The 72,089-nt window shown below is 35.2% G+C and overlaps 3 protein-coding genes and 2 long non-coding RNA genes across 14 annotated transcripts; 2 read left to right on the forward strand and 3 right to left on the reverse strand.

Moving 5' to 3' along the window:
- Positions 1 to 20,287: 20,287 nt before the first annotated feature.
- Positions 20,288 to 23,426, forward strand: LOC120085289 (dihydroorotase, mitochondrial-like). Of its 2 annotated transcripts, XM_039041203.2 has the most exons (9): positions 20,307 to 20,530; positions 20,610 to 20,687; positions 20,960 to 21,105; positions 21,448 to 21,629; positions 21,755 to 21,891; positions 21,990 to 22,155; positions 22,285 to 22,401; positions 22,794 to 22,954; positions 23,052 to 23,426. In XM_039041203.2, exons 2-9 carry the CDS (start codon positions 20,658 to 20,660, stop codon positions 23,244 to 23,246), a joined length of 1,134 nt encoding a protein of 377 aa, XP_038897131.1. In that variant the 5' UTR covers positions 20,307 to 20,530; positions 20,610 to 20,657; the 3' UTR covers positions 23,247 to 23,426. The 2 variants fall into 2 exon arrangements, with proteins under 2 accessions (XP_038897132.1, XP_038897131.1); XM_039041204.2 differs by lacking the exon at positions 20,610 to 20,687 and having other exon boundaries at positions 20,288 to 20,530.
- An 8,912-nt stretch (positions 23,427 to 32,338) lies between these two features.
- On the reverse strand, positions 32,339 to 32,641 carry LOC120084745 (uncharacterized). Its single transcript, XM_039040568.1, has one exon. The coding sequence runs from the start codon at positions 32,639 to 32,641 to the stop codon at positions 32,339 to 32,341; it is 303 nt and encodes a 100-aa protein (XP_038896496.1).
- Positions 32,642 to 37,083: 4,442 nt separating this feature from the next.
- LOC120084483 (uncharacterized) lies at positions 37,084 to 53,551 on the forward strand. 9 transcript variants are annotated; one of them, XR_005483731.2, is made up of 6 exons: positions 37,102 to 37,385; positions 37,467 to 37,565; positions 37,681 to 37,745; positions 38,238 to 38,289; positions 39,316 to 39,406; positions 51,553 to 51,804. It is a non-coding gene; the product is annotated as an uncharacterized LOC120084483 (long non-coding RNA). The 9 variants fall into 9 exon arrangements; XR_016532496.1 differs by lacking the exons at positions 39,316 to 39,406; positions 51,553 to 51,804 and adding an exon at positions 53,535 to 53,551; XR_005483734.2 differs by lacking the exon at positions 39,316 to 39,406.
- Positions 53,552 to 55,085: 1,534 nt separating this feature from the next.
- On the reverse strand, positions 55,086 to 56,451 carry LOC120084746 (heterodimeric geranylgeranyl pyrophosphate synthase small subunit 2, chloroplastic-like). The gene has a single exon (XM_039040569.2). The coding sequence runs from the start codon at positions 56,231 to 56,233 to the stop codon at positions 55,328 to 55,330; it is 906 nt and encodes a 301-aa protein (XP_038896497.1). The 5' UTR covers positions 56,234 to 56,451; the 3' UTR covers positions 55,086 to 55,327.
- A 7,696-nt stretch (positions 56,452 to 64,147) lies between these two features.
- Positions 64,148 to 66,750, reverse strand: LOC150033866 (uncharacterized). Its single transcript, XR_016532334.1, has 2 exons — positions 66,519 to 66,750; positions 64,148 to 64,707 (listed from the first exon to the last, which is right to left on the reverse strand). It is a non-coding gene; the product is annotated as an uncharacterized LOC150033866 (long non-coding RNA).
- Positions 66,751 to 72,089: the final 5,339 nt, after the last annotated feature.

Here is a 72,089-nt window from a genome sequence, read left to right on the forward strand (position 1 = left end):
AGGTAGAGCATTCCGAACAACCAATCGATGCAAAAATTTAGGATAAAAATTGAGCAATATTGCCTTAGTAGAAGATATGCTTGAGGACAAACATATATCTAAATTTGGGGGTGTGATAACTTGTAGAAATACAAGTTATTTATACTGCTTTATTTAGATATTGTGGCCAAAAGAAAGGAAAGTTGCATCAATTGTAGAGAATTATAAATTGTCGTTAATACACCCACTGACACCATTGTGATGGTAGAAGAGAATATTTCAAGTTTTATTTTACTTTACTGCAATTTTAAATACCTGTATAAACCAATATTTTATTAATTGAAAAACCCCCGATCACATATATCACGAACGTAACGCATTAACTTAGCAATCCCTGTGTTCGACCTCGGATCACTTCGAGAAACTTGCGGTGAAATTATACTTGGTTTCAACGCAAGGAAACTTGTGACAATGTGGAGCATACTACAAGCATTCCATTAATAACGCATACATCTAGAAGTAGTATCGCATCATTTTATGTTAAACTTGCGTTACAATCATCCATGTGTTGTGTGACATAAGATAAAAGGACCACATTTCATGTTATCAAGCATATATTTCAAATTTTATGTCAACAAGTTTATGGATAAATTCTATGTTATCAAGTATGCCCTAGTTTATTGTATTTTGTACTGTTTTGTATTGTACATTAGTCTCTTGAGGCATTATGACAAGTGAAGATTGTTGGGATTGGTGTCTTAATTCTCTTGGTAGTCTCGTAGTTTATAAACACTTTGTAAACGTATTTTTACTAATAAAATAAGTGTTATTTAATAAGCATTTACTCAATCCAATAAACTAAGATCTGAGGTTATTTTATGTAACTTAATCATGTATATGGAGACATACAAGTGGATCATGTCTTAAGTAATAACCTAAATGGTCTGTAGTATAAGGATAAAGGAGGGATACCTTATCTTGGTGACACTACGGATACGACCCATTTTTTAGATGTTACAAGTGTTGTAAAGTGCTACAAAAGATTTGATCCTGACCATTCATATAGAGACATGCGAGCGAGGATATCCTATATAAAGAGTTTGTATAAGACCGAACCACGAAATGATTAGTCTCTTTATATAATGTCGTTCATAATTGAGACTTACATTTCACTAGGATGATCATAGGTGACATGACCTTAATCCTGAGTGAGTTGGGAACTCCTGCCCATGAGAGCGGTCCTTATATTTGTATGGGTGAGAGTGGCCAGATTGTCAACTCAACAAACCTACCATTTTGGGGATTCGTCTGATTGGCGAGTTGGGAATTTAGCTACACAAGATGGAATTCACTCTTTCCTCGAAGAAGGGGTAAGTAGATAAATTTCTCCCTGGCATCACACCCTCACTTGGCCCGATAGGGGTTTAGTCATAGTGGAAATATGATCTATTGTTCATTAGAGGAATCAGTGGTACTTAAGAAGTTATATATAACTACAAAGGCAAAACGGTAATTTGGCCCAGCTGTACTTACGAGCGATTTGTGAAGGGTCATCGTACTGTTGATTGGTTATATCCAATGGACATAGAAATATATCTATAATGCGAAGAGTGCAGTCGTCGGTCTTTAGTGGAGTGCCTGACGGTTAACGGATAGTGGATAATGTGATTAAATAGTTTAATCAGTTATTCACGTACTATTAGAGCTTCAAGCTATAGGTTCATAAGGTCCCTTTGGTAGCTCAATAGATTTAAGTTGAGAATCAGTTTTTAGGTTAATTTGAATTGTTCAAATTAATAAGAGGGAATTTGATTATATATGATATAATTAAATTAATTAAATTATATATGATATAATTAACATAATGTATTTGATACATTATTGTTTATTTAGAGGAACTAATATTTGAATATGATTCAACTATATTTTCTATGAATAGATTCATAGCTATTAAATTTAATATAAATATGATTTATATTAAATGCCATAAACTAGAGAAAAGAACTATGGTTTTATATTGTATATGATGCAATGTTAAAACTATAGGTTATAAATATAATATGATAAGTTAATTATCATATTTATTTATGATTCATTAATTATTTGATAATTAACACTTTTTTCTCCATAACCACCCTTAGTGGGTAGTTATTTGGTTTTATGGTAATGTTGGATAAATAAAATTAGTTTTAATTATTCCACACGAGAAGATAGGCATACACAATCGAGTATCTACACGATTGTTTGAGAGACTATACGGTAGCTTCATTATCTACACGGTCGAGAGACTTGTCTATACGATAGACTTGTTCATTTACACGATAGTGTTGTTCGTCTACTCGATCGTCTTCCTCCACTCCAAACTTTCACTCTAACAAAAATTAGTCAGAGCCCACCACTCCTGGATTCTCATATCGAGAATACCAAAGTCACCAAGTGGTAATGTTCGATTGGTTCGAGGATCTTGTTGCTGTTTGCTGCTTATTCGAGAGGAGTGTTCGTGACTTGTTCGAAGCATTCGTGAACAAGTTGGATCAAAGGATTACTTGAAGAACAGTTCTTCAAAGGTATATTCTTTTGATCCTTTGTTTTTAATTTCAAAGCATGCTGCAACTTAAGATTTATGCATAATTTGTTCTGTTTGACTGTAAATTTTCGAGTTCAATCACAATGGGATTTGGACGATTCGCTTCAGCTCAAAGGTTCTCTGTAAACTGAGTTCGATATTTACTACAATCATCAATGAATGTGACAAAATATCTCTTACTACCTCTTGTTAAAATACTTTTCATGTCACTTATATCCTTGTAGATTAAATCAAGTAACTCATTAATTCTTTCCACAGATGAAAATGACTTTCTAGTAAATTTTGATTCAACACAAACTTCACATTTGTGTCTATTATCAATGTTAAAATTTCATAGTAGTCCTAAGCTTACCATTTTATTTGACATGCTACAAACTAGAATGCCAAACACCACACAACTCAACAATGTGAGCAGAAAAGTTGATATTATTATCATTCTTTGGCATTTGTGCCAGTTCATTTAGTTTGAACATGTCATCACTTAGATAGCTTTTTCCCACATACATACCCCTCCTTTTGTCAGAATAAACTTATCTAACTCAAATACGAGCTTCAACCCATTTTTATTAAGTAGAGTTCCTAAAACTAGATTCTTTCAAATCTCAGGCACATGCCACACATCATTAAGGGTAAAGTATTCTTTTCAGAAGTCCATTTTAATAGGATATTCCTTTTGCCTTTTACAAAGGCAGTTGAAGCATATCCCATGTATAGTTTATCGCTGCCATCTAGCTTATCATATGTAATGAACAATGATTTGTCCTTACAAAGGTGCTTAGTACCACCAGTATCAATCCACCAATCGTTAATGTCTGCCAAATTGTCATTTTCCACGACGCTGGTCTGATTGTTGGAATTTTTTCCCTTCTTATGTTTGCACATTGTAGCAGTATGACCACTCTTACCACAAACCCAACAATTTTCTTCAATGTGCTTGCTAGTATCATTCCTTGACCCATGATTCACATTTCTCTTCTTGAAATTCTTTTTTTTTGGGCTTATGTTTGAAGCTTTAACAATTTGAGCTTTGGCTTCAACTACCGATGGAGTTTTATCTCCTTTTTTGTTATCCTCTTCTATAAAGAGTTTCACCGCAAGGTTCTCTGGATGACTCATTTTGTTTGTGCTTGAGATAACATTTGAAGTCCTTCTAGGAAAAAGGCAACTTCTTAATCATAACAACAACTTAGAATGGCTCACTGATGTCCAATCCTTCACTTTGCAAAACATTGATGATAATTTGCAATTCTTCCATCTGATTGACTACCAACTTGGTATCCATTATCTTGTAATCTAAGAAATTTCCCACGAGGAATTTCTTAGTACCAACATCTTTTAGCTTGTACTTCTTGTCTAATATGCCTCCACAGTTTTGATGTATTGTAGGCATTGCACTAAATATTATACAAAGTGTCTTCAAGACCACTAAGTATATAACTATTGCATAGGAAGTCCAAATGCATCCATGCTTGCTTCGCAACATCCATTTCAGGAGTTACAGCTTCTGGTGAGATAATTAAGCAATCTTCCTTCAAAATGTGAGCAAGATTCAATGTGATGAGATAGAAGATCATCTTTTGTTATCATCTCTTGAAGTTGTCTCCCTTGAACTTCTTTGGTTTTTAAGCATGCAATTTAGCAATAGGAAATCCCATCATGGCAAAACTGGAAACATTGGTGGAGGAGTTTGCAAGCATCAATTCAGATATATAATTTCTTTAGATTATTGGGGGAAATAGTATATAAAAACTAAATACAATAGCAAACTAATTACACTTCAACTAAAAACAATATACTCAATGTATAATATTCAAACTTAAACGTGAACTAGATGGTGTACAAGGCTTAGATATAGAAATAGTCAAAGACTTGACAGAACCTAACTTTTGGAGACTCAAAACATAACTGAGACACACCTCTGATATCCATTGTCCTAAAGACAATTATTCGCTCTATGCAGGGTGCAAGCAGACTACAATGATCGTCCTAGCAAAATACAATGACTAATTTCAGTAGAATTGCAACCTCAGACTACTCAGATCTGGCATAACTCTTGGATAACTTGCTCTTAACTCAACTCAAGAACAAAGGAAAGAAAGAAAAAAAAATGAGAGAATTCTTCAATTTGGAATGAGATGCTACAAATGAATAGCTAAGTTGCTATTTATAGGCTAGCAACTTAGTAACTCTCCAAAATATAATATAAAATCAAATAAATATAAAAACTGAAGCATTTGTCAATTTTAACTCAATTGAGTTATAACTTGACAAAAGTTAAACATAAGTCATTCAAATAGAAGAAACTACAAATTTAACTTTCATGCATGTTAAATATATATATGAAACATCATTTTAATTTGAAGTTTCAATCCTATTTGAAAATTTCTAAACAATGAAATCAATCTACACAATTAAATCCAATTTTATGTTTCAACTATTCTCTAGTAAAGAGTCGGTTTGTAGGATCCTCCTTTTTTAAAGAGAGAGCGAATTTGTGTTTGGAGAGATTTTCTACAGTAAACTTTTTTATGTGAAAAAAAACTTGAGAGATCTTAGAGGGAAAAAACATGGGAGTTATCTCTATGATCCCAAATCTTTCCTCACAGAAAGTCCCATTTATGAAATACGTGAAGTATGATAATAATAGTTTTAAGTAAAACTACTATTTTCAAGCGATAGATTTGGAGTACTTTTAATGCCTTTTTTAGGGGGAAAAAAAGAAAAAAAAAAAAAGAAAAAGGAATTAATTTTGAAAATAGATAAAATATCAAAGTTATTTTGTTTCCTTTTTAAATTGAGTTTTATTTTTAAAAGAAAAGATGGGAAAATAAAAAATAATTAGGACTAAAACTCAAATCCCTCCCTCTTCTTCTCCCTTTTTTTGCCGTGAGGAAGTACCAGCCAACAACCATCATCTGATTTCTTCAACCTTCAGCCGCACACCTCCATTCCCATCACTCTTCTTGTAGTCGAGCAGCTGTATGAGCTAAGCATGAAGAAGAAAAAGTTACAGCAGAAGATGAAGATTTGGGAGAGCAATTTCTCTTCCCTTTTCTGTATATTTGATTTCGTATATTAAATATTTTCCCCACACATAATACAGGGTAGTGATGTATAGATATATACACTTAGGTTTTAGAATAAGGACAAAAAATAACTAACGAATCTTCTGTACAGCTGGTAGAGAATATATATGGCAGAGGTTGTTAGGAGAGTATACACATCAGCATCAGTGAGAGTATACACACCAGCAACACCAGCGACACCAGCGAGAGTATACACACCACCAACACCAGGGAGAGCATACACACCAGCGACACCAGCGAGAGCATACACACCAGCGACACCAGCGAGAGCATACACACCAGCGACACCAGCGAGAGCATACACACCAGCGACACCAGCGAGAGCATACACACCAGCGATACCAGCGAGAGCATACACACTAGTGACACCAGCGATAGCATACACACTAGTGATACCAGCGAGAACATACACACCAGCGAGAGCATACACACCAGCGAGAGCATATACACCAGCGAGAGCATTTATATTAGCTTCTGCATGGCTCCTTGTCATTTGCTGACGAGGCAATTTGTTCTTCCTTGACATCCCCCCTCAAGCGAGAGGGTAAGTTCTTTAGTCCGAGCTTGCTTCGAAGGTAGACAAATGTATCAAGGGGTGAAGGCTTAGTTAGGCAATCCGCCAATTGTTCTGTAGAGGGTACATATCTAACATGAAGTTGATCTTGAAGGACAAGGTCACGGATGAAGTGCACATCTATTTCGATATGCTTAGTTCGTGCGTGAAAGACAGGGTTGGTAGCTAAGGCACCTGTACCTATGTTATCACACCAGAGAACAGGTATATCCTTTGGAGAGAAACCAATTTCGGTTAACAGAATTTTCACCCAAATGATCTCGGTTGTAGCATGAGCAATAGCTCGATACTCGGACTCAGTACTGGAACGAGCCACTGTCATTTGTTTCTTAGATGACCAAGAAACGAGAGTTGATCCAAGATAGAAGCAATAAGCAGTTGTAGATTTTCGATCATCAATACTTGAGGCTCAATCTGCATCAGAATAGGCTGTTAAATGGAGGTAAGTATCACAGTTGATGGTTACGCCAAAGTGGAAAGTCCCTGCAAGATATCTAAGCACACGTTTGACAGCTGATCAGTGAATATCAGTAGGAGCTTTGAGGAATTGGCTAAGCTTATTAACAATGAAGGCAATGTCCGATCTTGTATTAGTGAGCCATTGGAGAGCACCAACCCTGCTGCGATATAGAAATGGGTCATGGAGGGGTGTTCTAATGCTCAAGGATAGAGAGGTGCCAGGTACTGCAGGGGTTGGACAAGGTTTCATATGGTTGAGGTTTAGTTTAAAGAGAAGCTCAGTTATATATTAAGCTTGATGCAGATGTAGGCCGGAGGGTGTATAAGAGATTTGGACACCAAGGAATTTTCTGAGCTATCCTAGATCTTTGAGAGAGAACTATGTATGCAGTCGGGCAACAAGATGATCGATGTGAGTTGGATCACTGCCAGTGAGTATCAAATCATCTACATAGACTAGTAGCAGAGTGATGGAGGATGAGGTACGCATATAGTACAGAGAAGTGTCTAGGGAGCTTACTTTGAAGCCGAGTTGACAAAGAGACGCTTTGAGCTCATCATTCCACGCACGAGGAGTCTTTTTGAGACTGTAGAGAGCTCTGTTGAGCTTGCAAACGTAATGTGGGTGAGTTTTGATTTCAAAGCCCGGGGGTTGAGAATGTAGACAGTCTTCTTCAGCTTGCCGTTGAGAAAGGCATTATTGAAGTCAATTGGGTGAAGTGGCCAGTAATGAGACACTGCCAAAGTAAGTACAATTCTAACAGTAGACATCTTAACAACAGGACTGAATGTATCAAAACATTCAAAGCCAGGGTATTGATGAAACGCTTTGGCAATAAGACGTGCCTTATACCATTGAACAAGGCCTTGAGCATCACGTTTGATACGATAGACCCATTTGCAACCAACAATAGTTTGATCAGATGAAGGAGGTACCAGTGACCAGGTATTTGTACGTTGTAGTGCAGCAAGTTCTTCATTCATAGCTTCTTGCCACTGTGAAGCTGTAAGAGCCTGAGAGACTGAAGTTGGTTCACTCTGAGTAAGGTCTTCAATACGTTCAGCAACCCAAGCCTTGGGTTTGAAAATACCAGCCTTCCCTCTGGTGATCATTGGATGAGTGCCAATGAGGGGTTGAGTGGCAGGTTGTAGGGATTGCTGTGGAAGGGAGGGTAGAGGTGTTGTTAAAGGTGACACTATAGGGGATTGAGAAGTAATTGAGGGAGACAGTAATAGGCTAGGATGTGGGGAAGGTGAACTTGTGGCTGGTGTTGGAAAAGTCTGAGGAGATTGAGGTTGGATAGAGGGATTTTTTTTCAGGTGAGAGTTGTGAAGAGGATGGATGGACAGGAGGTGAAGAGAACCATGTGGAGATTGATGGAGCTATATTTGTGGGAGTAGAGATTTGAAGGTTAGCAAAGCTTGTTTGGAATGGGAATTCGTCTTCATTAAATATACATGGCGAGAGATGATGACCTTCCCATCCTCAGTAAGACATCTGTGAACTTTGTGTATTGGGGAAGGACCAAGATAGACACATTTGCTGCTGTGAAAGGAAAACTTATGGTGCTGGTATGGACGAAGGCGTGGATAACATGCACACCCAAAAACTCTTAGAGATAGTAGGTCCAATTTGCTTCCAAGTAACACTTCCATGGGACTGTGACCCTGAAGGATAGGAGAGGGAAGAGAATTAATAAGATAAACAGCAGTTTGAAAGGCATACCACCATAGGTGCAGTGGCATCTTAGCCTGTGCTAAGAGAGTAAGACCAGTTTCAACAACATGGCGATGTTTATGTTCAGCTCGACCATTGTTTGCTGAAGTGTAGGGGTAGGAGACCCTTATTTGAATTCCAAGCTGATCACATAAATGTGCCACTGTTTTGTACTCACCCCCACCATCCATTTGCAATATGTGAATGGATTTGTTAAATTGATTAAGAACAAAGGCTTGAAAGTGTTTAAAGGCAATTGTAGTGTCACTTTTTTGTTTTAACGGGTACAACCAAGTAAATCGACTACAGTCATCAACAAGCAACACATAGTATCTATATCCATCCGCAAAAAGCATTGGGGCTAGCCCCCATAGATCAGTATGCACTAGTCCAAAAGGTGTGATTTCATAGGAAAGAGAGTCAGAAAAGGGTAAGGCATGAGACTTTCCAAACTGACAAGCTTCACAAAATGACTTCTCATTATCAGTAATTTGTAAGTTAAATCCACTAATTACTTTTGGCAAAACTTTAGGGGATGGATGACCAAGTCGCATGTAGAGAAGCATTGTGGTTATTGTCCTGCTAGTTTGAAAAGCAGACTGACTTGAGAACTCTTTGGATGGAGCAGTCAAGCAAGCATCTGACAATCTTGAAGTAAGTGGTGCATTATTTATAGACTGGTTGACATCCTCCAATTGGTATAGCCCATCTTTAAGCCGGCCTTTCAGGATTGGTACTCCCGACTCCTTGTCCTTGACCACACAAAAGTCAGCATGAAATTCAACCACTATATTGTTGTCTTTAGCAAGTTTGGATACACTTACCAGGTTCTTAGCTATGGTAGGCACATAAAGAATATTTAATAATGATAGAACACCAGAATAAGTAGGTATATTTGTATGCCCATAGCGAGATATAGGAAGGGATTTACCATTTCCAACCACTATTTTGTCATTACCTATGTAGGCAGATGAGGATTGGAGGAAGCTTGGATTGCTAATGATGTGTGAGGACACCCCACTGTCTACATACCAGTGGGGTCAGCAACTGACTCAGGTAAAGCTACAGCTGAATGACTTCGATTTGGTGAGAGTTGAGTAGATTCAATACGGTTGTGAGTTTGTCTGGGGTTATTGAGCTCCTTCTTGTATCTGAAGTAGCAAACATCAGCTGTATGCCCAAGTTTTCCACATGTTTGCTAGGTTGGTCTAGTTGTGTATGCATTATTCCAATGACCACGCTCCCTGTTACGACCTTCTCCACCCCTAAAATTTAGTGGTTGTGTATATCCATAAGAGTTTCGAAGGGTGTGTGCTGAAGGTTTGGACTGATTATGCACAATGTTGGCTGAGGGTGCGCTGGGTGAGAGTGAGACATTAGCTATTCTGGTAATTCTTGTCTTGACAGTAAGTTGATACTCAAGCCTTTTCTCATATGACAATAGGTTAGATTGCAGGTCAAACCAACGTGTTGTTCCTTTGCTTTGGATTGCTACTACAACTGGGTTATACTCTTCATCAAGACCAGCAAGCACTTGTGAAGTCAGATCAGAGGAGGAGATGGGGAACCTGCAAGGGCAAGACCATCAGCAAAACGTTTCATGATAGCAAGGTATTCACTCATTTTCAATGCGCCTTTGCGAGTTTGCTGAAACATTCTTTTGAGGTAATCTATTTCAGCTTTGGATTGGACTCCAACCAACTCTTGTATTGCTTCCTAGAGTTCTTTGGAGGTTTGAAAACCCATCACTTGTGTTGTTATCTCCTAGTTCATTGAGTTATAAAGCCAGCCCAAAAGGATCTGATCTACTGCTATTCAGGCATCATAAGCTGGATTTGATTGCATTTCGACATCAGGGACTGAGGCAGTGGTTGAATCTGCACTAGAGCTTTCACTGGATCGACCACTAGTTAGAACTTGAATAAAACGATCTGGGCAAGGAGTTTCCTCAGTTAGATAACCTTCCAATCTATAGCTTCTTAGAATTGGCCACGCAAGATTCAGCCAAAGTAAGAAGTTCGACCTATCCATTTTGATGGATGTCACTTGGTTGAGAAGTGGATTTAGAAGAGGACCTGTGATGATTCCACTGCTGGTAGCTCCAGAAAAAATAGGTGAGAAAAAGTTTGTAGAGGGTTGATTTGCCATAGCTTACCTGGTACTCTGATACCAAGTCGAGCAGCTGTATAAGCTAAGCTTGAAGAAGAAAAAGTTGCAGCAGAAGATGAAGATCTGGGAGAGCAATTTCTCTTCGCTTTTCTATATATTTGATTTCGTATATTAAATCTTTTTCCCACACATAATACAGGGTAGTGATGTATAGATATATACACTTAGGTTTTAGAATAAGGACAAAAAATCACTAACGGATCTTCTGTATAGCTAGTAGAGAATAATTATATGGCAGAGATTGTTAGGAGAGCATACACATCAGCATCAGTGAGAATATACACACCAGCAACACCAGCGAGAGCATACATACCAGCGACACCAGTGAGAGTATACACACTAGCGATACCAGCGAGAGCATACACACCAGCAATACCAGCGAGAGCATACACACCAGCGACAACATACACACCAGCGATACCAGCGAGAGCATAAACACCAGCGACACCAGCGATAGCATACACACCAGCGAGAGCATATACACCAGCGAGAGCATTTATATCAGCTTCTACATGGCTCCTTGTCATCTGCTGATGAGGCAATTTGTTCTTTCTTGACACTTCCCTCAATCGAACATGACCCATTTCAACGACGAGCTACATCACGAGATACCTACACAGTGTGATCTTTTTCTCGACAAACGTAGGTACCTCCGACAGCGGGGAGCTAAGGACGCCTGCAACTCTGGTAGGTCTGTGGCATCAGGGTATTGTCGACGAATAGCAATGAGTGGCAGCAATCTCACTTATAGTGTATCCTATAGGCCTTTTCTATAGCTGATAACATCATTTCCCCCATTTTTAGCAAGGTTCAACATTCACTCATGGTATTTTGACGTTGGATTTGAGTTACCCACTGTTTAATGGCTCCAAATAGATAAGATTAAATGAATTTGGACACCAACTAGCAATGTTTCGAGTCATTTTAGGTAAGACTTAGTGGATATATCACTATAAATTCCTCTTCCAACTAGGTTAAGATTCTTTAGACTTGTCTATGAGGAAATCTGAAATTTTTTTTTGCATAAAGTGACCAAAAAAGCAAAAACTTTTCTATGACTGACCTCTTTCTAAAAACTTGTTTGTTATTGACCCTTTTGGCATGTGAAATACCACTTTTACCCTCAATACTCTCTTCCCATGTATTTCCTACGCCTCTTTTGCTCTTCCCTCCAACAACAAAATGAAAATTTAAAGTCATTTAAAACTAAAGATATTTTAATATTTTTCTTACTTTATAAGCGATCGCCAAAATCAGTATATGTGGTCGCTTACATCAAGATAAACGGTCACTAACATCAGTGTAAGCAATCGCTTACATCAGTATACACGATCACTTGTTTTTCGTTTTGCAATTTTATTTTGGTCATATCTTTATCGATACAACTCCATTTTTACTAAATGACCACTCGTTTTCATAGTTTTTTTTTTTTGTTCTATCCAACCATGCATGCAAACTCAATAATAAAACTTAAATAATCTTTGATTTTATTACTTCAAAAGTAAATTTTATCTAAGTTTTAATGTTATAATGTTATTTATATTCATTATTTGTTAGCATTTTGCTCAATTTATACACATAAATCAGAAAAAAATGAAAAAAACCTATAAAAATGACCGGTCAATTAGCTAATCTGAGTTGTATTGACGAGGATATAGCAAAAACAATATTGCAAAGCGGTCATGCCCCATAATGTAAACGATTGCCCACATTTTTTGCATGCACAATAATTTTGTCTTTGTCATATCTTTGTCAATACAACTTCATTATAGCTAAATGACCCCTCATTTTCATACGTGTTTTTGTGTTCTTTTCGATTATGCTTGCAAATTGAGCAAAATGCTAAAAAAGATTGAATATAAATGACAATATAACATTTAAACTTAGATAAAATTTATTTTCGAAGTAACAAAGTAAAAAATGATTGAATTTTTCGTTCAGTTTACATGCATGGTTGGAAATAACACGAAAAAAACGTATGAAAATGAATGGTCATGTAGCCAAACGAAGTTGTATCGATGAAGATATGACCAAAATAAAATTGCAAAACAAAAACTGAGGAATCACATATGTTGATGTTAGCGATCACCGTTCGCTAATGTTGGCGATCACATATGCTGATATAAACAATCAAGTATGTTGATGTCATCGATGACACACTTTTTTTACATAAACGATAATTTTGTTTCTATCATATCTTTGTCGATAAAACTCTGTTTTAACTAAATGAATATTTTTGTATGATGTTTGGCGTTCTTTCCAACCATGCTTATAAAGTAAGAAAAATGTTAAAGCATCTTTAGTTTCAAAATAACTTTGAATTTTCATTTTTTTGTTATTGGAAGGGAAGAGCAAAAGAGATGTAGGTAATACAAGAGAAGATGACATTTAATATTAAGGGTAAAAGTGGTATTTTACATGCCAAAAGGGTCAATAACAAACGTGTTTTTAGAAAGAGGTCAGTCATTTAAAAGCTTTTGCTTTTTGGGTCATTTTGTACAATTTTCCTTGGAATCCCATATTTGTAGATTTAAAATAGTTTTGGAACTATTCAGATACCTTGTAGCAAGAGTTTAAGTCTGTTTTGGTGAGCTTTAAGTTTTAGAACTTGGTTTAAAGCCTTTCGAATTGATTTTGGGTGTTGTAAATTAGTTTTTGACTCATGGGTGTTCTTTAATTGTAGTTTAGGATTGATTTAGTGTATGAAATGAGATTTAAGTTTGCTTTGGGTAAGACTACTTGTTCTAAAAACTATTTTAGATTTTGACTAAGATTTCGATCAAAGTTTGTAACCTTAGAACTTTATTTTTATTATTTCAGGAGCCTTTCAATTATTCTAGAAACAATTTAGAACGCTTATATAAATGAATTTCTACCTAAAGAGTATGTTTGTTGTTGGTAACAATGTCTTATGTGCATTATATCTATTAATTACTATGTACCCAAATACCGTCACATCGTTTCAAGTCTCAATTACCATCTAATATTATGATATATTACTAATGTAAGCACAATTTTGAAATCATTAAAAATGTTCAAGTAAAATATTGTGACCTTTTAAAAAATGTTATATTTATTATAAATATTATGATAATAGATGCCTATTAGATGCTCATGCTTAGTGTCTATTGATATGTATCATACTCTCATTTCCTAAGTGTGGTCCATGTGTCTCATGATTACCCGCTATTAATGTACATGTAATCTGTCTCCTACTTGCCAAACTGCCTATAAATAGTGGCATTTGGTGGGTTTTGTAAGACACACATCAATTGGTGGAAATTTCATGAATTTTGGAGAAGTGGAGATTTTTTAATTCCTATTTTCTATAATTTTTATATTTATTCCAAATTTAGTATTTAGCTATTTTATTTTATTTATTTATATATTATTTTAATATTATATTTTTCAATATCCGTGTTCCCGTTGTGTCGTGTTTTCTCCTCAATTCACAACACGTTATCAGCACAAGTTTCTATTCTTTCCCCCCACTGAAGTGTTGCCACGACAGACCTTACGAAATTAAAATTCACAACATTTGATATTAATGGAAATTATTATTTGTAATGGGTGCTCGATGCAAAAACCCACTAATGCTATGAACTTAGGGAAAATAATTAAATAAGGAAATACGACATCCAATCAGGACAAAACAAAAACTATGATTTTTTTTCATCATCATCTCCACGAGGGATTGAAAATGAAGTAATTTACAATAAGATCCTTATATCTTGTGGAAAAATCTGAAAGAGATGTATGATCATAAAAAAACAGTTATTCTTCCTAAAGCTCATTATGATTGGATGCAATTGAGGCTACAAGATTTTAAATCAGTAAGTGATTACAATTTCACATTACTCAAAATCAGTTTAAAATTGTTGTTATGTGGAGAGAAAATTATTAATACTGATATGTTAGAGAAGATATTTTCCACATTTCATGTATCAAATATGCTCCTACAACAACAATATCGAAAGAAGGGTTTTAAATAGTATTCTGAACTAATTTCACATCTTCTCGTGGCCGAACAAAATAATGAGTTATTGATGAAGAACCACGAATCTCGACCAATTGAAACAACACCATTCCCTGAAGTGAATGCTGTGAATATTAATAATAGTGATCGTGGTCGAGTCTGTGACGCAGTAGAGGAAAAAATAATTTTTCTTTTCGTGGTGGACGTTATAATCATTCAAATTTCAAGAGAACCACACGATATGATGATCATAAAGGAAAAGCTCCACAAGATAAGAATTCAAAAGATGATGAACAAAAATGCTTCCAATGCGGAATGACTAAACATTGATCACGTACCTGTCATACGTTAAAATACTTAGTTGATCTCTATGAGGGAAAAATGCGGAAGCAAATTTTACATACTAGGATAATGATATTGATCCATCCAATATGACAAATTTGGATGTGTCAGACTTCTTTGAATCTCCTGAAGAGAAGAGTGACATAGTTGATGGAACATCAGGTGTTTCTTTTGACTTTGAAAATATCTAGATTTAATGTTGTTGTTTGTTTCATCTATATATATGTTTTTTTTCCCTTTTAGTAAATGTTAACTTTTATATATTCCAAATATCTAGATTTAATGTTGTTGTTTGTTTCATCTATATATATATTTTTTTTCCCTTTTAGTAAATGTTAACTTTTATATATTCCAAATGTTGTTTTTCTTGTTGCAAATATTTTCTTTTAATGAAGAAACTTGGATCATTTTCATATGTTGGGTAATTAAAAAATGAACAAAGAAAATCCATGTCTGGCAGACAGTACAACTACATATACAATACTTACAAGTAAAAAATACTTTTCTAAATTGACAATGCTGGAAGCAAAAGTAAATACAATATTAAGTCTGCAAATTTGATTAAAGGATTTAGAAAAACAAATATTAATAATTAGACCATCACCAGTTAAAGTGGGAACTAAATCACCTGCACTTTTAGAAATGAATTCATGGTGATATATATGAACCTATTAACCCAACAAGTTGACCATTTACATATTTTATGGTATTAATAGACGCATCTAAGATGGTCACACATGTTCTTATTATCAAGTCAAAATCTTGCATTTGCGAGATTACTTGCTCAAATAATTAAGTTAAGATCACAATTTCTTGATTATAAAATTAAAACAACTCGTCTTAATAATGCTGGTGAATTTACATCCCAAGCCTTTGATAATTATTGTATGTCAATTGGGATAAGTATTTAACATCCTGTAGCTCATGTTTATACGCAAAATGATTTAGCATAATCATTTATAAAACATTTGCAATTAATTGCTAGACCATTACATACGAGAGTTAAGTGTTCTACATTTATATGGGGACATGCTATTTTGCATTCAGTCTCACTTGTATGCACTAGGCCAGTAGCTTATTATAAGTACTCGCCATTACAGTTAGCTTATGACCATGATCCAAATATTTCTCATTTGAGAATTTTTGGATGTGCAGTATATGTTCCAATTGCTCCACCACACTAAGATGGGTTCTCAAAGGAGGTTGGGAATATTTGTTAGATATGATTCCCCATCAATTATCAAATAACTTGAACCCTAGACTGGTGATGTATTTACTGCACGATTTTTCGATTCTCATTTTAATGAGACAAATTTTTCAATATTATAGAGAGAAATTTAGAAGTTGGAAAAAGAAATTACATGGAATATATCGTTATTGACTCATTTAAATCCCCTACAAATCAATGTGAACTTGAAGTTAAGAAAACAATTCATTTGCAAAGTATAGCAAATCAATTATCAAATGCATTTATAAATGCAAAGAAAGTAACTAAGTCACATATACCAGCTGCAAATGTCCCATTGAAAATTGATATAAAAACACAGCAAGTTGTCACTAATGAGTCTAGAACACAGCAGAAGCGTGGTGGACCAGTGGGTTCCAAAGATAAAAATCCTCGAAAAAGAAAAATTGACAGCAGTAAAAAAGACTTGCTTGAGGATGTAAATATCCATGAAGAAACCTTGGACATGACTGATAGTCGAATTAGTGAAGAGGGTGAAATACCTAAAGATAATAATGAGATTTCAATAAACTATGTCATGACAGGAAAAAGATAGATCTGGATTCATGTAGTTATTGATAACATCTTTGTGTATAATATTTCTCTTGATATTATATTTGAAAATGAGGATTCTGAACCAAAATCTGTTGAAGAATGTCGACATAGAAAATATTGGTTTTAGTAGAAAGAAGCAATCGATGCAGAATTAAACTCACTTTCAAAACGTCAGTAGCAATGAGGCTAAGTCTTATTTATTATTTTTTTTCCTTCTTCCTGCATAACATCTCTCCAACAAGAATTGAGGCTGAAGCAAATGATTACCCAGGTATCAGGACGAGAAGGATATAACGGTGCATTGAAAGTTAAGTCAATCTAGAAAAGTTTGCATAACTGATTGACTTTCTTGGCTAAAAAAAAAAGGCTGTAAACGAGAGTCAATTTAAGAGTTGAGACCTATCGGCTTAGGGGTAATTGCTACTAAAATGGGTGTACATCTAGAAGGTGTCAAGCCTGTGGGGATACAATGGGTATTTGTGAGGAAAAAAAATGAAAATAATGTGGTCACAAGATATAAAGCAAGACTAGTTTAATAAGGTCTCTCACAAAGACCTAGTATTGATTATGAGGAAACATATTCTCTAGTGGTGGATGCAATTACACTAAGATATTTAATTGGCCTGACTATGTATGAAAGTCTAGATATGCATGTTATGGATGTAGTCACAATATATTTATATGTTTCTCTTGATGATGATGATGATGATGATGATATATATATATATATATATATATATATATAAGAATCCAAGAAGGATTTTAAGATATCTAAAACATATAAATCAAATTCCTGGGAATTGTATTCAATAAAGTTACAGAGATCACTATATGGATTGAAACAATCAGGACGGATGTGGTGCAATCATCCGAGTGTATATTTTTTGAAAGAAGGATATAAAATAATCCAATATATCCGTATATTTTTATAAAGAAACCATAGTCAGGATTTGCTATTATAACTGTATATATTAATGACTTAAATATAATTGGAACTTTTAAAGAGCTTTCAAAGGCAATAGAATATCTTAAGAAAGAATTTGAGATGAAAGATATCGGAAAAACAAAATTTTACCTTGGTTTTCAAATTGAGCATTTAGCAGATAGGATATTTGTTCATCAGTCAACTTATATAGGAAAAGTTTTGAAAATTTTTTTGGGTAATTGCAATTGGTAGCATTTTTAGAAATAATAACCAAGTATATAACATCACTTAAAAAAAAATTGCAAATATAGGCAAGTCTATCAGCGATAGACTTCTATCGTTGATAGACTCTTACTAGTGATATGGTCTATCACTGATAGACTCCTACCAATAGTATGGTCTGTCACTGATAGATTATTTAAACTGGGTCATATTTACAATTTTTTTACATTATGTTATATCTGCTAATACTGTGAGTCTAATGTCTATATTTGCAACTATCCCAAAATTTTATATGGACAAAGCACATCCATTGAACATTCTAATGGAAGTTCATTCACTAGATATGAAGAAAGATATATTTCGACCTTGAGATGATAATGAAGAACTTCTTGGTCCTGAAGTACCAAATCTTAATCCAATTGGTGCACTTATGTATCTTGCTAATAATACAATATCAGATATTGCATTTTCAGTAAATTTATTGGCAAGATATAGTTCTTCTCCAACAAAAAGACAATTGAACGAAATTAAGCATATACTCTGTTATCTCCGATTAATCGACATGGGATGGTTTTATTCAAATAAATCAAATTTTGATCTAGTTTTTTATACATATTCTGAATATTTATCTAATCCACACAAAGCTAAATCTCAAACAAGTTATCTATTCATATATGAAGAAACTGCTGTATTGTGGTGGTCAATGAAATAGAACATAATGACTACTTCCTCAAATCATGCTAAAATTATTGTAATTCACGATGTTAATCGAGAATTTGTATGGCTAAGATCAATGACTCAGCATTTTCGTGGGACATGTGGTTTGTCTTTTAGTAAAAATCTTCCAATAGTATTATACAAAGACAACACAACTTGTATAGTTCAAATCAAAGGAAGATATATTAAAGGAGATAGAACAGAGCATATTTCACTGAAGTTTTTCTACATTCGTGATCTATGAAGCACAGACGCATATGCGGTTACATGATATGAATACGATTGGATATGGAAATTTGTCAATTTCTAAAAAACTAAGATACGGATACGTTTAAGGATACATCATTTTTTAATATATATATATATTTCTAAAAAACGAGGATACTGATACATTGAAGATACATTTTCTTCTTCTTAAAAGAATCTAGGATATAGATAAATTTAGCATATAAGTTAATAACAATAGCACAAAATAGAATACAAACATTGAAATACAATACAAAAAAAAGCAATATCTAAGATGTTGAACTACAATAGTTAATAAAATGCAATAGAAAAGTGACTCATATTACAAAGAAGAAGAAGAAGAAGATTAGAGGGAGAAGTATGAAGATAAACGAAGAACTTCTTCATTGAATTCTTGAAAATATCCAAATAGTTTATATTTTGGTGGACTTTGTGGGGATCACATTGAAGATGATGATTAGATGATTCTAGGGTTTGGTCTTTTATTTATTTTTTCCTTTTAGTTTTGGACTCAAATAGTGAGCTTTTTAAATAGGTTGTCTAGTTTTAGATTAAGAAAGATTAGATGAGTTGCTTGTTTTTTTATTTTTAAAAAAAAGGTACATGTAGAAATAGATACATCAAATCGTGTGTCAGATACGTATCTTGGAAGTATCTGGAAGTATTGGTATCCGATACATGTCTAATGTAGATTCTTCGCCTCACATGAAGTATCTGTGCTTCATAGCTCGTTATCTTGAAGAAAATTGTGACATCACTGTACAACAAAATTATTCGAAGGATAACTTGGCAAACATATTTACAAAGGCATTACCAACCACAACTTTTGAAAAATTGGTGCATAATATTAGAATGCAGCGACTCAGAGATTTTAAGCGATGTTTCCATTAGAGGGAGTAAATATATTGTATTCTGTTATGAGTATATATTATATGAAATATATACTATTTTTCCTTCATTAGGGTTTTTTCCCATTGGGTTTTTCCTAGTAAAATTTTAATGAGGTATATTTCGTATATATAATGGGTGTCTAAGGGGAAGTATTATAAATATTATGATAATAGATGCCCATGCTTAGTGTTCATCGAACATGTGTCATACTCTCATTTCCTCAAGTGTTGTCCAAGTGTTTCAAGATTACACACTATTAGTGTTTATGTAATCTATTTCCTATTTGTCAAATTGCCTATAAATAGTAGTATTTGATGGGTTTTGTAAGACAATAAATTGATGGAAATTCCATGAATTTTGGAGAAAGTGGAGATTTTTTAAGTTTCTATTTTCTATAATTTTCTTTATTTATTCTAAATTTAGTTATTTAGTTATTTTATTTTATTTATATATTATCTTAACATTATATTTTTTTATATCCGTATTTCCGTTGTGTCTCGCTTTCTCCGCAAATTCACAATAATATTTTCTTTAACAAAGGTCAAAGTCTATAGGTATTAGAAAAGGACAAAAGAAAAAAACAAAAGTGTAATACCAATTACCAATTACTTACCAATTACAGTTACATTGTAATTTGTAACTTGCTAAGTGCCTAAATTTTGTCTTATTTATTTTAATTACCCATCTTATCCCCCTCACGCTCTAAGCACCCGCATCCCTCTCTAGTAATTCTCCGGCCAGCACCCCTCTAGCGCATCCATCAGTCTCCGGCAATACTCAGGCGGTCCAACTAGCCACGAACAGCTCGTGCGACGTCTCCCAGTTGTTCTTCTCCGGCCAACGTACTACAACGGCGCTAGGTAACCTACGAACATATCAACGATGGCGGCGCTTGGTTATGCATTTGTTATCTCTGATTTTATATTTTCATTTGAACAGAAGAAAATTCATTTTAGAGGAGGCTCACGGTTGTCTCTGGATTTTACTATGACAAAGACTTTGGGCCTTCCGTTCCAAGTACATATGCTTTTATTATCAATAGAATCCAATCTATTTGTATTCGAATCTTAATTTGTACTTCATTTTGTTCTCATCAAATTTTCTTCAAGCAACAATAGTGGTACTTTCTTGTTCAAGCACTATAGGATGTACTTTGAGCATCATCGTGCGGTGTGATATTTTCATAGTTCCCCTAATCTGTTAAGAATAATATCAGTATCAATGAACTAAACTTGATTAAATTCGGATCTCTGCTTTCCTTTCACTGATTGCTACATTGTTGATGGTAGCCACTGAAATCACCTGTGCAAAAGTTTGAAGGACTCAAGTTCATAAGGCGTCAAGGGCCAAAAATGCAGCTCACACTCACTCAACCTGATGATTGGCATCTTCATCTTCGTGATGGTGATCTCTTAAAAGCTGTTCTCCCTCACAGGTAAACTTATATGGTATGTTAAGGAGTAATTTTGGAATGAGCAAAATCACTTTTATTATGTATAAAAGCACTCAAAAATATGTTTTTTTATTCATTTAAGATCAATTTTAATTGTATGAAAATCGTGTTTAAAAGTGTAAACCAGAGATTAAATTGGTTTTCATTGATTAGGACATGTTTCAGGTGATTTTGAACATGACAAGAGTTTCAGAATCACTCTCAGTCCCAAAAATGTCATAGTGATATGTCAAGCAACCACTTGATACATTCTATTTTATATATCATAGATAACTTAGCTGTGTTTTCAGTAGTTCATTCTTGTCCTGAACTATTAATGTGCAGTGCAAGTAACTTTGGAAGGGCTATTGTGATGCCAAATCTGAAGCCACCCATCACTACCACAGCTGCTGCTGTGGCTTATCGAGATTCAATCTTGAAAGCGTTACCGTCCAATAGCAACTTTGTTCCTCTTATGACCCTTTATTTGACAGATACAATGAGCCCCAACGAGATCAAGCTTGCAAGTAAGTCTTAGCTTCCAACATGAATTCTTGGAAGAGATTTACTATTGACTTTCATTGGTTCTTGTATCGAATTTCCTATTTAGTGATTCTTTGAGGTCGTATTCTACATTCTGATGGATTGATAGGAAGAAGTGGGGCCGTTTATGCTGTAAAATTGTATCCTGCTGGTGCTACAACCAATTCCCAAGATGGTGTTACAGATCTTTTCGGGAAGTGTCTACCTGTTCTTGAGGAGATGGTTGAACAGGATATGCCTCTGTTGGTAGTTTGCTGATAGATAACTTTGTTTATTTGTCCAATACATAGAGAAGCAGTGTATTGAATTTTCTTATTAATTTTAAAAAAGAAATCTCTTTGTAGGTTCATGGTGAGGTAACAAATCCTGATGTTGACATGTTTGATCGTGAGAAGGTCTTCATTGAAACTGTATTGAAACCCCTGATTGAGAGGCTTCCAAAACTGAAGGTGGTGATGGAGCATATTACTACTGCCGATGCTGCTAAGTTTGTTCAGTCTTGTGAACACGGTATATATACTACATTATTTTCATTGAAGTGTTTTTGTTAGTTATCCGTCTTTTGTTTCATTGTCCATGAGTATCATTTTTTATTATAACATATGCTTATTCATATATGACTTCTAAAATACTTCACAGGACTTTTAGCAGCAACAGTCACTCCACAACATCTTCTTCTGAACAGGAATTCTCTTTTTCAAGGAGGATTGCAGCCACATAATTACTGTCTTCCAGTACTCAAGAGAGAGACTCACAGTATGTTCCAACTACATTTTGTGCTGATTCTTTATATTTTGCTCACACTTGGTCACTAGCCTTCATGAAATATAACTTTTCCAAACAATTATCAGATATTTTTATTGAAGTGAGAAGATTTTTGGAGGTCGGAATGGATTAATCCCAACAGGAGCTGGCTTTTGATTTTCGTAATTTATCTTAGAATCACCATGGTTGGCCTAGTAGTCAATTAGGGCCAATGATAATAATCAAAAAACTTTGAGTGAATGCGTTTGATCCATAGAGCCACCTATGAATGTGTTCCCTTTTTTATCTTGTAATGAGGTTGTTTGAGCTGTGTATAAGTTCCCCACACCCCCAAGAAAGATGAGTATTTGCTCATTTGTGCTCACTCGTTTCCTCTCATCTAGGGCAGGCAATTGTGTCCGCTGTGACCAGTGGAAGTAAAAAATTTTTCCTTGGAACCGATAGTGCTCCACACGAGAGACGAAGGAAAGAATGTTCTTGTGGTTGTGCTGGTATATACAGTGCCCCTATCGCCTTATCATTATATGCAAAGGTGTTTGAAGAGGTATACCATCTGGTTTCCTATTATGCTAATAATTTGAACACTTCATTTTTATCGAATTATCATTTTTTTTTTTTTTGGTTCATTTTCCTCTGCCAAGGTGGGTGCTCTTGATAAATTAGAAGCATTCACAAGTTTCAATGGACCAGACTTCTATGGGCTCCCCAGAAACACGTCAAAAATTACACTGCACAAGGCTCCATGGCAGGTTCCAAAGTCTTTTTCATTTCCCTTTGGAGATATTGTTCCAATGTTTGCAGGTGAGACACTTGAGTGGCAGCCATGCTTCAATTGAGACTAACAAGTCCCAATGTTGCTTACTTACACAATAACACCACATTCTACGCATATCCTCCATTCACTGATTAGCTAGACTGATGTTGATTTCCCACAATTAGAACTTTTTAGTGTTGGATTATTTATGTATGATCCCTCCCATCTTTGAAATAAAATCATGAAGAACTTTTGATTTGAATGATATTCACAAGAAGTTGATGTTTGATATTGTTGGTTTGGTAATAAAATTGCCAGATTTTGTTTTTAGCAACTTTAGTAACCCATATAGGAAGGTTTACTTTATAATACTAGGAAGAATTTTGTTTCAAATTTATCTTGTATGGATGGTTTTTGAGTTCAACAAGTGGCAGTGAAGAATTCAATCTACTTTAACCAATTGAGCATAATGCTCAGGTGAATTTTGCTTTATACTAATGTAGGATAGCATTTATCCAAAAGATCCTATTCAGAGATCATAAAGACAGTTTGAGTTCTATCCAAATTTCTAATTTTAATCTTTTATAAATATATAATTTATTATTATATCAAACATATTAACAAAATTTATAGCTTTTCTTTTTTTCCGGAATACATCGAAATGCATTAATACAAAATTACTATTTGATTTTCAAAAATAGAATGGTAAGGAAAACTATTTATACAAAATAGCAAAATTTTAATCTTTTTTTACAGGGGTTGATAGAAGTCTATTATTGTCTATCAGTGTTTTTTTTCTATTTCTGTAAATAATTTGACATTCTTTCTATATATGAAAATCTCTCTTTACCTTACTATTTAATATGTTTGATCTCTAATTTAGTAGGCTTAGTGGACATGCTCTCATAAATAAAAGTACATAGTTTACTCAAGAATGATGTGGAATATGATATCAAATTTTAAAGATTTTTCCTAAAAAATCACTTGTTACTTGGTTACCATAATTGCAATCTTGAGAAAAATCTTGGTTGATTTTGGAATGTTGTTGAAATACCATTCGTTTGGGAGATGACTTAGGTACCAAATCATATTCTTATTGCTAACAGGTTGCCTTTGATCTTATCTCAGACCAAATACGTTAAAAAGCTACTAGCAAAAGTTAATTTATTAGAAGCAAATCCAATAACTATTCCTATGATTTCTTCTACTATTTTGTCGGCCAAGTGAGGTAAGTGCGTGCATAGAAAATAAAGGATAGAAATGCAATCAATAAAGACATTCTAGCTTAGAGAATCAGAATGAATCAATGTAACCTTGTTCATCGAAGTATCCAAATGTACTTTTAGTTCTTGACTATATCTAGTCCAATTGATTGGAAATCTAACCAATGGTCCTAATTAGCTAAACATGAATAGATGAATCCATACTAAACATATATAATCAACCGCATTACACTTTAAAGCTTATGCTAGGATGAATGTTTAATTTACAATCGTCTAATTAAACATTCGATATAGTTTCCCCTAGGTCAATAGATCAATGCTCTTCGTTATAGACAACAAATTACAAGTCTATCTAACCTTTTGCTTTTAAAAAATTAACTGATAATTTCATCTCACATATTACAAGTTAATGTCAAGCAATCAATCACAAATTCTCAAGTAGTTTATCATATAATCAAGAGAAAATACAATTGTAAAGTCATTCAATAAAAAAAGAAACCCATAGCCAAGATATAAAGATTACACTAAGAAAACTCTCACAAAATTACAAAGAGTTCATCCAAAATCCATCAAACTAGAAATCCATAAGCCTTACCTTCCCATGGTGATGGAGAAGACAAGATCTGACATCGTCTTTGTCAATTACATGAGGGGAAAGGAAGAAAAATATAAGTAGAATAGAGGAAAGGGGAAGAAGTTCGGCGAGAGGCCGAATGTAAGATGTAATTAGCCCTAAAATGGAGTAGACTTTAAATAATATCGCAGTAGCGCCGCGATGCTATGGACCTTGAGGCCCTTCTTGCCAAAGTGCAGTGGCATTGCCCGTGTCGTGCGCTGTATTCACAATTGCACTCTCGTAAGGGTCACAAAGCGATTGTGTGGTACTTGTTCTCACTCTTGAATAAGTCAGCCAATCCAAATTCGAATAGGCGATGGCACAATGGGTGTTTCTTGCAACCTCCCCCCTTCTCGAGAAAATGTTTTAGAGGAAAATGTATTCACAAACGTCTGAAAGCATAATTGAGCAAGAAAAGTTAGTCATATAGCTAGAAAGCAATAAAGGGACAACAATGCTTTATAACATATAAATCTCATATGTGAAGATACAACTAGTCTTACCTAAGAATAGCAAGGAAGGCCCGGTGGTGGTGTCTCGATATTGATCGAGCTCTTGGAAGGAGCTTCAAGTTCGATGGAATTTTTCACTGTACGAAGATTTCATGACCCCGGGGGTTCGTTCTATAAGAAAACATTGAAGATTGTCTTCAAGGATTAATCTTCTGATCTCTCTATTCCTTGTAGAAGCATGTTTATTTGTATTAATGTTTATCCAAAATTCTTTTATGTTTCTCTGTTTTTCTACAATTTCAAAACGAATTTCGAAAGCACACGCGTTCACACCCTTCCACTGGGAAATTTGATTCCTTCAGATAGGTGGTTGGTGCCCATTGTGTTTTAGGGGTTCATTCAATTTTTAGAGCTGTCTAACAATGCTAGAGGATGATTTTGGCAATAGTGGCACATGTTGGTGAGTATTGGGACTTGAAGGACCTTTTGGAGTGGTTTAGAGGCTAGAATTTGATTCTAAATGCTTGCATATGGGTTTGGTGTAGGTTTGGGCACCTCAATTGAAATTTGGATGAGGTTTTGCATCAAGCCACACTATTGGTAAATTGTTCGGGCATGTTTTAGTTAGTTTCATAATTGAAATTAGGCTCCTAATGTTGAAATTAAATTTGGTTAATGTTTAGGGACTGATTTCAAGAATTTTGCTCAAGATAAAGAAGAGTTTGGATTGCTAATTTGCTTAGACTTAAATATGAGGTAAGTGTCTTATTATTAGTTTGCCTTCGAACTAGTCGTCCTAACCAAAATGATGATGATAGGTCCGTGTGTCTATATAAAATGTTATGGAATGATTTGCTACACTTTGATAATGTATTGACTGTGGATGTCCTGGTAATTCATGAGTTATGTTGTTGTGAACATAATACAGGATTTTATGCTTACAATATGCTCATCGAATGTATGATGTGTATGTAATGTGACTTTGATTATATTATGAGGTTTATTGGTTGACTGACGCATGCTAAAATAGATGGTAACTGTTAGCCTTCTTATTGGGCGGTGTACTTTTTATAATTGATATGTAATCCTTCGGGTTTACAACTATGACTGATATATGTTCCTTCGAGTTCACACCTATGGCTGATATGTGTTCCTTTGGGATCACATCATTGACTGATATGTGTTTCTGGGGTTACACCTGAAGGAAATCGGACATGAAGATTTCCATGAGCAGCGGAAGCATCGTTCCAAATTTCAATCGTATATAAACATTAACAATTACAGTATACAAATGGAAACAACAGGCTATACAACATACAAAATTACAACATGCTTTTCTAAAGATCAAGGGATAGAATTAACATACCTTAGAAGACTCATCTTCAATACCCTTGATCACGAACGCTCATTCACAGCAACACTACAACATACGAACGTTCGTCTACCATGACCGCAACACAGCACGATCAACAAAGAACTCGAACACCGCGATCACTCAGGCCGTGAAAACAACGAACACAACAAACGGCCTCCACAGAACCTCGACTGATGTCGAGTTGAGTATGACACCACAACAACAACTACCTTGGTATTTGATGCGTTGATTTATCATGTGATGAAAGGGTGTGTGGATGTGATGATTATGCAAGTTTTCCTAACAAAGCCCAAGTATAAGCCTTCTTAGGGTCCTAGTAAGTCCAGGGTGAACGCAGAGATTACTCAGATAGATATGCAACAGACTTTACCTATGATCTTATCGCTATTTTAAGTTTAAGAAGTTTGATGGTGATTGACTTTGATTTCTTAAGGCGATGGAATTAAATGCAAAGCGATAGAAGAGTGGTGTTGTAACAAATATGCGATAAAGGGTTGAGATTAGGTTTTGCTAACATTTCTTAAGATGTTCTACAAGTTATGCAATCATGCTATACACAAATATTAAGCACTACATTTCTCATTGCATATGGACACATTTCCTATGTCTAGGATGCATGCGATGTGTAGGGAATACAACAGATAGAACTTATTTCTAAGTCTCCTCTACTCTTGCTCATAAGATCTGATCTGACTCTTTCAAGCCTAGATTCTATGTCTTTAGACTACTAATTCAAGTACTCAAAGTGATGAATGAAGCATACAAAAGACAAGATGATCGCATGAAGTGCATAACTTAAGTCTTGCTAGCTAAGTACTTCTCAACCCATTCACAAATTTAGCTACTCATGTATGGTGTGAAAAGAATGAACATGGATTGAAATGTAATTTCCATTCTTGCAAATGACATGCTCAAGTACAAAACAATAGATGATGTAAGTGTTAAGCTAGGTAAGCAGTGTATTTCTTCCTCTAGCGTTTACACGGCTTTTACCACTCCAATTCTCTTCTAATTTGTAAACTCTGCTCTCACAAGGGTTACTTGTGGGTTGGTGTCTCTCTTCCTTGTTGTTCCAGCAGTTTCTCGACCTCCTAGAATTCATTCCCTAGTTTGGTAGCATTGAATGGTATTTATAGACTTCCAAAAACCTTCTTCATCTCACTAATGATTGCATGGATGGGCAACATTAATTTCCATACCCTGTTGCGCCGTCTGATGGTCACCAGAGTTTCAATGGATTTGCAACGGTATGGTCTTCAACGGCTGCCAACTGAATTTTCACATCCCATCACGTTTTTATCACATTAGGTCACCACCTTTATGTAAGGTCATCACGCGTTCGTATTTGAAGTACCATTGGATTTCCAACTCAGAAGATCGCGCTATCGCCTTGTTCCGTTGGATCACCAACTCAGGAGATCGCACTATCGCCTTGTTCCTATACAGAAATACAAGATTAACTCAGTTTAATTGCTTCTATGCGATGAGAGTTAGCGATCGCGATTTTGCTTTTAGTTTGGTGCATTCAATCGTAATATTGCCTATTTACTATCGCTTTCTCTCATTGTTTTAATAATTTGAGCTTTAATAACTTGTATTTCTACAAGTTATCACACCCCCAAATTCAAAACAATGCTTGTCTTTAAGCATAAACTAAAGATTTCTCAAGATTTCAATCACCTTTATCCTGCCTAAAGTTCTCATAATGCCTCCTTCAAACTGCTGAACCGTTGTCATTATTAATTTCTATCCTAATCTCTTTCTAAAATATTTCTAACCTTTAGAGACCGCGAACTTAATCTTAAAAAAAAATCCTTACTCATTTTCTAGGGCATCGCATGATTTATTTTAAATCTTATCAAACTGGGGTGTTCAAGTGGTTTTGGTCATCGCATGATTTAAATCTTAGTTTTGTGATCTTGCACTGATCCGAATGCCCAACCTTCGTTTTGGCTTGCTCCCACGGGTGTCATGTGAACATCCAACTACGAGCAGGATCTGATCTCAACGTTATATATATATATTCTATATTGAAACTCTATCAAGGCTGAAAATATCATCCCCCAAATTTAAAATGTAGTAATGTCCTCATTGCTGAAAACAAAATAATTCATGCAATGGACTCAGAAAATTTTGTAAAAATCATTTTGAAGTAAAGTTGGCAGATCAACTAAATTTTAGAAATGTTTTGTGAATCGAATGTCTTGAAATTAATCTAGCACTAGTTCATGTGATAAGAGAAGAGGCATATATTTCATCATTGAAGTTGTAATGGGTAAAGGATAAATGTGGCGCCCAAATGTTAAAGTAATAAAAAATTTAGAATTGAGTCAAATGAGAGAGAATGCGATAGTAGAATTCGGTAATATTAAATTAAAACTAAAGTCTAAGAATTGAAATAAGACATTAAGGCAAGGAGGGACACATCCCCCAAATTTAATTTTCGCCCGCATCATGTTGATCGCATCCTTCGTAAGAAGATTTAGGTATGTCTAAGGGCGCGTCAAGATAGGGGGGAAGTGGTGGTACCACTATGAGATGTGACACGACCCTTTCAAAGTAATTTACCATGTAACGAAACTGGTCGTGTTGTCTCTGAGCCATCTGCCTGATGAATCCATGTGTTTGCCTCTACTGATCGCGTATAATTTTCTTGAGCTTCTCACTTTCTTCTTGTAACTTAGTTACTTGAGATTGAAGTGACTTCTGTTCTCACGAGAGCTCGTCGAGACCTCTTAAAATTTATTCGCGAAGGTCATCGTGAAGAAACTTATACCATTCATCTTCAGAGTCGACGTCTGCGGTCACGTTGGGGTGATCTTGTGGCTATTCGTCATCGAGCTGCCGCATACCAGTCTCACCAATGTCTAAGCTATTGCCTTTTTCAATATGAGGCGATAGTTGGCTTGGGTTATCAATAGAACGCGGCGGGCTCTTTGGGTGCTTAGGCGATGGTTAGGGATTTGGGTGTTGAGTGGCCAAAGTAAGGACGGCGAGAGGATCGCCAGTGGAGCTAGGGGATCGAGATTTGATAGCTGGCGTAGTTTCTGGAGGGGGTGGAATGTTGAGATCGACGCCAACTCGCATTTCTTCGATGGTGGGTAGAGGAGGGGATTTTTGAAATTTAGAGGAGAGGACCAGGATTTTATCAACCCTCTGCTTCTTTTACTGAGGTCCTTCAGTAGCTGTGGATTTAGGAGGTTTCCGCTTTTGAGGAGTCAAGGATGGGCCTTCTCCCTGCGGTGGCAATCTTATCAGTCTACGTAGGGACTTGTCTGTGAGCACAGCCTTGATTGCCACGTCCTCTTCTTCTTTAAACCATCCTTACGCCACACATAGCTCTGTAATGAGCGACGGAAAGAACAGCTGCCCCTTTGGACTGGAGAACAGTGTCCAAATTTGGTCGGCGATCATCTTTCCAACGTTTATTGGGATGCGATGCATAATGCAATAGATCACCATGACTCTGTCCCGTGAAATGGTGTGGTTGTGAGTTGTTGGCATCAATTTCCTCTTGATGAAGTAAAGCCACACATTGGCTTCAGATGTCAAGTCATGAGGCGATAGTGTCTTAACTCCTTTGACAGAAATGTTCCATTTCTTTCCGGGCAATGCTACCGCATTCAAGGCCTTTTTCTACTCCTCAATGGTGGGGTTTTCAATGATTTGGTTTCCTTTAGCATCACCAGTGTCTTTTAAGTTGAAAATTCTATTGATCTTTGAGACGCCAAACCCGATTGAGCAATCCCCAATGTCAACCTTATAGCGCCCCGAGTGAGGTTTCCCTTCATAAAATGCAGCAACTACAGTCGGCTTGACCGTCTTCGCTCCTGTGCAAAAATTGTGCCATCCCAACGCCTCAATCGTCTGTACAATGAAGTTAGGGAGAGGCGATGTGGATGCCAAAAACCCATCTCCATCAGGATCGAGGGTCTCTTCTTTGGCACTTTTTTCTCCACTAAGGGTGCCTTACCCTTGTCCTCTCTTCGCACCGTTTGTTTCTTTGGTACCTTATCTTTTCCTACTGCGCTATTTCTAGTGCCTTTTTCCTTAGCTTCTTTTGCTTACATTTTTTGAGGCTGACGCTTAGTGCGCTTTTCTTTCTTTTGGTCTGCTCGTCTTTCCCAGTCACTTTCTTCCTCCATTTCTTGCTCAAATTCTATCGCAACCCGCTCTATACTGTCCAAGGATTTTTCAGGTTAGGGTGGTAGACATTCTAACTCCTCATCGCGTAGTGCATGATGAAATTCAGTTGCGGAGATGAGTGCTGACACATCCTTCCGAAGGTTTCCCAGACCTTCACATACTTTCTTTGCTTTTTTCTAAAACTCCTTGGCCAATGCCTCAGCAGATGAGGCTGCAGCACCAGAACGGCTGCTTTTCTTAGGTTTGCGATCGCTTGGTTAGTTGATGACTTTCTCATCAAGTTGCTCGAGTGGTTTGAGGGTTTTAAGGATATTAGTATAAACCTCACGTTCATCTTTGATGACCTCATTTGCAGTGGAGAGGTCTTGAGGGTTTTGGCCATGTTTTGAGAAGGATTGCGAAAGGGCAGGGGTTGAGATGATTAGGGTAGGAGCGAATGGATGGGCGGAAACCACCGTAGCTGGTGGCGCGTATGTCGATGGTGGGATGATTGGGAAGGCAATGGGCTACAACGAAGCCGTCAGTGAGACAACTTCAAATGTGGAACCTGTGTGGGATGAATGGGTTGAGGTAGAGGTACCCTTGCTGCTTGCCATTTGGAAAGAAGATTACCGAAATCTGAAAAGAATGATGGTCGGAGGGGATATGCTAATTCGTCGGAGGTGAGAAGGCTCGAAAGTTTTGAGAATAGTGAAGGTGAAACGTTCGAATAATGGGGGGGTTTAAATAGACGAGGAAGGTGAAGGGATGGGGGTTTGTGGAAACCCTAATCCTTACCTAACACCACATTAAATGAGGTGACAGTTTTTTACGTCTTTTCAGTCTCCAGAGGAGACGTACGATTTCCTTACCTGGGATGGGCTGATATTGTAATTGCGAAGAATTGGGCTTTTCCAAATGCTCAACTGATCGCGTTTTTTTTTAAGCCCATCGCATCACTCCGTCGCACTTGTCTATTGCGATCAAAATGACGCAATCAAAAGGATAGAATGAAGTACGAAGTTGAAAAGGAGTTGATAGTTATATAAAGTAGTAAATATGTAGAAAGTAAAATAGATTCTGAAAAAAAACAAAAGGATATACTTCGTCCCTGATGAATGTATGTCGCTTATCATCGCAATGACTGAATGTTTCTTCTCTATTTTGGCTTACCCAAGTCAATGGAGGTTTTCTCACACTGAAAATCCCCTCCATGATACAGCTTTACTCTATGTCCATTCACATTAAATGCGTTGGTCCCATCTTCGTTGGTCAATTCCACCGCTCCATGCGGGAATACTTCCTTGATATGAAAGGCCCGAACCAACGCGACTTCAGTTTTCTAGAAAAGAAACGTAACCTGGAGTTGAACAACAATACTCTTCAACCTGCCTTGAGGTTTTTCTCACAAAGACGCTTATCATGCCATCGCCTGGTGCATTCTTTGTAAATTTTGGAATTCTCATACGCTTGTAATCTCCACTCGTCCAGCTCTAGTAGTTGAAGTTTTCTCTCTTCTCCTACAGCCTTAAGATCAAATTTGAGTTTCTTAAATTCCCATATAACCTTATATTCCAGTTTCAATGGTAGATGACGGGCCTTTCCAAACGCCAATGCATGTGGTGACATGCCTATGGGTGTCTTATGAGCAGTCCGATATGCCCACAGGGCATCATCTAGTTTCATGGCCCAATCCTTCCTCTATGAGTTCACGACCTTCTCTAAGATTGACTTGACTTCTCTGTTAGAAACCTCTACTTGCCCATTTGTTTGGGGGTGATACATGGTGGCGATCTTATGGTGGACATTGTATTTGATCAATAGTTTACTAACAATGTGATTCACAAAGTAGGTCCCTTTGTCGCTTATTATGGCACGTGGAGTGTCAAAACAAGTAAAAATGTTTTTCTGTAAGAACTTAGAGACTATTGCTACATCGTTTACAATGCATGAAACAGCTTCAATCCATTTAGATATATAGTTGACAGCCAATAAAATTTATTTATGATCATTTGACGATGGAAATGGTCCCATGAAATCTATTCCCCAGACGTCAAATAGCTCCACCTCCAGAATGATGTTCATTGGCATCGCATTTTTTTCTAAAATGCTTCCAGTGCGTTGGCACTTGTCACATTTCATGGAGTATTCTTGTGCGTCTTTAAACAGAATGAGCTAGTAATACCCATATTGCAAAACTTTCACTACCGTGTGCTGTTCGCCAAAATTCCCTTCATAAGGTGATTCATGACATTGAAACAATATGCGATGGAAAGCAGTTTCTAGAACACAAAGTCTCAATATCTGGTCTAGTCCCCTTTTGTAGAGATTTGGATCGTCCCAGTAGTAAAATTTGCATTCATGTATGAGCCTTTTCTTTTGATGGGATGTGTAGTTTTCAGGGAATCTTTTGCAAACCAAGAAGTTGACAATATCCACATACTAGGTAGAAATTCTTCAATCTTAAGCAGCTGCTCATCAGGAAATGAGGCGTTCACCACTGATTGGATGTGATCCACTTCTGGATTTTCTAGTCGCGATAGATGGTTAGCGACCTTGTTCTCTGTTCCCTTTCGGTCGATTATTTCCATATCAAACTCTTGGAGTAAGAGAACCCATCGGATTAGTCTAGGCTTCGCATCGTTTTTTGTCATCAAATACCTTATCGCAGAGTGGTCTGTATGGACTATCACTTTTGACCCCAACAAATAGGGTTTGAATTTTTCAATAGCAAAAATCACCGTTATAATTTCCTTCTCAGTAGTGGTGTCATTTTCCTATGTGGAGTTTAACGTCCTATTAGCATATGCGATGGGGTGTAAAATTTTCTTTACTTTTTGTGTCAAGACTGCCCCCATCGTATACCCACTAACGTCGCACATCAGTTCGAATGGCTTCATCCAATCAGGTGTGATCAGAATTGGTGTTGTAGTCAAAGCGTCTTTTAGTGTTTTGAATGCAGTGAGGTAGTGTGAATCAAAATCAAAGGGTCTATCAGCTTCCAACAACGTATTCAAAGGTTGAGCATTTTTGGAAAAGTTCTTCACAAACCTTTTGTAAAACCTCGCGTGCCCTAGGAAACTCCTCAAAGCTTTCACATTCGTTGGAGGTGGAAGTTTTTCTGTAGCTTCAATCTTTGCTTTATCCACCTCTAACCCATTCCTTGAAACCTTGTGCCCTAGCACAATTCCTTCCTCGACCATAAAGTGGCACTTTTCTCAGTTCAACACTAGATTAGTTTCTTCACATTTTTTTAGTATTTTCTCTAGGTTTTGCAGACAGATTTCATATGTTTGTCCATAGACTAAGAAGTCATCCATAAAGATTTCAACCGAGTCTTCAAGATACTCAGAGAAGATCGCCATCATACACATTTGAAATGTATTGGGTACATTGCACAATCCAAAAGGCATGCGATGAAAGGCGAATGTTTCATATGGGCATGTGAACGTGGTCTTTTCTTGATCCTCTAGTGCGATCATAATTTCATTATAGCCTGCGTACCCATCAAGGAAGCAAAAATAATAATTCCTCGCTAATCTGTCGAGCATTTGATCAATGAAGGGTAAGAGGAAATGATCTTTCTTTGTCGCCACGTTGAGTTTCCTATAATCCATACAAATCTGCCAACCCTTGACCGTCCTCATAGGGATCAATTCGTTGTTTGCGTTAGGAACCACTATCATCCCACACTTTTTGGGAACGCATTGCACGGGACTGACCTAAGTGCTATCTGTGATGGGGTAGATAATGTCGGCATCTAACCATTTGATGATTTCTTTTTTGACAACCTCTTTCATCACAGGGTTCAGTCTGTGTTGAGGTTTTATTGAGCCCTTCTGATTTTCTTCAAGCCGGATTCGATGCATGCAATACGCTGGGCTAATACCTCTGATGTCTGCGAGCGTCCATCCGATCGCTCTACTATATTTTTTTAAAACACTGATCAAGGTGGTTTCTTTTTCTTCAAGTATTGCAGAGGATATGATGACTGGTAAGGTTTCATCCTGGCCGAGAAATACGTACTTCAAGTGGGTTGGTAGAGTTTTTAGTTCTAGTGTAGGTGGTTGCTCTAAAGAGGGCTTCTGTGCTTTGCTTTCTTCATCCAAGTTCAACATTTCATCATCCTTCAGCATCTCTGTTATCGCATGGTATGTCTCATTGGATGCTATAGCATCCTCTCTTTCTTCATTCTCTTCCTCGGATTCCCAATTTCCAACCAAGTTTGTTCATCATCGGAATTAGATAAGTCTTCCTCATCTGAGAACTTCACTGCCTTGATAATATTGAACCTGAGCTTCTTTCCATTGACGCTCATTGTGATTTCTCCCTTATGCACATCTATTTGAGCACGACCAGTAGAAAAGAATGGTCGTCCCAATATGATTGGAACATCTTTATCTGCCTCATAATCTAAGATAATAAAGTCTGTAGGTAGGATGAATCTGTCTATTGTTACCAAGACATCCTTTAATTTTCCTTCAGGGTGCACCAAGGATCTATCGGCGAGTTGAAGAGTCACCATTGTGGGTGTTAGCTGTCCCACATCTAATCTTTTGAAAATTGAAAGGGCATTAAGTTTATGCTTGCCCTGAGATCGCATAATGCTTGGCCAATATAGATTCCTCCTATTGAGCAGGATATTGTGAAACTACCTGGGTCACGCATCTTTGGTGGAATTATAGTGTTGTATTCTTGTGTCAATGCCACCGGGGCGAATCTTCCTGTGCTTCTCTTCTTCGAGACGATGTCCTTCAAAAATTTCACATACATAGGCTTCTGCTCTATTGCTTCATGAATGGAATATTAATGTGCAATTGTTTCAATATTTCCAAGAAGCGCTGATACTGGCCTTCATCGTTATGTTTTTTTTAGGTCTTTGAGGAAATGGAGGTACCTGTACTTCCAGTGTTTCATGGTTTGGAGGCTTAGAGGTGATCGCATCTTCTAGTTCCCTGGTTGTCTCGGACTTCTTTGTTTCAGTCTGCAATAGAGGTTTATTTGATTCAATCGCAGGTTGCTTCTTTGATTCAGTCTTGCGAGGCTCCTTTCTAGCTTCTATTGCTACCTTTCCACTTCTTAAGGTGACTAGTTGACAATGTTCTTTCCCGACAATCCCTGGATTACATGGAAGCTCGGTTGAGCTAGGAAATGTCCCTTGGGGTCTATTCTTTAGCTCTCCTGCAATTTGTCCCATTTGAATTTTCAAATTGCGGATGGATGTAGCTTGGTTTTGAAGGACTGTTTCATTCTTTTTTATGTATTCCTTCAACAAGTTCTATAGGGATAATGATGATGGTAGATGAGAACTACTAGCTTGCTGTTGTCCATTAGATCTATGGAAGAACCCTGGCGGTGCCTCTCTCTGAGCCATAAGCTGATTGCTTTGTTATTGGTTATTCTTCCAAGAAAAATTGGGGTGATTTCGCCATCCCTGGTTGTAAGTGTTTGAATAAGGATTGTTTTTTACAAAGTAAACTGATTGAGGATTTCGTGGGCATTCTTCCCATGATGTTATCTCTCTTAATTCGAGAGAATATGCCCATTTTCTTGCTTTATCGCATAGTGAAAATGGAAATAACGTGAGTCGAACCTCTTCTGGGAAAATATTAGGGAACATAAAAGTGTTGCAGATTTCGATGAAGCTTCATAGATGGGCGTGCGGATCTTCACCACGCCATCCTCCGAACTGTCCCGCTATTTGTATCATTTGTATCATTATTGGCTTCATCTCGAACCTTAATCCATTTGCTGGTCTCATGATTCCTGGGAAAAAATCATACAAATTTAGTAATGCATAGTCCCGGATGGGTCTATTGCGAGCATTTGCTAGTAGGATGGGATTTTCCAGCATGTTGTTTTTATTTGCTACTCGTTCTTCAAATTGTTTAGCCATTCTACGAGCTCTTCCTATAAGCCCTTGATCTTGAATTGTTCTTAAAGGAAACAATTAAAATGATTAAAGTTAAAAGTTAGTTTGGAAAAAAAAAAAAAAAAAAAAAGAAGAAGAAGAGAAAGGGAATTAATCTAAAAGAAAAGGAAAAGGAATTTGAGGAGGAATTGATTTTTTTTAAAAAAAAAAGAAAAAGGAAAAAGAAAGAAAAGAAAGAAAAGAAATAAATAAATGAATAAATAAGTAAATAAATAAAATAAAGAGAAAGAAATAAGAAGAAAAAGAAAGGCGGTCACCAGCCTCTGAATGAGACCGATTTATACCGATTCCCTCGAGCAAACCCTAATTTTCTTTGATGATTTTGTAGAGGGACGTGAGGAAGAGAATTTTGAGGGTTACCGGAGTGATTGAAGCTGTGGAGGTTGAGTAATTTGAATGAAAAGTCGGGTTAAATCTGAATTTCGGACAGTCTGAACAGGCTTCAGTGTTTTGAAGTTCTTGAGCTGTAGAAACCAAATTTGAAGCTGAAATTTTGAGGTTAGTAAGTAAAGAGGTTTATTAACATTTTTTTTGAAGGACGTTAGAGCTAATTTTGACTGAAAATTGGTGAATTAATAGGAAAACCGAGACTACACAGAATTTCAGGCGAACAGAGAAACGTGACTTTTGGAGCTGATTCGGTGTTATTCAAGCGTTTCCAAAGCTTCAAATTCTCAGGTTATTTGGTTAATATGCTTATTGGAAATTTTAAGCAAGAAATTTTAGGTTATATGGTTAGGGATTGATGAATTTCAAGTTGGGAAAAGTTCTGAAACTTCTCGCCGGAAAACAGGGGCACCAAGAAATATTTGACCGATTCCAGAACATTTAGGGCGATTCAAGATTCCAAAATGTGAGGTAAGATAGTTTAGAGTATGGGTAAGAGGTTTATATGAATTAATTAGAGTGGGTATGGCTGAAATGAGCGAATTTGGTCGCCGGAAGTCTGACCGAAAAACTGGTCGAATTTGGAAGAAAATGTGGGCTGGAGGTTGAAGATGACTTCTGTCCGTCATTAAAAGCTGAAAAATCCAAATTTATGGTAATTAAAGTGTTCTCAATCATAAGTAGTGGTCGTTTGGTATTCATATGATAAAGCATGGAATTGGAGGAAATTGGGATCCTAGATTAATTTTGAAGATGATTAAGCGGTTAATTGGTTAAGTAAATCTCGATTAGGATCAATGAGGAAATTGGGTAAAACGTAGACTTAGGTTTTAGAGAAGTTTAAGTAAAGTTAGGATATTTTAGAAATTAAGAGAATTATGGTAAAATGTTGAATTTTTTATGCAGTGTTTGGATTGAATAATCATCTAGAGGATAACCATAAGTTAATAATGTGATTTTTAGGCCAAGTTCAATTAGGAGAGGCTTATAAATTCAAAGGATCGAGCCTGAAATTGTGAGTGACTCTAAATGCTTTAAATGTTTTATGTAAATTGTTAATTCTTATGAATGTCTAGTAATGTATGTTTACTGAAAGCTATTTATGACAACTATTCTCAAATAGTTACCAGGCAATGCATCTCACATTAATATGCTATGCTTTTCAATGAACAAGAGGATGCATTAGTATAGAAAGCTTTTGGGCAACTAAGTCATTAAGAGATAAGAATAAGCAAGTTCAGTGTGAGTAGCTCAGTACTGAAGGACTAGATGAGAAGGTACTGAAGCTCAGTCTTAGATTTGAATAACTCAGTACTGAAGGACTAGATGAGAAGGTACTGAAGCTTAGTCCTAGGTTTGAATAACTTAGTACTGAAGGACTAGATGAGAAGGTACTGAAGCTTTGTCCTAGGTTTGAATAGCTCAGTACTGAAGGACTAGATGAGAAGGTACATAAGCTTTATCCTAGAATTTGAATAGCTCGATACTGAAGGACATGGAGAAGGTATCTGAGCAGCTTGATACTGAAGTACACAGAGAAGGTATCTGAGCAGTAGTACCTAAGGTATGACGGTACTTAAACTAGAATCACATGAACAAAAGAAAAGTTGTTATTGGTAGTGTAGAGATCACTCCACTAACTATGGATTGACGTTGAGGAATTGAGTAAAGGTTCTCTCTCAACTAGGGTTGCAAATTATGTTTTTAGGAAGTGAACAAAAGGGTTCCTTCCTAGTTAAGTAGGAATGCAGTAAAGGATGATAAAGAGTGAGCAAGAGGGCCACTCTAGACTGATAAACTAAGGCATAGTCCAGCAAAGCATAAAATAGAGCTATATGATGTTGATGATGACATGAATAATAGTTACCAAGTTTATTTTGCAGATACAATGGTTTTAAAAGCTTTATGTACACGTTTGTTTGGCTTGTTTTAGTTCCAGTATTCTATTTTCTAGCTTTCAGTTTAAGCATGAGATTTATGTTTTTATTAAGTCACTCACTGGGCAAGTAGCTCATTCTTTCAAATGTTTTTCTTTTCCCAGGTAGTGGTCATCTCCCTATAGGTTAGCTGTCATGCTGCTCTGTCACTCAAGGACTCCAGTTAAAAGTCCAAAGTCTAAAAAGAAGTTTTAGGTATCTATTCTGTAAATGTCTGTACATATGTGTTGCTCATATTAGGGACTAATAAAGTATATTGGGACCCGCTGAACTCTGTATGTGTTAATATGATGTAGTTATGTTGTTGTTGATCCCTGGTGTTTTGAGGTTGTTTTTAAAGTTTCATTAGTTTAGTGAATGTTATATATGTATTCCAGGGATCTAAGTAGGTTAAGGATGTAAGTTAGAAAGTAAGTGCCACAAAAAGGTTGGTAACTACTGTTGTTACATTCACTTCTGGATTAAGAAGGGTAATCTGGGAAGGGGTGTGACACTTCCTTGCTGATTGCGTTTGTTTCTCTGCCTTCTGCAAAAGGTTATTTCAATCTCTGGGTCGTACTTGAGCTCATAAGTATTTCCTTCCTCATACGACGCTTGCTTCTTCCTTCACAAGTGGAATGGCAATACTCCAAAGGTCGAAAGCTACAAAGATCAAAGAGGTTTGATGTTAGCGCAATCTATATTGTAATCCCCAGCAACGACGCAAAAAACTTGATGCGCTGATTTATCATGCGATGAAAGGGTGTGTGGATGCGATGATTATGCAAGTTTTCCTAACAAAGCCCATGTATAAGCCTTCTTAGAGTCCTGGTAAGTCCAGGGTCGAACGTAGGGATTACTCAAACAGATATGCGATAGACTCTACCTCTGATCTTGTCGCTATTTTAAGTTTAAGAAGTTGAATGGTGATTGACTTTGATTTCTTAAGGTGATGGAATTAAATGCAAAGCGATAGAAGAGTGGTGTTGTAATAAATATGTGATAAAGGGTTGAGAAGAGGTTTTGCTAACATTTCTTAAGCTATTCTACAAGTCATGTGATCATGCTATACACAAATATTAAGCACTACATTTCTCAATGCATATGGACACATTTCCTATGTCTAGAATGCATACGATTTGTAGGGAATGCAGCAGATAGAACTTATTTCTAAGTCTCCTCTACTCTTGCTTATGAGATATGATCTCACTCTTTCAAGCCTAGATTCTATGTCTTTAGACTACTCTTTCAAGTATTCAAAGTGATGAATGAAGCATACATAAGACAAGATGATTGCATGAAGTGCATAACTTAAGTCATGCTAGCTAAGTACTTCTCAACCAATTCACAAATTTAGCTACTCATGTATGGTGTGAAAAGAATGAACATGGATTGAAATGTAATTTCCATTCTTGCAAATAACATGTTCAAGTACAAAAAATAGATGATGTAAGTGTTAAGCAAGGTAAGCAGTGTCTTGCTTCCTCTGGCGTTTACACGACTTTTAACAACCTAATTCTCTTCTAATTTGTAAACTGTTGCTCTTACAAGGGTTAGGTGTGACTTGGTGTCTCTCTTCCTTGTTGCTCCAACAGTCTCTCGACCTCCCAGAATTCATTCCCTGGTTTGGTAGCATTGAATGGTATTTATAGACTTCCAAAAACAGTTCTTCATCTCACTAATCATTGCGTGAATGGACAGCATTAATTTCCATACCCTGTCGCGCCGTCTGATGGTCACCAGAGGTTCAATAGATTTGCAATTGTATCAACAGCCGCCAACTGAATTTCTGATTTGACCGCTATCGGCTTCACGTCCCATCACGTTTTATCACTTTAGGTCACCGCCTTTATGTAAGGTCATCACGCGTTTGTCTTTGAAGTACCATTGGATTGCCAACTCAGGAGATTGCGCTATCGCCTTGTTCCTACACAGAAATAAAAGATTAATTCAGTTTAATTTCTTCTATGTGATGAGAGTTGGCGATCGCAATTTTGCTTTTAGTTTGGTGCGTTCAATCGTAATATTTCCTATTTACTATCACTTTCTCACATTATTTTAATAATTTGAGCTTTAATAACTTATATTTCTACAAGTTATCAGTATTCTCGGTGTGAGAATCCAAAAGTGTGGGCTCTATGTGGACTTGGTTAGAGGACGAGACCGGAGGAGAACAATCGTGTAAACGATTGAGCAAGTGGGAGATGACAGTGTCTATCGTATAGATGATTAAACGATGCCCAATCATTTAACAAAAGCTATGCGATCGTTTAGCAGAAGTTGCACGATCGTATAGCTCATTGGCCAGCTGAGTGTCTATTGTATAGAAACACTCCACGATCGTCTAGTCTCTCCAAGCTATCGTTTAGTAAATCTTATTTGCTTGATAGACTACCGTGAGAACTTTCCGAGAAAATGGAAACTCTTTCAACAACTACTAAATTTAGGAAAACATTTTTCCTTTTTATCTCATGGTTACCATGAAACCACCAATAACCTCTCACTCAATTGGTTATTAAAGAAAAATAGATAATTATCCAATAAATAATATTATTATAAATATATATGATAACCAACTTACCATACTAAATTTATAACCTATAGTTTTAATATTTCATCTCATGAAACATATAAACCAAATCTCTTTCTCTATTCCATGGTACTTAATGTAAATCTCATTTACATTAATCCTCCACTTGATGTATCTCATAGACCATACCGATCATATCATATATAATCGAATTACCTCTTGTCAATTTGAACATTTCAAATCAACACTAAGAACTGATTCTCAACTTGAATCTATTGAGCTACCAAGGGGACCTTATAGACCTGTAGCTCAAAGCTCCAACTGTACGTGAATAACTTACTAAACTCTTTAGTCACGGGATCCACCATCCGTTAACTGTCAGGCACTCCACTACAGACCGACAGTTGAACTCTTCTTACTATAGATATATTATGTGTCCATCTCAACCAATCAACAGTGCGATAACCCTTCACAGATCGCTCGTAAGTACAGTTGGGCCAATAACCGTTATGTCTCTGTAGTTACATCTAACTCCTTAAGTACTACTGATCCCTCTAATGAACATAAGTCATAGTCTTACTATGACTGGGTCCTCTCTTCCATAGAGAAGTTGTGGCCACTATGCTCAAGCCCCGGAATCAGCCCTTAAGGGAGCAATCTATCTACTTACCCCTGTTTCGAGGAAGGAGTGAATTTCATCTTGTGTAACTGAGTTCTCAACTTCCAAATCAGACAAGTCCCTAGAAAGGTAGTCATGTTGAGTTGGAAATCTGGCCAGTCTCACCCATACTAATCAAAGGACTGCCTTCAAAGGCAGGAGTTCCCAAAACACTCAGATTGAGGTCATGTCACCTATGGTCATTTAGGTGAGATGTAAGTCTCCTGTATCAACGACGTTATATACAGAGTCTAATCATCTCGTGGTCCGGTCTTATACAAACTATTTGTATAGGACACCCCTGCTCGCATGTCTCCATATGAATGGTCAGGATCTACCATTTGTAATAGTTCACAACCCTTGAAAACCTCTACAAAACGGGTCGTATCCGTAGTGTCACCAAGATTAAGAATCCCTCTTTAATCCTTACACTACAGACCTATTTAGGTTATCACTTAAGGCATAATCTACTTGTATATCTCATATTCATGCTTAAGTTTACATACAATAACCATAGAGCTTTGTTTATTGGATTTGAGTAAATGCTAGAATAAAATAACATTTATTTTATTCATAACAATGTGTATAAATTACAAACATCGAGACATCGAGAGAATTAGGACACCAATCCTAACAATCTTCAACTTATTCTAATGCCTCGGGAGACTAATGTACAATACAAGATAAATACATGTACAATATACAATAAACTAGGGCATACCCCAGTATCATCTCCCACTTGTCTTAGACAAGATATCGCATGTCCGACAGATCCAGACTCTTCAGGTGACCCTCGAACACTTTAGTCGTGAGAGCCTTTGTAAAAGGATCAGCAACATTGTGCTCCGACGCGATCTTTGTGACTATCACATCACTGCGATGCATAATCTCCCTGATCAAGTGGTATTTTCGCTCTATATGCTTGCACCGACGATGACTCCGAGGCTCCTTCGAATTTTTCGCAGCCCCGCTGTTATCACAATAAAAAATGACAGAAAAATCCATATTTGGAACAACTTCCAAATCTGAAAGGAATTTCCTCAGCCAAATAACCTCTTTAGCTACTTCACAAGCGGCTATGTATTCAGCTTCCATAGTGGAGTTTGTGATGTATCCTTGTTGGATGCTTCGCCACACTACAACCTCTTCATTCAGAGTGAACACTGACCCCGATATTGATTTATGAGAATCTCTATCGGTCTGAAAGTCAGAGTCTGTGTATCCTATAAGGATCATATCCTTATCTCCATACACGAGCATGTAGTCCCTCGTTCTCTGAAGATACTTGAGGATCGTCTTGACCCCCATCCAGTGATCAAATCCTAGATTGGACTGATACCGACTGTTAATCTTTACTGCATAGCAAATGTCAGGTCTGGTACAAAACATTGCATACATTAAGCTTCCAACAGCTGAAGCATAGGGAATTTGTCTCATCTCCTCAACCTCTTGAGGTGTCTTAGGATATTGATCCTTAAACAAAATGATTCCATGCCTGAAGGATAACAAACCCCTCTTGGAATCCTGCATCCTGTACCTGATCAACATTTGATCGATGTACGATGCCTAAGACAAGGCTAGTCTCTTGTTCTTACGATCCCGAATAATTTGGATCCTTAGAACATACTGTGCCTCACCCAAATCTTTCATTTGGAATTGGGCAGCTAGCCACTTCTTAATGTCAGTCAGATGCCCTACATCATTCCCAATGAGTAAGATATCATCCACATACAGTACCAAGAAAGCTACTGAACTGTCGATGATCTTCTTGTAAACACAAGGCTCCATGATCTAGACGTTTGTTTCAGCCCATAAATGGACCTATTGAGCTTGCAAACTCTTTGCTCTTGATCTGGAGCTACGAACCCTTCTGGTTGAGTCATATAAATGGTCTCCTTAAGATTACCATCAAGAAAGGCAGTCTTGATATCCATTTGCCATATCTCATAATCATAAAATGTGACTATGGACAGGAGTATTCTAATAGACTTGAGCGTGACAACAGGTGAGAAAGTTTCCTCATAGTTAACTCCCTCGACCTGGGTATAATCCTTTGCCACGAGTCGAGCCTTAAAGGTTTGCACCTTTCTATCTACACCTCTCTTTCTCTTATAGACCATTTACACCCTATAGGTCTTACCCCATCAGGAAAATCCACAAGCTCATAGACATTATTGAAGTACATAGACTCACTTTCCTGGTTCATGGCTTTAATCCATTCAACCTTGTCAACATCCTCCATCGCTTTCTTGAAATACAATGGATCCTCGACCCCATAATAAGAAAGGACGTTCTGGGTTTCAATCAAACCCATGTAGCGATCCGGTGGGTTCATAACCCTTCCACTTCATCGAGGTAGTCTTGACTCTTGAGCTGGTTGACTAGATGTACCGACCTCAATAGTCTCAGTCTCATTAGAAATCTCACATACAACAAGCTTACTTTGTGGCTTATGATCCCTCATGTGGTTTTCTTTCAAGAAGATAGCACTTGTAGAAACAAATACTTTGTTCTCACTTGGATCATAGAAGTATCCACCCCTGGTTTCCTTGGAATAGCCTACAAAGAGGCAAACTTTCGAACGCGGTTCCAACTTTTTCGGGTTAGTTACGATCACATGTGTCGGACACCCCCAAATTCTGAAGTGGTGTAAACTACCTTTACGGCCTCTCCATAACTCAAAAGGTGTTTCAGAAACACTTTTCGAGGTAACGTTGTTCAGAATATAGTATGCAGTCTCTACTACAAAACCCCAAAGCGAGTCTGAAAGACGAATATAACTCATCATAGACCGAACTATGTCCAACAAGGTTCTGTTTCTCTTTTCTGATACACCATTCTGCTGAGGTGTACCTAAGGTTGAGAGTTAAGACGCAATCTCATGTTCTATCATATAGTTCTGTAATTGGAGGTCCATATACTCTCAACCACGATCAGATCGTAGTATTTTTATCTTCTTACCTAACAAGTTTTCAACTTCAACCATAATCCTTGAACTTGTCAAGGACTTTAAACTTACATTGCATTAGGTAGAGATACCCCTACCTTGAATAATCATTTATGAAAGAGATGAAATATTCATTCCCACCTCGAGCCCTAACACTCATCGGACCACAAAGGTCAAAATGTACAAGCTTCAAGGCTTCCTTGGCTCTCTAACATTTTCCAGTAAAAGGTCGTTTGGTCATTTTGCCTTCGAGGCATGATTCACACACCGACAATGGGTTTTCTTCTAAACTCTTTAGAAGTTCACTTTTCACCAATTACTCAGTCCTATTGAGGTTGATGTGATCTAACCTTAGATGCCAAAGATGGGCATTTTCCTTAGAAGAAACCTTTTATCTTTTAGCTGTTGTTGTTATACTAAACGTTTTAGTGTTAAACAAGGCTTTTATGACTAACTGCCTTAGTACATATAAGTTACTTTCCATCAAACCAAACCCAATCTCTATTCCATTCTTGAAAACAAACACTTTATTCTAAAAAAAGAGACGGTATATCCTTGTTCAATGAGATAAGAAATCGAGATTAAGTTCCTTTTAATATGAGGAACTACGAAAACATTATCCAGTAACAAATAACGTTTCTTGTCCAAAAATAACTTCAGCCTACCTACAGCAACAACTAAGACAACCTCATTAGTACCGACTCGAAGAGTGATTTCTTCCTGTGGCAACGTTTGCCAGGAACTGAATCCTTGGTAAGAGGAACTGATATGGTTGGTAGCATTCGAATCTAGGATCCAGGAAGAATCAGCATTCTCTACCAAACACGTCTCCAAGATCAATAAATCAGATTTACTGTCTTTAGACATCCTCCTCTTTTGGAGAGTAGTGGGATCTGTATCAGAACCTAAATAAGCTACAAGTTGCATTCAGAGAACACTTATCTTCTATGAACCTCAACAGAGTCAGCAACAATTTCTTCCTCTTCCTGGAGTTTAACTTTGGAACTAACACTACTGGTTTTGTCATCCATCCCTTTTGTGCTCGAAAAGTAAGAACTGACATTCAAACAATTCTTGCAACGAGTCCACGATCTTGCGTGCAATGACCATGTTCTCAACCCTTTTGGCCAAAACATTAGGTATGCTAGCCAAAATGTGAAGTCATACCAATGAATTAGCCTTCATCCACACCCCATATGCACTGCGAACACTTCGCGGTGCATCAGGGGTCGGGACTTGAGGACATTCCTCAACCATGAAAAAATCGAGGTCGTTTACCACGAAATACGTTTTACAAGAATCTTTCAAATGTATGTAATCGATCAAATTAAAGGCTTTAAACGGAAATACTAACGCGTTGCTGAAAACAAAAACACATTGACCTATGTTAGGTTTTAAGCAAATATCCGTTGAAAAAACATACAACATCCAATAAGGTTTAGCAAAACTAACATGAACCCCGTGTGACATCTAGTTTTACAATGACGCTTCAAAGGTTTAGGACAAAAGTCGCCAAAGGGAGGTCAATTATCCCTCCTCTGAATTGAGAAATTCTCAACCAGTCATTAATACCAGAACAACTCTTGCTTCTATAATGACTAGCCATCATTGATTTGGTTAAGAGATCATTAACTTACTTAACAACCTCCCGTAAGTATGACCTGCCATTTTAGGCCCTAGAGATCCGCCCCAAGAAACAAATTCGAAGGGAGAAAATTCGATTGGGGCAAAACCTAAAGCGACCCTATCCATTTCTGGAGTTCACTTTGATCTTGACCAACTGCACAAAACCCATCCAAAGGGGGACACACCTAAGACGCCACGAAGGAGTACAGAATGATCTCACGGTGTGAACCAATGACAGAGACCGTAAGACGTGTTGACACATACCCTTCATCCACTTACTATAAACACTCTTTCCGTCCACCTTAATATTGACTCATGCAAACACCATCCGAAGGGGGATGCTCCCAGGGCACCATGAGGCCAAGCATGAATCTCACGGCGTGAACATTCAGGGAGAAATGTGAGTGGAATCATTGACATAGCAGATACATCTCTTCCTCCCATTGAGTATTTTATAACCTAGGATTTAGTTTACTTAGAAAAAACACGGTTAAGAATTTTAACTAAGTGACTTTTTAGGTTTGTCCAAGAGTAACTTTTACCTTGGATAGTTGAAACAACGTTTGATCATCATCCATTAAACTCTTTAACAGAGTCTTTGATCAACTGTCGCATGCTTGCAGAAAATTATCTAATTCACCTTTTCAGGTAGGTTCCCAAGTAGGGGTGTTCCATTTCCGTCAGCTTAAGTGCCCCAGCCTAGACAAAACCCACCTTAGACAAAAGGTCCCTTATAAATAGATTTAATACAATTTTAATCTTTTATGTCAATCAATTTAATCCTATTAAACCGATTTAAAAAGATTAAACTAGGTTGCTAATCCCATTAGAACCTTTGAACTTAGCTCTATCTCAATCCAATTTTAATACCTTTTTAAAATATGAGTTCACCCTAAGTCCACATGCAACTCTTTCTTATCAATTTTATTTCTAATTTCCTTTATAACACTTATAGCGGAAACAACCAAAACCACAACGCAAAGCGAATACATCCGAGGCATTCATAACTTTTACAAACAACCTAAGTGTGCTCAATGCAATGTTCATTTATTTTTACTTCTTTTATATAACACTTATACCAAACAGCAATGAACCAAGCAAAACATGCTTCCCTACACCCTTATACTATAACACTTATAATATAAAGATGATGCATGAATATGCTTACTGCATGCACAAATATAACTCTTATATTTTCATGATTCATGTGCATGCTTTCAAGTAATCTCTTCAAGCAATATTATGACACTTATAATATATGATGCATAAATGATTGCACAACCTAAGGTGGGTTTCAAATCTATATGTCAAACACTTTGCCATATAAACTACATATATCACATGTATAATAAACAAATGTTGATGAACTGGGAAAAATTACCTCAAGTCCTCAAACTACAAGCTAACTATTACAAAAACAAGGAGTCTCCGGTTCAAACAGGCGAATTGAGTCTTGAACCGTCCAGGCGAATCAACGCGTCTCCACTGATCGTGTACCAAACACCCGCGATCGTCTGCATGAAAGTACAAACGCTCTGCTCAATCGTTTACCTATACTTCCAGAGCTAAATGATCGTTTAGCAACGATCGTGTACATTTTACTATGCGATGAAGCACGAGGTACGTGATCATGCAACGCGCTCCCATAACGCAAGCCTTATACGATCGTCTAAACGACTACGATGCAGTGAAGCACAATCGTCTAAACGATCGCTGAGCGAGCACCTTCATATCTAATACCGCGTGATCATGTAGTCAGTGATTATGTGATGAGGCATGCTAACTACAAGATCGTTTAACACGCGCCTTCTTCTAAACGATTAGCATCATATTCTCCTACTACGATCGTCTATCTCCAGCGTCTACGCGATCGGGCAACCAACGCTACGTGATAGAGTAAACAATTTACCCCATCGTTTAGCTAAACGATGATTTATGAATTACTACACGATCGTATAGAAAAATCTACATGATCGTTTACCTGAGGCTACACGACACGATCAACTCTTGGTCTTCTTCTTCGCTGAGAACCACATCTTCATGCTTCGAAACTTCATCACAAACGACTTGACTAACTCAAACACTTTGAATTACAGACTCGATTGCATGTTAATTATACCAAAAAACACAGGGGCCTTTACAAATTAACACTTTGTAATTTAAAGAAAGCTTTAAAATAGAGGCAATTAACTCGTAAACATTCATCAACTCCATCTACAAATGCATTTATCAATTAAAAAAAATGCAGAAAACCCACCACGACTGTAAAAGAAATTCAAAACAGAAGTGAAATTTGGAATTGAAGGAAATCAGACATGAGGATTTTCATAAGCAGCGAGAGGATCGTTCCAAATTTCAATCGTATATGAACATTAACAATTACAGTACATAAATGGAAACAACAGGCTATGCAACATACGAAATTACAACATGATTTTCTAAAGATAAAGGTATAGAATTAACATACCTTTGAAGACTCATCTTCAACACCCTTGATCACAAACGCTCGTTAACAGCAACATTGCAACACATGAACGCTCGTTCACCACAACCACAACACAGCACAATCAACAAAGAACTTGAACACTGCGATCACCCAGACCATGAACACAGTGAACGCAACGGACAGCCTCCACAGAACCTTGACTGATGTCGAGTTGAGTATGACACCACCACAATGGCTACCTTGGTATTATTGGTGTGAGAATCCAGAAATGTGGGCTCTGTGTGGACTTGGTTAGAGGACGAGATCGAAGGAGAACAATCGTGTAAACAATTGAGAAAGTGGGAGATGACAGTGTCTATTGTATAGACGATTAGATGATGCCCAATCGTTTAACAAAAGTTATGTGATCGTTTAGCAGAAGTTGCACGATCGTTTAGCTCATCGGCCAGTTGAGCGTCTATCGTATAGAAACACTCCAGGATCATCTAGTCTCTCCAAGCTTTCATTTAGTAAATCTTATTTACTTGACAGACCACCGTGAGAACTTTTCGAGAAAATGAAAACTCTTTTAACAACTACTAAATTTAGGATAATATTTTTCCTTTCTATCTCACAGTTACCATGAAACCACCCATAACCTCCTACTCAATTGGTTATTAGAGAAAAAGAGATAATTATCCAATAATTAATATTATTATAAATATATATGATAACCAATTTACCATACTATATTTATAACTTATAGTTTTAATATTTCATCTCATGAAACATATAAACCATAACTCCTTTTCTATTCCATGGTACTTAATATAAATCTTATTTACATTAATCCTCCACTTGATGTATCTTATACACCATATCATATATAATCGAATTATCTCTTTCTCAATTTGGACATTTCAAATCAACACCAAAAACTGATTCTCAACTTGAATCCATTGAGCTACCAAGGGGACCTTATGGATTTGTAGCTCGAAACTCCAAAGGTATGTGAATAAATGATTAAACTATTTATTCATGGGACCCACCATCCGTTAACTGCCAGGCACTCCACTACAGACCGACAGCTGAACTCTTCTGACTACATATATATTATATGTTCATCTTAACTAATCAACAGTGCAATAACCCTTCACAGATCGCTCGTAAGTACAGTTGGGCCAATAACCGTTATGTTCCTATAGTTACATCTAACTCCTTAAGTACCACTGATCCCTCTAATGAACATAAGTCATAGTCCTACTATGACTGAGTCCTCTCTCCCAAAGAGAAGCTGTGACCACTATGTTCAAGCCCTGGAATCAGCCTTTAAAAGAGCAATCTATCTACTTACCCTTGTTTCAGGAAGGAGTGAATTTCATCTTGTGTAATAGAGTTCCCAGCTCCCAAATCAGACAAGTCCCCAAAAGGTAGGCATGTTGAGTTGGCAATCTGGCCACTCTCACCAATACTAATCAAAGAACCGCCCTCAAAGGCAAGAGTTTCCAAAACACTTAGGATTGAGGTCCTGTCACCTATGGTCGTTTAGGTGAGATGTAAGTCTCCAGTATCAACGGCATTATATACAGAGTCTAATCATCTCGTGATCCAGTCTTATACAAACTTTTTGTATAGGACACCCCCGCTCGCATGTCTCCACATGAATGGTCAGGATCTATCATTTGTAGTAGTTCACAACCCTTGCAAACCTCTATAAAGCGGGTCGTATCCGTAGTATCACCAAGATCGGGAATCCCCCCTTAATCCTTATACTACATACTTATTTAGGTTATTACTTAAGGCATGATCCATTTGTATATCTTATATACATGCTTAAGTTTACATACGATAACCATGGAGCTTTGTTTATTGGATATGAGTAAATGGAAAAATGAAATAACACTTATTTATTCATAACAATGTGTATAAATTACAAACAACAAGACTCTGGGAGAATTAGGACACCAATCCCAACAACACTTATGACTGATATGTGTTCCTTCAAGTTCACACTTATGACTGATATGTGTTCCTTCGGGATCACCATGACTACTACACGATAGGACGTACAACGATGCCTGGATAGGAAGGTTAATATGTTCACCTAATAGGTCTAGTAGTGAATCACTTATTGAGTATTTTTAATACTCACCCTTTCTTATATTTTACTTTTCAGGTAAGGGCAAGGAAAGTCAGTGTGTGACAAGAGGGACCCGTGACCATGCCATATGGGACAAGAAAATTGCTTCCGCTCAGTTATTGTTTTTAAGTTGTTTAATTGTTTTGATTTAAAACTCGATGTTAGGTTGAAAATTTTATCTGTCTGAATATTATTTTCATTAATTATTCTTTTTAGGAGGTCCTGAACAAATATTTTATTTATTTGTTTATTTATTAATTTTATAAATTGTCTTGAAGTTTTTCTTTTTGTGTGTGTGTGTTAATCAACTTTATCTCAATGATCAAAATGCTTGATTTTTTTTAAAGAAATAATGTGAAATTATGAAGTAACAACCTATTGGATTTTATGTCCTCAACGTGGGTTGTAAACGATAAATTTATTCTGTTGTTCAATAAAGATGTTATTGAAGTTTGATTCAATAAAAATTGTTATTGAATATATGAATTGCTCATTTTCGTTTTAGAAATAAATCCAATAAAATAAAAGATCCATGACTATTACATGAGTACTTGAACTTTATGCGAAGTCAGAAGAGTGGATCAGGTTTAAGTAAATAGTCAAAATGATCTATAGTATACGAATAAGGTTGGGTACCTTATTCTGGTAAGACTATTGGATGCGACTCATTATGTAGTTGTTACAATTTGTTGGAAAGTGCTACAAACGAAGTGATCCTAATTCGTTCATATAGAGACATGAGGAGTGGGGACGTCCTGTGCAATGAATTTGCATAAGATCGAACCAAGAAATAAGTCACTCTTAATTTATAATGTTGTTTACTGTTTAAGACTGACTATTTCAAAGCGATGACCTAGCTAACTTATCTTTAATCCTAAGCTAACTATGAACTCCTATTTGTTCAAAATTATCCTTAGATTTGCATAGGTAAGGGTTGACTCAACAGCGCCGACTCAATAAGGCTCCTATTTTTGGAGTAAGGCTGGGTAGATAGTTGAGGACATAGGGTGCAAGATGGAACTCACTCCTACCCGCTTTCAGGGTTAGTAGAGAGATTGTTCCCTTAAGTGCTAACTTCAGATCTTGAACAAGGGGTCTTACCCTTTCATTGGCCCAAGAGGGACTTGGTTTGATGATTGGATCTCAAACCAATTGTTCATTAGAGGATCAGTGAAACTTAAGAAATAAGAGGTAATCTCGTGGGTAAAAAAACTATTGACCCAACCATTATTACGAACAATCTATGAAGGATTAACTTACTAATCATGATTATATCGAGTGGACATAATATATCTACAATGAAGGGAGTGAAACTATTGGGCTTTAGTGGAGTGACCTTGTACTTAACGAATGAGAGTTAATTTGGTTTAAAGAGTTTAGCCAATTAATCTCGAATCGTTGGAGCCCATGATCTGCAGATCTATTAGGTCCCCCTACTAGCTCACAAACAAAATAAACCTTAGAATAGCATGATAAGTTAATTTGAAACGTTCAAATTCGAATTAAGGGAATTAGTAATTATATGTGATATAATTACACGTTTGATTATGGAATTAAACGAAATTGGAGAATCGATAAATATTTAAATATGATTTATATATTAATTTCATGAATATGGATTCATGGTAGTGAAATTGATATTTAATTAATTTAATATTTGATATTAAATTAATATAATTAATTATTAATTTTATTTAAAAATAATAATTAATTGAATTAATTTTTGGTAAAATTGATATTTTCAGTTTAATAAAAAAAATAAAACTGAAAAAATGTTTTTTATTTTGAAAATTGTTTTCAAAATTAAAAAGAAAAATATGAAAATTTAAAAAAATCACAAGAGTGAGATTTTCCCACTTTGGGTTGAACACCTTAATCACCATTCCATTCCAATCCCACTTAAAGAAGTAGGAGGTGTGGTTTGTTTATGCAATCTGATTGCATGGTTTTCTACATAAAATACATAGAAATTTCAGTTGAAAAGGCATGCAAACTACTGAATTTACCTGATTTTTTAGGTTGAAGAAAGATTCTTCAGCTGGGTGAAAACCAGTGGATATCTTCTTAAATTCTTCCTTTAATTTAGCTTGTTTTGAGTCCCACAACTCAATCTAAGGCTCCTAGAGGATAGCAGGGAAGATCTTTCAGTGGTTCGTGACTAGTAGAGGAGTAGATTGCAGCTGAATTTGAAGAAAGAAGAAGATCTTCACAGGTATTTCTGAAACCTTCTTTTCATTTGATGAACATGCTTAAGTTTGAAGCTAAAATTGATGAATTAGAGTGCTTCATGATTCTTTTTTCTTCCATTGCATGCTTGTTGAAATTAACACAGCCCTTGTTAGAGATCTCAAAAAGTAGGTCATTACACTTAATGTCAGCATTACTGGTTAAGTTTACCATGTGTTAAAGATGATTGAGTAATATCTTAGGATCAAGGTTGCATTGGGTGATTTCGTTCCTCTAAGCTAGAACATTTTTTTAGATTATACTTCTTTCCTTTTACTTTCATGCTTTTACTTTTATGCATCTTCGATCCTCCATTCCACACCAAAATCTCCATTTATCACTTTAACTAAAAATGAGCTTTGAGGAAATAATTTTCGTACTTCCTTACTAGTCGGTTTGGTCTTGCCACTTGTATTAGTAAGTAGTATAGGTAGTATTGATCGGTAATTTATAAATATTATTTGATCGTTAGAACCTTCCACAAGTTCTCTCCGTCAATGTACTAACTCAAGTTAAATTCTCTTTTATATTCTCTAGTTTGAGAGGGAGACTAAAGAGTGTGAGTAGTATAAAGGTTTTGAGAGAGTACTCTTGTAATTGGGAACGAGAAAAGAATTATAGTGTGATTATAACAATTTTTGCACAATGGATTTCTTTTTGACAGATCGTGGTTTTTCTCCAAGTTTGGAGTCTTCCATGTAAATTCTTGTGTGTTCAGTTTTATTATTATTATTATTATTATTATTATTATTATTTGTTATTTTCCTTCTTATTCTTGTGATGGAAGTGATAATTTTTTCCCAACAAGCACATTTGTTCATACGAATCTAGCCATTAATTGTCAAATAATTATCTTGAACCACTTTTAAAACATTTGGTCAAACAACAGTGACAGTTTTCCAAGCAATTTTGAAATAACCTAAAAATTGTGCTTTCTTTCCATCTCTGTCTAATCTTTTTTTCTTTATTTATTGTAATTCTTAGGAGAGTTTTCAACACTTCTGTTGAGATTTGTTTTAACCATAAAAAGAAAGATGGGATAGTTGAATAAAAAAAATTGCATGTATGTATATTTCATTCCTTCAATAATTTAGTTATTATTTATTATGCAGCATATTTTTAAAAAATAATTTTTTTTAGCCTTCCAAATATAATTTTTCATAAAATAAATTGAAATTTAGTCACTAATCTTAAATCAATGTTTAAAAAGAAACAAATAGAAATTTAACATTTTCGATTGTTTTATTAAAACAATTGAATAAGTTATATGAATAATCCGAATAGACTCAACCCAAATATTCCACTATTGAGTTCGGTATATACTATTATTTGGGTCAAAAGAATTTACAACTTAAACATTAAATTTATATCTAAAAAAATACATCATCTCAATGAACATATCACCCTCCAAATTCAAAGAGTTAAGTATGTTCATATCTTTCATAAGAATTCAGCAAAAAATTATTAGAGATAGAAGGCTAAAAATGTCACCAACAATAACAATAAACTATATATAACTTTCTCTATTTCACCTTTATTTTTTTTCTCTTAAATTCTTTATTTATTTATTTTTCATCTCTTTGTTCTAAAGCCCCTCAAAATCAAGGAAGCCATAGATTTCATGAACTTTTTCTCCTTTGAAACCTTCTAATACCTTGAAAGCCAAAACCTTAAACTCCTCAATTTTCTCTCTTTTTCTCTCATTTTCTTTCCCTCCAAACACATTTTTTGACAATCCTTTCACCATCCCCACCAATTTTCCATATTTCCTCATCTTCTCTATTTCCTCTTCACTTCCACCTCCCAATATCGCCCCACACGCGCCCCCACAAGCGTGTAGCCCACCTTCCGTCTTCTCGCTCACTTCCTCCGCCGTCGCCTCCTCTTCCAGTCCCCGAAATTGGCCCCCAACCCACCCTTCCGTCCCCATCGCGCGAGCCATTTCCACCATCACGTGCTGAACCCGCTCCGACCCGCTCTCGCTCCAGTCGCAAGATCCCGCTAGAATCTCAAACACAATTGGAGCTATTGCGTCGCCAGTCAGCAGCTGGATGTTGGCGCCATATATGCGGTCAACAACGGCGGCGCGTGAGATTTCACGCGCCGTCAGTGGAGGGTATTCCCGAGTGTACGTCGCAGCATGGATGAGTTGGAGAGCAGTAGCCGCCGCCATGGCCTTGTCCCGGCGGCCGCCGACGAGTTCGCAGGCGGCGATACAAAGTGCAGGAGCGGAATTTCGTGGGGCTGAGAAGATGAAATGGCCCAACGGTTCAAACACCGCCGGCGGGTCCTTCGCCGGAATGACCTGCCGGAGATGATCCTCAATATCTTCGTTTATGGTCGCCCAGTACGACGGAGTGATCTGCGACATGACGACAGTCGACCTCGCCGGAGCTCTGAAATAAACCGCCGGTCGGACCGGGTTCCATTTCAAGAACTTGGGCCGTGCTGGATTTGCTTGAAGTTGAAGAAGATTGAGAGAGATCGCCATTAGAGATAGAAACGTCTAATGGGTTTTTGGGGAAATTTATTTGGAGTCCTGATTTATGTTTATAACTTTGGTCAGCGGTCAGCGGTCAGCGGTCATCAAATGTTATAATAGTTTAAGAATTTAAGTTTGTTTAATGTGATTTATGATTAATTTTTATTCTGTAATCTCAAACCTACCATTTTAGTTCATTCATTTTAAATAAATCTTAAATTTAGTGTTAGAAATTATTTTTATCAAATAGTAATAATCTTCATGTAAATGCATTTCTAATATGTAGAGTGAAAATGTTAATAAATAAATAAAAAAAATATCAATGAAACTAACCCTAAATTTGAGATTTAAAAAAAAAAAAAAATAGATCAACTAACATTAAAATATTTTCAAAACAAATGGCCACATTTTTGTTTTTTGTTATTTTAAACGATAAATGACCCCATTTCTTTTGATGGTCAATGAATGACCATATTTTGCATATGATATTTGTGTTCCTGTGAATTTTGTATGCTTTCTTGGGCAATGATTGTGTGGATCCGATACTAAGTTAGTAAGTACTTTTGAAATGAGCCGGTTTAAGGACATCAACGTCATATCAAATCCCAATATCATATCATTATTTATTTTAATACAAAATTTGTCCCATATTTTAATTAAGGATAAAAGTGGAATTGACGTGTAGGTGTAGAAGATCCAATTTCTAGGTATGATAGAATTAAAAGAAAAAAGAACAATGAATTATGTAAAGTTCAAGGACATTGGTCGTCGACCAACAAAGTTAAGAAGTACAAGCATTTGTTGCGTGTTCTTCTTGTGTATCCTATTGGGATAAGTTGTTACTTTTACAGTGGTTAGATGGAGTTATCATCATTCTATGATCATCGGCAGATTTAATATGGACCTATGGAGGTTCAAGTCCTCCTCAATTTTATGTTCTTTATATATGTATAACTGGCATAATATTAAAATCATTAGTTAGTCCAGTGATAAATTTCCTTTTTAGCCTTCTCTAGATTTAGACCTCTTCTCTCAAAGTTACGGGCTATTCTGTTGAGCTCCTTAGAAAGAGCACAAGCATCACTCATTACATTTTTTTTTCTAAATTATATAAAACCTCCTATCAACAAAATTTATGGATCCGTCATTGTCTTTGATGTTAGGAACTTGGATGTGGTACTTTATGAGAAGAGTAATACGTAGGTGCATCTTGAGTAATATTTAGTCTTTTTATTTTTGTATCTCATTCAATTTTCGAACCATAATTTGTCACATGGCAAACTTTTTTTTTCATTATTTTTAAATATTTTTTTAGCTATTTTTGTGATTGATGTGAGTTGTACAAATATAGATGCAATCCAAGATGTACCTAACTATTACCACTACAAGAAATCACACCTTTTCCAACACTTATAATCGTCAAGAAATGGTAGAAAATGCATCGGGAGATCCTCTCCTGACAACGTACTGGTCATCGAGAGTGTGGTCAGGAGAAATCCATCGAGAGTAGAACTCCTAACGCCGAAGATGCCTAATATACCTCGTCGGAAGTTCTTATAACTCCCAACGGCCCCTTCCTTACATCGGGAGTTCCCCTAACTCCCGACAGTCCTTCCTCGCATCGGGAGTTCCTATAACTCCTGAGGTCCCTTCTGGTGTCAGAAGTTCAATTTCAATTGTTGAATATTGACTTTTAAAATTATTAATTTGTGATTTTAATTTTTTTTAATTTGATCTGAATAACCTGTAAAACATCATTAGCCAACTCAAATATATTCACATAAGAAATAAAACAAACAAATGAAGTCTATACTATTCTTTATTACCTAAAATAGAGAAAAGTTACAAGATAGTTTATAAAAGAAATATGTCTTCACAAATACATGAAAGAAACAAGATGAAGACAACGTAAAGAAATTTGTCTTCAGAAATAAGCAAAAGAAAGACATGAAGACAGCGTCTAGAACACAACATCTTCAACAGTCGTCTAACCTCATCATCGAACAGTATCCTACTACAAAACAAAAACAATCAAATGTCATAAACTTCTAAAAACAAACAAAAAACTCCAAGTTCGACTACAAAACGAGTATCACGAAACTCAACCCACCCCCCACAACATTCAAACTTCATAAACATCCATAAACACACAAAAACTCTAAGTATGTGACATAGAAATTTGTAATTTGTACCTATCACTTGTGTATATAATTTATGTGACGCTCCAGAATCAGGACTGAAAATTCAGATTCGACACCCCGGTGACTTGACAACATCATTCTACTTTGTCTTAAACTACTTCTAAGAGTGAACACTATCCCTACAAACTAACACAACTCTTAAGAATCTCTCATTTCGAATATGATCATCTTAGTTCATTCATTGCTACCCTTTCTTAAACAGGTCGTTATAATTTAAACTTAAATTTATTTCAAAATTGAAAACAATATAAAGAAAAATTGATGAGGATGCAAAACCGTAGAAAAGGAAGGATTTTATATTAATTAATCAATTAATGTACATATAGTGTATGATTGTATGAGTCCCCAACATACATAAATTTTATATGAATTATCAAATAAAGCGTACACGAAAGACCCCATTAATTCACTGACTTGCAATAATTAATAACCTTCTTCCTTTTTCTCTCTTTTTTTTTCCCAATATCTCATATTCATTATTAATCGAAAGCTAGAAATAAATGTACATTATACTGAAAATTTATACATTTCTTTCCTCTTTTGATGTTACAACGAAACTAAATGAAAAATAAAAAACAAAAAAACAAAATGGCGAAAGAAGTACTTACCGACAGCGGCAGAGCTGGTTGAACGGGTGACGAAGCTAGTCGACGATGAGCTCAACAGTGGCGGCAAACAGGCGATGAACGGGTGGAGCTGGTCGTGGCCGAATGGACGATCAACGGGCGAACAATCGATCTGCCTCTCGATCAACGGGCGAACGGTCGGGCGCACGGACGATCAACGAACGATTGAGCTGGCCATGGCTCAAGAAGGAACGATTTGGGATTTGTGGACAGGCGGTCTAGGGTTTGTGATCGATTTGGGAAGGAGAAGGAGATTTGGGATTTTATACTAGATCTCCCGAGGCCTTTCGATAGCCATCAGGAGCTCCTTAACAACTCCCGACGAGCAGTGTTCTATCACCGGGAGATAGTTTTCATCTCCTAACAACTAGTATATGGCATCGGGAGTTATTTCTAACTCCCAACACTTCTCTTACGTCGTCGGGAGAGACTTTATCTCCCGACAATAGTTTTAGGTGTCGGAAGAACCTCTTTTTCTTGTAGTGTACTACGGAGAGAAACTAATATTGTTGTCTTTGTATAGAAATATTTATTTAGTGGACCGAGTATTTAATTACGTCTTGTATTGTATGCCGATAAAAATGTTGTGATTTAATATTATTGGCCAATCGATAGTGAAAGGAATGCTCAAAGAGTGTCTAGGTTACATCATAGCACAGGAACCAAAGTAGAAATGTGAAAGAAATGCACAAAATCTTAAGCTGAAATTACTAAAATACTATATTAATTTACCTTGTTTTTCCAAGTTACTGGATCCTAGTACGAAACGAGAAATTTTATAGTAATAAGATAATTCTATTTATTGTTTACAATAAAGAAAAACATAATTTTTAATAATTGTGCTGAACTCATAGTGTAAACTAATACATTATATAATTATATGTCAAATCTAGATGGAGAAAGATACACTATCTATCATATGCTAGAAATTTTCCCCTAACAAAGAGTCAAGTCCTACCATCAAAGTCATCTAGCCATTAAGTGATGATCACGTGGAATCAGTCAAACAAATGAGTCCACAAGACCTTTTTTTTTTAATTAATTTCTGAAAAATTAGTTTAAATGATAAAATTATTGAAAATATTTATAAATAATAGAAAAATATTACAATTTATCTGCAATAGACGGTAATAGACTGTTATTTGTGTCTATCATGACACAGATAGACACTACAGATAGTAGTCTATTGTCGTCTATTGCAGTTTATCGCAAATAGACAGTAAAATTTTGCTATATTTGTAAATATTTTGGTTCCTTTTTTATATTTGAAAACAACTCTTAATTTAAAGTTTGAAAATTTTAATTCACACATATATATAGACACACAGTATGTTAAAAATGATAGTTACAAGTTTGAATCTTTCACTCTCAATTATTGAATAGGAGAAGAAAAAAACAAGTAACATGTTTGGATGTCTATCACACGAGTTTCGAAGTTATAAATAATAGAGTTAGAGCATACCTCCTTTGATAATAATTTTATTTTTTATTTTTAGTTTTTTTTAGAGTGAAACTTATAAAACATTATGTATACTTACAATTTTCTTGCTTTATAACCTGCTTAAACACATTTTCAAAAACCAATCCAGAATTTAGATTATTTTTTTTTAAGAAGTTCTTAACAACTTGATTTTGTTTTTATGCTTAAAGTTCAAATATGTGTTTTAAAAAAAGATGAGAAGCTTATAAAAAAATTTCCAAAAGAAAATGTGTATAATTTTTTTAAAAAATTAATAGCAAAAACAAAATGGTTAACAAAACAACTAAACTTTTGGCTGAAAGTAGTATTTAAAAGTATGATTTTCAAAAACTATAAAAACAAATAGCTATAAAATGAAACCTATATAACTTCGTTCAAAATGAGCATAGCTCAACTGACATAGTGTTGGTACTATCAACCTTGAAGTTATAAGTTTGGTTCTCTTATCCCACGTATTGTCCCAAATAAAATAAAAATTAAAACATAATATTTCAAAAGGTAGAACCCAAAAAAAAGGTAAGAAATCTAACAAACAAAACCCCATTTGGTAACCATTTAGGCCCTGTTTTGTAACCATTCTATTTTTTGTTTTTGTTTTAAAAAACTAAGCCTATGAACACTACTTTCGCGTCTAAATTTCTTCATTTGTTATCTACTTTTCACCAATGTTTAAAAAACTAAGCTAAATTTTGCGAACTAAAAAAATAGCTTTCAAAGAGTTGTTTTTGTTTTTAGAATTTGACTAAGAATTCAACCATTGTACTTAAGAAAAATATAAATCATGGTAAAAAATGTGGATGATATAAGCTTAATTTTCAAAAACAAAAATTAAAAACTAAATGGTTACCAAATAGGGCCTTAGTTTTTTGTTTTAGATTTTTTTTTTTAAATTAAGCCTATTTCCTCCCCATTTCTTACCACATGACTTACATTAACAAATTTGGAAGTGGGAGTAATGTCTGTAGGCTTAATTTTCAAAAACAAAAACTCAAAAACCAAATCGTTTGAAACAAGACTAACTATTTTAGACTGTTTAAGTTTTTTTTTTTTAAGAAAGAAAATAAGATATATTATTCCATATGGAACCCTAATATTTATTAATTTAAAACTTTATCTCTATACATATTTAGACAATCATATCAATGCCACATGACCTTGAAGTCAAATTATGGTTTCAAATTTCTATGCTAAATTCTGTATAAATTCATTGTTCCTTGATCCAATTTTTATGTGTCTAATCCCAAACAATGGATGAAGACATATGGTCTATCCTTTTAAAAGTGGTTTAAATTTAATTTCATTCCACATTTTCAACATAAAAAAGAAAAGTCAATTTTCTTCACTTGTGAAGGCAAAGTAAACTTTGATGTGGATTTCTGTCAAACTTGAATGGCAGTTTGAACTTTCACCAACTTCAAGTTTAAGTCCTATTTTAATTTAGATATTTGAATTTGTATTCAATAATTAATAGAAAATTTTCACATATTGATTTTTTTTTTAATTATTTACAAAAATAACAAAAAAAAAATATGGATATATATTGATGGACTTCTATCAGTTTCTATAAAGAAAGATTAAAAACCCTTAAAAACTAATTGTATAAAAAAAATTGACCACAATATAACGTTTGAAAGGCAAAAAACTACCGTACATAACAAAATTTGAAAGTTTATGGAGTGAACAAAATAATTTTTTTTTTTTAAAAAAAAAACCCTTAGAAACCAACCGTGTAAAATGTTACTCTTGATTAATTTTAACTTTACGATGGCATGAAATATCTATTTAGAGACCATAATATAAAGCTTTAAAAATATAGAAATCAAATTGATAGAAAAGTATAGACTAAAAAGATAATATTCTTATATTCAATTATATTACACATAACATTGTAATTAAGAAATTCAAACTTACCACCTCTTACAAGAAGGTAGAGATATAGTTATCTTGATCATATAGATTATGTTGATACTTTATGAAATCTCTTAACAAGATAATTTAAGAGAAATTTGAATGTAGCATATGATATAATGAGAGAGATTAATGAGAATGAGATTAAATGGAGTGAGAGAAGATTTATATAAAATGGAGATGAGTGCCAATTAAAGTATGGAGAATGGATAAGGCATCAGTTAGCAATTCCAAAGATCTCGATTTTCACCACATAATTGTTGAACAGAAATTTTTTTTTTAAAAAAAAATTAATTAATTATACCTTTAAATCTTGCATCAATTTAAAACTCTGAACTTTTATTGTAGTAATTTTCACTGTAATTAGTTATTTTCATGTAAAAGTTGATGATTTCCTTCTTCTTTCTGAAATTTGGGAATGACCCTCTAACTTTATAGAGCTGGTTGATCTCTTTGCGCATGTGCAATTGATAGTGGCAGAAGTTGAATTAGAGGATCGTGTGACCTAACTCCCTTGTCGTACTTGTATGTTTTCAGTTGCTAGTGCTTGGGAGTCCTTGCATCCTATAGGCTTTATGTGGTGCCTTGGGCTAGCCTCTTTTAGTTAGGAGGGAATATTCTCAAGTATTCATTCATTACATGGCTTGTCGTTTGGAATCAATTATAGATGCATGATCATATTAGTAGGTGGTGTGTTGATATCCCTAGAATGTTATATGCACTTAGTTGAGAGATCATTTATTCTTTGAGTGATTTTTTAACAAGGTTGTTTGGGGAGACATGTTTTTGTGAGAAGGTGCTCCCATAAGACCTCACATGGGGATATGGAACTCCATTGGATTTGTTACTTTAGTGCAAATAATCCATTGAGGTGTAGGGTTTGGAAAGTCATTTTGGTGTGCTGTTATTTATATTATTTAGCGCTAGCATAACTTGCATGTCCACGAAGTTATCTTGCATCTTCCCTAGGTGGTTAATTGTTGTTATGCTTAATTGTACTTAATCAAAGATAAATCACAAGTTTTCTCTTAAAAGGTCCAAGTATAAAGCTAAAAAGAGGTAGTCTTGGTTAGGACCGAGGTTGAACACAGGGATTGACTAAATAAAATAGAATTTCATAAATGATTTTCAACTTGAACTCACTGATGGGTTATCAAACAATTAAAGTGGTTGTTGTGTTGTAAGGTAGAAACTAAAAAAAGAAAAATAATAGAAGTTAAAACTCGATAATGAAGGTATGATGAACGCAAGACATAGCAGTGATTGAGAAAGAAAATGAGTACCAAGATAGAGTTGAGAAAAGTAACCTTCAATCCTTTGAACTCAAGGATAAGCTTCTATTCATGTTCATAACCTTCAAGGACTCCACCTTTCGGTGAGTTAGCCACATAAATCATATTTTTATGATGCATGTTTAGGTTACTTGGAATGCAAGGTTATATTTATTTCTAAAAACGCCACTCACTTGGTTTAGTGAGATCCACAATTACTTGCTCTCTCGAGTAGTTAGTTGTTACTACTTGATTCGATTAACTAAATGGAATCAATAGTTAGATTTAAGTACACACTATACCAAACAAAAATTCACTTATCATTGAGCTCACCAGGATGAAGATTAACTCATCCCAACTCACTAATGATTTAGCCATTCTTGAAGAAATGAATAAAAATAGAAAGAAGAGAGAATGGAGTAATGGAAATCATGATATGTATTAAAGAAATAAGAGAAGTTTGTTATAATATAGAGAAGAGATGTACATAAACAAAATATAAAAAGAACAAAGTGAAGAGATGAATGGAGAAAGAAAATGATCACCTGCAGCAATTCTGCACTTCCTGTTGATGTGAGGTGATGGATCTGTGTGCTCTGTGGTGGTGGAATGGTGGAGAGGAGATTCTCTCGAGCTCTTCTTCTCCGGCGGCAGTGGTGGCAGTTCTTCATGAGGAAGATTGCCTAGGAAATGAGGTGGAATGTTCTCTGGTGCCTGAATTCTTCTATTCTCGTATATCTCTTCTTCTTTCAGAACTTGCATATATGTAGAGCTAGATGTAGGGACGACTCTGCCACTTAGAACTATAGCAGACACGTCAGATAACTTTTTCACGTTCGTTGTTGCAGTTGTTGGTGGTCTCCTCAGATGTGTTTGACTCATTTGTTCATCACATAGGTTGCCTTGTCGCATAACTTACTTTGAATTGTTTCTTTACTGCATGATGAGTCCAACACATAGCTCCTCCTTTTTTTTTTTTTTTTTTCGATCTATATTCCTGCATATTTAACTCGTTAGTATTATAATTTTACTCGAGCTATTCTTTTAAATTCACTAAACGCATGAAAAGGAATTTTGCCCTATTCTTTTATGATTTCAATACTTTTCTCATTAATTACTTCTAAATATTCCAACTTTAAGAAATAATAACTTGTGCAAATATAAGTTGTCATTAGTCTGGTTGTTTAGTATTAGATATTTCTTTGTTGTTCTAACTGACTTTGGGCTCTTGAATTGTGTGTGCTCTATTTTTGTGTTTGATAGGCTTTTTTACATCATGGTTCTTTTTCTTTTTTATTAGTATTTTGTTTCTGTCTTGACTTTAGGTTGTGAGGTCTTTATCTCTTTTTAGTAATTTAAATACCTTTTTAATAGAAAAAAAAAGTAAATCAAAGGATTAAACTTTTAAATGCAAGAATATCTTAAAGTCTAAAAAAATATTTCTTTCTAACAGTATAACAATGTGAGTTTGGAGATTTGATGCATGATCTCGAACGATAGAGTATATATCAACTACCCCTAAATTATACTCACTTAGACATCATTTTTTTCTTTATAATTTATCATTACAATGAATACATTTGAAAGATTATTAATGTATTCCAAAAGAAAAAAAAAATTAAGAATGCATCCAAAGATCATGTTTACACTAGATTTTTTTTTTGAAAGAAATAGAATAAATTCATAACAAAAGAGTTGATTTGTCACCAGACATAGAACCATACACTTAGAGATTGGTCCTTCAAGCATGAAAAATTAGTCCGTGAGCAACATAATTACCACTTATATCATTTAAGAGAGCAGTAGACTCAACAAGTTCCACACATTAAACCAATGAACCTCAAAACTTTTTGAATTGAAATCATAGTTTCTCCTCTAAAAATGCGAATTATGGCTCCAAAGTCCACCAATCTCATTTTAGAAGTGTCAGAGTTGAGTTTGTAGTTGCTTTCGAGGGGCTTCCAATGATCAAAGCTTCCATCATCAGTCAAAGGAGAGGGTCGTTCATTTTCATTTATCACTATTTGAATAATACTCCTCAAATACTCTACTCATCGTAGTAAGTATTTTCTCCCAAAAAAACTCAAATTTTACTATTTTATCTGTGAAATTTCTTTATATAGTAGATAGAATTTCTATTTTTTTATGAAATTAATTGGATTTATGTGTTTTTGTAATCTTCAAAACAAGAAGGGGTATTTGTTGTGTATATGGAGAAAGTAACAAAGATCCTCATAGGATAAAATAGATTTTGGATTAATGTTTGAAACAAGAAGGGGCATTTGTTCTATATATGGAGGGAATTGTAATAAATTAAAGTTCTATAGGAGAGAATAGATTATAAGCTAAGGGATACTAGATTTTGGATTAATGTTCATAACAAGGAAGGGGCATTTGTTGTATAAATTGGGTTTATATTTTTTTAGTAATGTTCAAAAACAAGAAGGGATATTTGTTCTATATATGAAAAGAATTATAATAAAGTTCCATAGGAGAGAATAGATTTTGGAGTTATGTTAGAAACAAGAAGGGGGTATTTGTTGTTTAAATTGGGTTTTGTTTCTTAGTAATATTCAAAGTAAGAGAGCCATTTGTTCTATACATGGAGAGAATAATAAAAATCCATAGAAAAGAATAGGTTCTTTTTATTAATGTTCAAAACAAGAAGGGGTATTTGTTGTATAAATTGAGTTTTTGTTTTCTTTAGTGATGTTCAAAACAAGAAAGAGCTACTTGTTCAATATATGGAGAGACTAATAAATATTTAAAGGAGAGAATAGTTCAACGGTAATTGACATGATCTTTTACCTTAGAAGTTGGAGACTCCATCCCTCATCTCTATTGTTGATGATTGAAAAATAATGTATATATAAAATAAAATGCAAAAATGGTGATCAATATAACCATTAACGATCGTGTACAATGATTTAATCAGAGATGAATGTTAAGAACATTCGCAGAAATTAAGAATTGAATAAAAAATATACATATGAAATAAAATGCAAAAATGGAGATCAATATACCCATTAAAGATTGTGTATAATGATTAATCAGAGATGAACGTTAAAAACATTTGCAGAAATTAAGAATTGAATCACCAAATGAAAGAAAAAGTAGAGAAAATGAAATTTGTATAAAATGAAATTAACGAAAAGAATGTGATGAAAGTGAAATATAAGGGAAATTATGCAAATACACCAAAGTTATGGTTTAGAAATTTATAATATATATAAATTTTATAATCTATACCATATTAAAAGCAATTGTCTTTGAAAAATATTTTTGGACTATATTATCTCTTTTGTTTTTTATGAATTACAAATATACTATTTTCTTGTATATCATGTAGTCAATAACTTATCAATATATTAGATGGAAAATTGAAAGTTTAATGTTGATTTAGAAATATAATTTAAACTTATATCTAACAAATCAATTACTTTTTTAAAATGTGAATATATAAATGACTTATTACACTCTACACTAAATTCTTAGAGATGGAATAGACACAAACTTAAAAATTTTAAGCTTATAATAATTCAACGTTGATTGTTTTTTTGTTAGTAAAATTTAACCTTTTCATTAATATCATATTAAATTAGTATTAAAGAAAAGTACTCTATCATTCTTTTACTTTCAAGGAGGAGTTGCATGTCAATTACTACTTAATTAATCCCGAAATAATATCATTAATATCATAGTAAATTAGTATGGAAAACAAGAATTAAGTAATATCATATTAAATTACTATTGAAAAATATGGCATTGCAATTAATATTTTGTTAAATTACTACTAGAAAATGGCATTGCAATTAATATCATATTAAATTACAGTAAAAAAAAAAACCCCACTAATTTAGTGTTAAATTACCCAAAGTTTGGATAGAGAAAAACACACTTGACCTTCACGTGACCACGATGATAAATTTGTAATTTAGGGAAGAGATGATATGCAAAATAAAGAAAAATGGCTCTGATGTCAAAGTCAGTATGAGAACTAAATAATAGGGAATAAGTAACAAAATTTTAGATATCTCAAATGGAACCATAATGGTATATTTATAGGGAGATTTAACTAAGGTTTAACTTAACCCGCCTAGGATTACGATATCAGATTTTCTTAATCCTAAGCAAGTTAGATAAAATCTTATCTTATCTTAATTTATCTTATCTTATCTTGATTTTTGGCTTTATTATGTTAAATTAAAATTCACCTATAACATTAGCTTCCACTCCTAAGTTGAGGCTCATGGTCAACTATTTTTTATGGTTTAATCTTATGAGAAATCAACTAGGAGTACAATCTCCCCTTCTCTCGTTAAGCTTCCCATCACAGGACTTATCTCGTACTTTGATGGTGTTAAGCCTATCGAGCTAAACTCTTGTGAGGTTCAATCATTTTCCAACTCGCATCTTCATCACATGGCAAAGTTATACGTTGAATCATGCTAGGACCGCCCCAAAGATAGGCCCAGGTAATAGAACATTGCTCTCCTGATCTAATGTAGATCATGAGCTAACCTAACATTTTATTTGACCGACCCTATTAAGGCCCAACCAACTGTACAATAGTTTCTACAAGTTGGCACAAGAAATCCCATCTCAGTTAAAGTAGTGGAAGACAAGATGTCATTATTTATTTATGCTGAAAATAGTGTTTTTCACCATATTAGAAATTCAATTTCCTCAAGCTTTATTACTACATAATTCATAGAGTGTGAATGATTTTAGTAATAAAGCATGTTTTCAAAAGTTGTTTGAAAATATGTTCAGCCTTAAAATAGATATACTTTTTCTATGTCAAAAGTTAACACATCTAAATATTATACTGAGAATTAAGATTAATGAATCCATAAAGAAAGAAAATTAATTTCTCCTAAAAAGATACTTCTCTTTGGCAATTAAAATTGATTATCATAAATTTTAATGACTGTAACAGGTAATTCTCTAAAGGTTGGAGTTAAATTACTTTACTTGTCTAAAGATCTTATCTTTTATGCAAGATAGTCATTGAACCTTATTAGATAAGGCTACATGGCCAAAGAACATGTTAGGTTGACACATTCTTACCTAAATGGTCTAGGGAATGCAAGATTAAGTTTGACATCATAAATTTTATCAACAATCTGATTGATGAATATTTATGTGTAAGAGTATCCTTAATCTAATGCAATCTAAGTCTCATTTTCTTTGAAATGTTCAAAAAAAAAAAAAAAAAAAATAGACTAAAGGTTAAACCAATTAGGTAAGTCTATTAGGATATTATGATCATATCACAATGGTTAATATAGGAAACTTTTTGTATTATGCCTAATTGATAGAAATGAGATTACATCTCAACTTCAAGTATTAGATACAATTTGGGTGAAATTGTGCTACAACAAGAGAAACGTGACCTTGTTAGACTTGGTCAAATTAATGGTGAGTACTTTGTTAGACGTGGTCCTGTCATTTAAAAGCTACACTATTGTCGCCAAACTCTACTTAGGACATGCAATAGAGATTGCATTTTGAACATTATTTTCTCCAAAACTATTTGGGATACAATTTTGGATTATGAAGGTGTTGTAAAACTAGTTTATGACATTTTAGTATTTGGGTATGTTAAGATATTTTTGTCGAAACAAACCCTTACAAATACTCGTGTCAAAATAAATGTTCAAAGATACGCCTAAATGTAGGTTATCCTTAAGGAGTTACAAAATTGTCTTTTGTATTGTTCCAAAATAAAATAATGTATTTGTGTATGACTAATAAAAGGCTACAAACCTGTAAAAAGGTTAAATAGTGTTGATGAATTCCAGATAAATCACTTAATTGTTGACAAGTGTTGTTAACTATTTATTTACATTTAAAAGTTAAATGAATTTTAATTGTCAACTAGATAAATCTCCATCGTGATGGGAGAATTAGATAAATCTTCATTTGAAAGTCAAAGACTTACTTGAAGTCAACATTGTCATGTTAGATGACAAGATGAAGACTTATTAACTTCAATAATAGTGGGAGAGTTATGAGATAACTCAATCTTTACAATGACTTAATGGAAATCAAAATTGTCATATTAGATGACAAGAATTAAAGGGTGTTGACAAGAAGACAATATGTCAAAGTCATGAATCATGAGATAAAGTCTGTATACTTCATCTCAGTCCGGATTTCTGGATTTTCTTGAGGGTAAAACCCATAGAATTTGTGTATAAAATTTAAGATTTGATCTTTTACAAGATACACTAACTCATATAGGGATTCAGAGAAATCCGTGTTAAGTTTTATCCTAAGTGGTGTAGGTTGGACTACAAGACAACTGTTTTTTCTTGTGACGCCTAATTTGATCAGTCATAAAATATCTTTAAATATTTGAAAGTTGTTTAAGATGTGCATTAGTCTATCAGACTTTATAAGATAATAGTGGTGCAAGGACTAAGACTGAGAATATTAGTAAATACCAAAACCTCGGGTAAAGGCAGATTAAGAGAAACATCATGGTGGTGACCAAGATGCCTTTTCATGACATATAGTTTGATTTATATAAAATGAATCTCTAGGCTATTGCACATTTAAAATAATTAACTATTATTTCAAATAACTAATTAATAGAAGGCTTTAGGACATAAATCTCAACAATCTCTCATTTACACAAAAGCCGGTGTGACATGTATCTTAAGGCATACTCTATACCCAACATGGTCTCCCACTTGCCCTAGCTAAGTAGAGATATGTCTCGTAATCCTAGACATTCTATATGACCCTCACTTTATGCGAAGAAATATTTTCTCTCTAACTTTGATTGATGAGAGATTTTTAGTGTTGAGGGAGAATTCTTGAGAGTGTTGAAATTCCAAGAAGAAAAACTTCTTTTGTCCTTTTTCAAAAACGCTGAACTATTCTACATATTAAGTGAAGGGAGTTAATTCCCCTCCCACTCACATTAACTCACGTTAGCTCCTTTGTAACTGCAAGAGAGTTATGTGATTATTTAAATTAAATTAAATTAAACTAAATTAAATAATTATTAATCAATAAAATTAAGTAATATTAATCAATTAAATATCATATATTTAATTAATATTACATTTGAATCATATTCAAATGTATTTCTCTATCATAACCTATAGTTTTAATGTATATCACATTCACATTAAATTTAACCTCTTGTTAGGTTTTATGTCCTAAAACTCATGGTTTGTAAACAAAAAAACTTATTTTGAAAATTCAATAAGTTGTTATTGAATATATGAATTTCTTATTTTGTTTTAAAAATAAATCTATAAACTAAAAGATCAATGACTATTACATGAGTACTTAAACTTTATGTGGAGACATAAAAGTGGATTAGGTTCGAGTAAATAGTCAAAATGATCTATAGTATATGAATAAGGTTGGGTGCCTTATTCTGGTAACACTATTGGATGCAGTCCACTCTGTAGTTATTACAAGAAGTTGTAAATTGCTATAGACGATGTGATCCTAATTCGTACATGTTATGACATGAGGATGGGGGCATCCTGTGCAATAGATTTGTGCAAGATCGGACCATGAAATCAGCAACTTTTACTTTATAACACTGTTTACTGTTTAAGACTGACTATTTCAAAGCGATGATCTAGGTAACTTGACCTTAATCCTAAGATAACCATAAACTCCTGTTTATTCGGAGTTATCCTTAGATTTGCATAGGTGAGGGTTGGCTCAACAGCGCCGGCTCAATAAACCTCCATTTCAGGGGTATGAACGGGTAGATAGCTAGAGACATAGGGTGCAAGATGGAATTCACTTTTACCCACTTTTAGGGATAGTAGAGAGGTTGTTCCCTTAAATGTTGACTCCAGGTCATGAACAAGGGGTCCCACACTCTCATTGACCTGAGAGGGATTCGGTTTGTTGATCGGATCACAAACCAATTGTTCATTAGAGGATCAGTGAGACTTAAGGAACAAGAGGTAATCTCGGGGGTAAAACAGACATTTGACCCAGCCGTTATTACAAATAACCTGTGAAGGGTTAACTTACTAATCATAGTTACATCAAGTGGATATAATATATCTATAGTTAGGGGGTGCAACTATGGGCTTTAGTGGAGTGACCCATTAGTTAATGAATGAGGGTTAATTTGATGTAAAGAGTTTAGCCAATTAATCTCGGATCGTTGAAACCCATGATCTGTAGGTCCACGAGGTCCCCCTACTAGCTTGTAAATGGATTAGTCTTAGAGTAGCATGATAAGTTAATTTGAAATGTTCAAATTAGAATTAAGAGAATTAGTAATTATATATATGATATAATTACACATTTAATTTTGGACTTAAACGGAATTGGAGAATTAACTAACATTTAAATATGATTTAAATATTAAATTCATGAATAGGGATTCATCTT

This window comes from Benincasa hispida, chromosome 9 (assembly GCF_027475165.1).
Source record: "Benincasa hispida cultivar pf3 chromosome 9, pf3_genome.v1.1, whole genome shotgun sequence".
Classification (NCBI taxonomy): domain Eukaryota; kingdom Viridiplantae; phylum Streptophyta; class Magnoliopsida; order Cucurbitales; family Cucurbitaceae; genus Benincasa; species Benincasa hispida.

Excerpts from the sequence above, each read along its gene's own strand:
- LOC120085289 (XM_039041203.2), top strand. The coding sequence starts at position 20,658 with ATGACAAAGACTTTGGGCCTTCCGTTCCAA. Across the intron at positions 21,892-21,989 it reads AACAGGATATGCCTCTGTTG|GTTCATGGTGAGGTAACAAA; the intron begins GTAGTTTGCTGA and ends ATCTCTTTGTAG. Across the intron at positions 22,156-22,284 it reads TGTTCAGTCTTGTGAACACG|GACTTTTAGCAGCAACAGTC; the intron begins GTATATATACTA and ends AATACTTCACAG.
- LOC120084745 (XM_039040568.1), bottom strand. The coding sequence starts at position 32,641 with ATGAAACTAGATGATGCCCTGTGGGCATATCGGACTGCTCATAAGACA.
- LOC120084746 (XM_039040569.2), bottom strand. The coding sequence starts at position 56,233 with ATGGCGATCTCTCTCAATCTTCTTCAACTTCAAGCAAATCCAGCACGG.